This window comes from Nicotiana sylvestris, chromosome 8 (assembly GCF_000393655.2).
Source record: "Nicotiana sylvestris chromosome 8, ASM39365v2, whole genome shotgun sequence".
NCBI classification, from domain to species: Eukaryota; Viridiplantae; Streptophyta; class Magnoliopsida; order Solanales; family Solanaceae; genus Nicotiana; species Nicotiana sylvestris.
The window spans coordinates 196,902,625-196,974,713 of record NC_091064.1 but is presented as its reverse complement, the minus strand read 5'-3'; the positions used below and the strand labels follow the sequence as shown (position 1 = coordinate 196,974,713).

General features: G+C 39.4%; 1 protein-coding gene across 1 annotated transcript; it reads right to left on the bottom strand.

Moving 5' to 3' along the window:
• Window positions 1-38,398: 38,398 nt before the first annotated feature.
• LOC138876213 (uncharacterized) lies at window positions 38,399-41,726 on the bottom strand. Its single transcript, XM_070155118.1, has 6 exons — window positions 41,512-41,726; window positions 40,117-40,568; window positions 39,661-39,809; window positions 39,205-39,546; window positions 38,967-39,023; window positions 38,399-38,428 (listed from the first exon to the last, which is right to left on the bottom strand). Exons 1-6 carry the CDS (start codon window positions 41,724-41,726, stop codon window positions 38,399-38,401), a joined length of 1,245 nt encoding a protein of 414 aa, XP_070011219.1.
• Between the last annotated feature and the right edge of the window lie 30,363 nt (window positions 41,727-72,089).

The window sequence follows — 72,089 nt, the reverse complement described above, 5'->3', positions numbered from 1 at the left end:
AAATGTATTGGAGACCCTTCTCGAGTCGTCCCTATCAAAGATGTACAAGTTACAGAGGACCTATCATATGAAGAAGTGCCAGTGGCGATATTAGATCGGCAAGTCCGCAAGCTGAGAACAAAAGATGTAGCTTCCGTCAAAGTATTGTGGAGGAACAAAAATATGGAAGAAATGACATGGGAAGCAGAAGAGGAGATGAAGTCTAAATACCCTTACTTATTCCAGAATGAAGATAACAAGGATGCTGGTGGAAGACAGGATACATTGGAAGAAGAAACGGCTTTATGAGGTAAGCAATAATTTGAGAATACTCCTCCTTAATACAAAATGGTGATATGTAGATAATGTAAATACGCATAATGCTTTGTGTAGCCTTGTGAAGCCATATGTTGGGCTTAATTACATGCAAGTTTTGCTAGTGACCATTTTATAGGGGAAAATTGATCGGAAATTTCCATTGGAATCCACGGTGATTTAAACTCCCCCTAAACCCTTACATTCGAGGACGAATGTTCCTAAGGGGGGGAGGGTGTTACAACCCATATCCACATGTGTTAGTTCATGCCATATATTAGTTAACATAAATCCAAGAAGGAATTATCTTTGAGATGATAAGAAGTCAATCCTATTGGTCTTAAGTGATACAAGAGTGTATAAGGGTGATTAACCAATATTAGAAGTTAAACGAATCAAGGATGTTGTAACTCGTATTTTCAGGTAATCTAGCGGTGCTTAATACACTCAAGAGGTCATTTATTAAGGTATTTTAATCATATAATATCCGTATCATAAGTCTTGAAGTCAAACGAGTTATGAAACAAAAGTCGACAAAAGTTGTCGCAACTTAGGTTCATAATTTTACTTAAACATTAGGTCAAATGTTTCTAATCTTTTCTCATAATTTACAAGGAATTACGGGGTGATCTACCCACCAAATTAAATATCTATGAGTCTAGTTTCCAACGCATTAAACCGTTCATCGATACGATCTCGGAGTAGAGAGATATTCGCGTTTTCGCGAGACTGCGCCAAGCACCTCTCTATGGGGCCCACTAAGTCGGTTTAAGATATTTGGACTTATATAGGATGACCACAACCCGTTTTTAGTCATTTCTTTTCACTATTTTCAGAACTTAGAACCCTAGGAACATCCTCTCAAGGTTCTCTCAAGATTCAAGACCCAAAAAAGGGCAAACAACACAAATCAAGTGTCGGGAATTCCGTGGCGCTAGTAAGTCTCTTGTTCTTCTTGTTGTTGCTCATTTTTGTGTCGTTCCAACTCGTGTGGGAGGTTGTTTTAAAGGGTATATGTTCTGTAAATACTCCCTAATGTTCTTAATATTAATCCTAGGTGATTTCAAGCCTTCTAAAGTGATTCTAGTGCCGAAAAACACTAATTGATCGCTAGTTTCATTTTTTTGTTGTTGTGGCAGCATTGGAGGGATATTTCTTGGAAATTTAAGGTCAAATTGGAGTTGTTCTTTCTGTATAAAGGTAAGTAACCTCTTACTCTATATGTATTTAAGATTATCCAAGTTGCGGCTAAGCCATTGAAGCTAGAACTTGTGAGATATATATCGAAAGGTTTGGTAGTAGTGTTATTGTTTTGTGGACTGTTTTGCGTTGTTGTTGGGCTGCGTATTTTACTACTATCTTGTGGAGTTTTGGAGGAGGAAGGGTGTGGAGAAACACCATATATATGTAGGTTTATGGGCTGATAGTTATTCGTAACATTTCCAGGTTGTTTGACACGACTACGGTGGTCGTCGTATGTATGGAGTGATTAGGCTGTGTGTGGACTATTTCGGGAGGCTCAATATGTTTATTATTGATGATGTTTGGGCTGTTTGGTGATTGTTTTGAATGGTGTGAGGTCATATATATAGGGGAGGTGTTGTCCGTTTCATCGTAAAATAGGTTGTGGTCGATACATAATAGTTATGACGCTTAAATGATAACGATAGTATCGTTTCTCTTATTGTAGACTAAGGAGTTTTGACAATTGCATAGCTTGAGATTGGGGCAGTATATACAAGGTATGTGAGGCTATCCCTTTCCTTCTTTTGCACGACTCCGATTGTACATAATGTAATGAACGAGCTTCCAAAGATACTCTACTCTTAGAAGCTAGCAGTACTTACATTGTTTTCCCTCTTATGGAACGATTGATGTTAATGTTGCTTCTCTTATTCTTATGTTATCAATGTTGTTCATACTTCCTGAATCTTATAAGGTTCATAGTGAAGACTTAGTCCTAATAACGTGTACAGAGGATACCGACCTTACGTCACTCCGAAAGGTTTAGAATGTGATTCCATGAGTCGAGCATGCATTATATATATGTATCTATTTTACTCTACCGAGCCACGCTATAGTTGGCCGGGTACGGCACCTATTGTGCAACCACTGATCAGTTGGGTTTTACCGAGCTCCACGTGGCCGGGTACGATTCTACCGAGCCTATTATGGCCGGGTACGATATGATGATGATGATGCCCATAGAGGCGAATGCTTTAAAGGTTTATGTATTTATACATATGTATCATGCATTTCATGTAAGTAGCCCTCAGAGGTACTAAGATGTTACAGGTTGTATATTCTCTATCCTTGCTTACATTACTGATCGTATTTATGGTTCCTTGCCTTACATACTCAGTACTTTATTCGTACTGACGTCCTTTTATTTGTGGACGCTGCATGTCGTGCTGCAGGTCCTGATAGACAGGCAGGTACAGCTCCCCCACCACAGTAGATCAGCGGTGATTGGCGAGATCCCTTCTCCGGACTTGCCTTGGTCTTGGTATGCAATTTTTGTTATAGACATTATGGGTATGTCGGGGCCCTGTTCCGGCTATGTTGCAACACTTATGTTCTTTTAGAGGCTCATAGACAGGTGTCGGCTCATGTATAGTTTGGTATGCCTTGTCGGCTAGTTTTTGTTGTATAGTCTTTCATAGTAGCGTGGTAGCTCATACCTTATATGTAGTTTCTTGATTGTCTGGTCATCCCCTGCTATGTATATGCATGCCATCATATTTTATTGCTGGTTGTCCATGATCTAGGTCTACCATTTATATTGATCTCGTCAGCCTTAAAAGATAATAATGAAGGTTAGATGAAATGTACGTTGGTGCTCGGCAAGTGTGGTCGGGTGCTAGTCATGGCCCTTCAGTTTGGGTCGTGACAAACTTGGTATCAGAGGCCGATCTTAGTAGTGTGTTCTCAGTCGAGAAGACTCGATTAAGGTCCGTCTCGGCTTCAAACCTCAAGTCGAAGGTTCGATTGGTACAGATTGGGTTTTGGCCTGTAGTTTCTGAGGTATTTCTCTTCTTTTCCTTTTTTCCTTTTGATTGTTGTTTGTGTTTGCCTAATTTCATCGTTGTGATTGTCAATTACTTCTTCCCCCTCCTTCGGACCTTTTTCCGGTCCAAATGTTCATCGCTTTATTAATTGGATTTGGTTGAAATCGCTCAAACCCCTGTCTGTTTGTTTTCCCTCTAGATTAGTTTCCTCTTTACATTGTTGAATATCTCGGTTTAGGCAAGTTCAGCGAGTGATTGTATAAAGCTCTGATCGTTTGATATTACTGTTGGTTCAAATTGTCTTATTATGTTATGATGGATTCTTTCCTCTCCATTTCCAATCAGCTTAGTTGCATATGAATTTGGGATATTACAATATTTCATTCATTTTTGTTAGTTTTGGTTCAGAATGGTGAATGCAGTCAGTTATTCCCATGTACATGTGCATCTTAGCAATTTAATATCAGTTTGTTGTTTGATCTAATCTGTGTAGTTTGAGTTGCTATTTGATTTTGATTAAGGAAATTGGTTATAGCTGATAAGGTACAAGGGATTGGACTAGGACAGTAAATCACAGTAGTTTCAGGGGTAATATGGGAATTGAAGAGTTCAGAAATTGGCTAGTTTAAGTGGGTTGTTAGTAAAATATTAAAGTACCATTAAACTAATGAATTGTTTAGTATTAGTGAGGAATAAAACATAAAAGCATGGAGGATTAATTGAATATTATGAGATGCCCATACCTTTGGGCACAAGACACTTGATAGTGGGTTGTAGGGAACATCATGGGCAGAAATACTTTCCTAAGTGCTGATTAGAGTTGAAAACTGGGCTGAGTTTTTGGGTTTAACTATAGAGATTAGTAGAGACATTGGGGGACCTTTTTTGAATGGGCAGTAAGGGTTGAGAATCAGAAAAATAGAGAAAGTCCAAAGATTGGCACACACTGCCGGACTTTGAAAAAGATTGAGAAAACCTACTGTTGCATTAGTTTCCTGAAGTCAAATTAGAATTCCAGTTGATGAGTTGCATGTTTCTAGCTTGATTTCTGATTGTGAGAGTCTCAGATGTTCCCTGGTTGGTTTTCTAGTGACTTTGGGTTTATTCAGGCTGGTTTTGAGTCAGTTCTGGTAATTCTGTTGGGTTTTAAACACTTTTGGATTTCTGGTTTATCGCTTGGGTCTGCTGCATATGTCACTAGCTGTTGGTACCTGCGGTCTGGTACTCACAGTAATTGTTTGATGTTCTGCTGTGTTGTATTGCTACTGCTGTTGATCCTCTTCTCCTTCTTCTTGTCATGTTTTTCCAATCCAGGTACACTTTTCGAATCGCCTTGATGTAGCTCCTTGAAGTTGAAAATGGAAATATTCACAGATTTGTGTTCATTTGTAGGTTGCCTGTTGTTTACAATTGGATGAGTTGTTAGTTAATTATATCTAGTCGATATTGATTATGTGTTTAGTATTATGTGAATAGTGGATACACACGGATTGTAATTAAGAGCTACTGAACTGCTATGTTCCTGTTAACATGCTGTTAGTTTACAAATTTGAGCTTCTAGGTTGTTAGTTGCTTTACCATAACAATTAGTACTAGATGAAGTTATTTGAACTCTTGATTCGTTCTGCTATAAGGGATTCATGTCAAAGTGGGCAACCAGTTAGAGACGATAATTTAATTAGAAACAGAAGCATCACAATGCTCGAATGTGCGCTGGTTTGTTTTGGGACTACTTGAATTCATGTTTATCTAGCAACCGCTTTAGTATAGATAGTGCTCACTTTAGTATAGCACTATTCTGTTGAAAATCAAATTCAGAAACATGATTGGGGTTGCAAATGTATAATGGGTCATCAAGTTTGATTTCGAGTTAAACCTAATATCAGTAGGCATCAACAGTTTAGGCTAGTAATATCAATAGGCATCATCAGTAACTTGTTTAAAATAAGCAGGCACCGTTAGCACTGACTAAACAAATTGGTCATGATAATTGGATATGAATAAGTAGTTAATTTGACGAGCGTACGTCGTAGTATTTTATTACTATTTGGTAAACACACTCTGGAGAGTTGGAGTAATTGTGGTGTGCAAATGCTTATCTCGCGATCTTCTCGGCCTGATCCTGTTCATTTGAACTAGGCTAGTCCTAGGCCCACTTTGGGCCACTGAAAATTCACGGTTGGCCTGCACGAATTTTATGGCTTGGGCTCTTTGGGCCCAAGACTGATATGGCATGTTGGCACTTAAGGATGGACTGGGATTTTAAGTTAGGTAGTAGATTCACATTAAAAGGTTCGTCCTTTCGTTTGGATCCGGACTTGAACTATGAGGCCCGATTTTGTAATGTTAATTAATTAGGACTTTTCCTTTTTTTAGAGACAAATAAAGTAGAAAATTATAGATTACTTTAGGTTTGCCCTTTAAAAATAAGAATGAGATGAGCCTCGCCAAATAAAGCACCTAGATTGCGGCCCTCGATAATTGTACATATTAAAATACTTAGATTTCGGGACAGGCCGTTTAGCGAGTTTCACGGCCATTTCCCAAAATAACAACGCGTTAGTCTCTTTAAGTGCGTACTTTAAATAATATTACCTTCTTAAACCCGGGTGCACATTTATGTGACCCAAATCCAAATTTCAACGGAGTCGAAATATGTCGATAACCACGGGTACATTGATGTGACGTGGTTCGAGATATGTTTTCACAACGTTGCAATTCTCTGTTAAAATAATAATGATAATAATAAAAGCGGTTAAAAGTTAAAATTGGCACATAGGTTCATAATTGTATAAAAATCAGATAATTAAGCCAAATATGACAGTTGAGCGACCGTGCTAGAACCACGGAACTCGGGAATGCCTAACCTTCTCCCGGGTTAACAGAATTTCTTATCCGGATTTCTGGTGCGCAGACTGTTAAATAGAGTTAATCTTTCCTCGATCCAAGATTCAACCGGTGACTTGGGACACAATAAATCTCCCAAGTGGCGACTCTGAATTAAATAATAAATCTCGTTTTGATTGTCCTTTAATTGGAAAAACTTCCTTTACGTCCCTTCACGGGGGTGTAGGTGAAAAAGGAGGTGTGACAACTCTGGCGACTCTGCTGGGGACCGAACCCAGAATCTCTGGTTCAGGGTTCAGAATTCGAGCTTAGATGAATTGTTATATTTGGCTTTATTTATTATCTGATTTCATTACATGTTTTGTCCAAATGTGCTAAAATGTTGCTTTTACCGCTTTGATATTATCTGAACTGTATATAAACTGCTACGAAATCCCTCTTTTCTCTCTCTTGAGGAGTGTACGCTGGTCGTGACTTCTTTCTATTAGTGTCATATCCCAAAATAGAACCAAAATTCGGAGGAGTTGCAAAACTGGATGATCTTTAGGTTACTGGTACGCAGTTCCCATCCTCGGCTCGAGTGGTCCGCTCGGGTAAGCCAGGTCTAGAACAAACACCCAGGATAAACCTAGTATAACAAAACCTCATGCCGGATCCCTAGTAGGAACAGTTATTTGCATCATGTGCACTTGACTTAGGGGACTCAACACAGGGATTGGGTCCGTCTAGGACAAGCAACCTAAAATGAAAAGACCATCCTACTGCATCCTGTTTGTTTTACGCATTTATTTGCCGCAGACTTACATGCTGACCGGCTTCTGACAATACTGGAACATCGGAAAAGAAAAAAAAAGGGGAAAAAGATGGGAAAAAAGATGGGGAAAAAATGAAAAAAAAATGTTTTTAATGTAATTTATTTAAACATGTTTCGTTTTCAGAATAAGGTTATTTTCGTTGACCGAACTACGCCGGTTTGATTATCACAGGAGGTGAGATACGTAGGCAGCCCTCATCGGGTCCAACTTCCCCTTTTGCAAAAATAACCAAAAAATATCAAAAATTTTAATTTTTTGTCATAAAATAAGTCGGGTGATTCCATTCTTGTAAAAATAGCCGAATGTCCCTAAGAAGACGCCGGAAGGCTGTTTTTTGCGAGAACAGCCACTTTTGGTCCTTTTTAAGGTTTTGTCCGGTTGGTAAAACACAGCCTTTAAATCTTCTTCGAAGTGCTGAAAGGCCGTATTGACAAGACCGGAGTTTTAAATGTGTGTCAATTCTTCCTTTGAGTCCAATGAGTCTTAATCACCCCAAACAAACATGCAGAATGAGCACGGGTCCAAGTTTGCCGGCAACAGTTAGAAGCAAGATCCCTTTGGAGTTGCGCTTGTGGTGGGAGGATTTGGAAAAGTCAGAGCGAGATAAGATCAAATCACATCTGGGAGGCCTCACTAGTTTGTTGAACGTCAGACCCAGATGTGACATCATAAAAGCTTTGGTTACATTTTGGGACCCGGCCCACAACATATTTCACTTCTCAGATTTTGAACTCACCCCAACCTTAGAAGAGGTAGCAGATTATATGTACATTACTGAGGGGCTAAGGCACAAATATCTGATTGCTCCAAGAGCCGTCAATTCACACAAGTTCATGGATCTGCTAAAGATAAGCAAGGGAGTCCCGTACTCTGAATTGGATAGGGGTTTTTCTACTCTGCAGTTCATATACCAGAGGTATGGGCATATAGGAGGGTTCGACGATCTGGAAAGCGGGGTTTGCAGCAGAGGGAATCAGACAAAATGAGATGAACATAGGCAGTTCGCCTTCATGGTAGCATTCTTAAGCATTGCGGTGTTTCCTCGGAAAGACAGGAATATTGATTTGAAGGTGGATGGAGTCGTCAAGGTCCTGATTACCAACAACAAAAGCATGCTTACCCCTATGATAGTTTCCGAGATATACTGAGCTCTCACAGCCTGTAAAACCGGGGCAGATTTTTTCGAAGGATGCAATTTGTTATTGCAAATGTGGATGATCAAGCACCTGTGTCATCATCCTCAGTATATGAGCTATAAATCTTCAAACGAAGGCTGCATTGAAGGATATAACACGAGGGTTTCAGGGCTCAAATTGCCAGAACGGTCTGAAGACTGGATATCTTGCCTCCGCGCCGTCACTACAACACAAATAGAGTGGACATTGGGTTGGCTTCCTGTTGAGGAAATTGTGTATATGCCCGCCACAGGGCCGTACTTCCTCTTAATGGGACTCCGAGGTATTCAACCTTATGCGCCCTACCGGGTGATGAGACAGTTAGGAAGGTGTCAGGTGGTATACCCAGATGAAGATCTCAGTGTTTATACAGTCGAGATAAGCACCGACGGCCAATTTCCTGAAGAAACCGTCCATTATATATGGAATGAATGCTAGTATTTGACGGTAAGCACCCGAGTGCGCGACTTGTCCAGAGGTGAAGTCTCACCGGCTTATCTCGCCTGTTACAGAAAGAAGGACATTATAAGAGACGAACCAGAACGGCCAACCAAAAAACCTCACATTCAAGAGTTCGTTGAGGCGTCACGAGAACCGTGGGACTGGTTGGCCAGAGAGCGCGAATACCGGGCCGAAGTAGGCAAGCTGAGGCAACAAATTAGAGACCTGGAATTTGAAAATAGTCTGCAAGTTGATGCCGACCGGGGAGAAAAGAGCAAAATGTCCCAAGAAAACGAGGCGCTGAAAGCCCAAATCCGATAGATGAGGAGAGATGCTGACAAACAACAAAAGAGTCGGTCAGATGAGTGGTTAATAAAAGGGTTAAAAGGGGAAGTCGGTGAGTGCCGGGATAATTTGAAAAAATCTGAGGGTACCATAGCACAACTCCAGGTACAATGGGCAAAGAGAACAAAAGAGCGCACATAGTACCTACAACAGGCAAGGAAAGATTATGAAAAGACCTTTGTCAGTCTAAAATGGAAGATGACCACCCTAGAGAGCAAGGCGGGTAAACAGGCCAAGGCTTTTGAAACCGAGAGTAAACACTGCTGTAATCTGATGGCCTCAATGGAAGATGAAATACAATAGTTACGGAAACAACACCTGCATGATTCTCGGGTTTTGAAGGCCAGGGGGGATCGGATAAAACGCCTACTCCTAGAAAAAGACCGGACCAGGAAGAAGATTCTGATTATTGCTTGTGCTATCACCAGGAAATGTCGGGAGTGTGAAAAGATGACTCGTACTACCTTATTCTCGGCGGTGATGATATTTGTGAAGCAAATCATGCATAAATTGGAGCAGCTGGAAAAGAACCTTACACCTAAACCCGCGGTGAGGCCGAATGATGCCCCGCGGGCACCCAAATTCAAAACCTTAATGAGTTCATAGTTTGAATCTGCATTTTCTTTCTCTTGGAGTCTATTGTCTGTTAGAGTCTGTCTTATTTCGCATCAGAGTCTGTCGGTAGTTATTGAGTTCGTACTTGGTTTGGTTTCGAGTCTGTTATTTTCCTTTTCTAAGAAGCGTCTGGTTTGTAATAGAATGTTTGTTAATGAAAAATCAAAAATTTCCAAACAATTATCTTTTTGCTTTTCGCACTTATAGGGCAGAACTACGCCCGGTCTGATTCATGCGGGGATATGATACGTAGGCAATCCACATAAGATTCGACCACCACTAAAAAGAAAAAGAGAAAGGGCAGAGTGAATAAAAGAAAGGAAAATAAAGAAATAAAAAGAGAGATAAAGAAAGTTTTAGAAACACTTAAAAGAGGCACAAACAAAGTAAGCCGGAATGACGCATACAGTCGAAGCAAAGACATGTTAGAAATGGTTAAACTGCCTAGGAACATTGCATCCCCCAACGTGAAATTGCAATATGTGTTAAACTCTAACGCTAACAAGTTTGTTGTTTATCCAGAGATTTTGAACCAGTTAGTTTGTTAGAACGTTTTGGAAGATTACCATTACCAAACAAGATCCAAAGGGCCCGTACTAAAAAGCATGACTAGTTCAGACCAAAGTGTCGAGGATAAAATTACGGAGAATCAAATGCTGAAGGAGGAAATGGATAAGATGAGACAGGAGATGAAAGAAATGCAGCTGGCCTTAGCTAGTGTACAAAAAGTGCCTAACCCTCCCGTTATTCCCACTCTCCCACCAGGACACACGCCGGAATACCCTCCCCCCGGACCTTCAAAAAGCTCCCCCAGTCACCAATACTATCAGGGAAGAAATGCCTATGATCCCCAAGCTCCACAACCCCATCAGAACCCTCCTCCACCAAATGTTCATGTTTTCGTGGCACCCCCACCCGCCACGCTGCAAAGATCATCTAGCGAGCCGTTGTTTCAGGCTCACGATAACCAATATTACCCCCTGAACCAACCTTCAAAGCACCTGAGCCTCATACTTATAACACTCACTTCGAGATCCCGGTAGAGACTGAAAAGCCGGTTAAGAGCCCAGAGCAAGACGAAGTGCTTCGAAAGTTTAAAAGCCTGGAGCAGTCCTTCAGGAATATCCATGGGTTAGGCAACCAAGTCAGTGTGACCTACAAAGATCTGTTCCTATTCCCAGACATTCAATTGTTGGCAGGGTTCAAGATGCCAAAGTTTGATCTATACGAGGGGCACGGTGATCCAATGGCACATCTGCGAGGGTTTTGCAGTAAGATGAGAGGGGTCGAGGGAAAAGACGAGCTGATGATAGCTTACTTTGGTCAGAGTCTGAGCGGTTCTGCACTGGAATGGTATACAAGACAGGATCCGAGCAGGTGGTATACCTGGGACGATTTAGCACAGGCATTTGCAGGTCACTTTCAGTACAACCTTGAGATCGTCCCTGACCGTCTCACATTGTTGAAACTTGAGAAGAATCCTGGGGAAAGCTTCCGAGAATTTGGGTTTCGTTGGAGAGAACAGACAGCAAGAGTTGATCCTCCGATGAGAGAGGGGGAGATGGTGGACTACTTTCTACAGACTCTAGAGCCAACTTACTTTGGTCACTTGGTGACGTCAGTTGGAAAATCTTTAAACGAAGTAGTAAAATGGGCGGTATAATTGAAGAGGGGCTTAAGTCCAACAAAATCCTGAGCTATTCGACGATTAAAGCAACCACTCAGGCTATCCAGAGCGGCACGAGAGGTATGCTCGGAAAGAAGAAAAGGGAAGATGTTACAACAGTCGAGGCAGGTACTTGGTCCAGATCAAGAGGTCCCCCCCTCACTACCAACCTAAACCCCATCACTCAAATTACCCACACATTCCATATGGCCCTCCACAGCCCTACTACCCACCACAAGAGCCACATTTCTCTGTCCATCACGCCCAAACTTACACCCAGCCTCTGGCTCGCCCGCAATGGCATGCGCTGGCTCCCCAAAATATATATCCACCTCCACAAAACACATATCCACCTCCACAAAACACATATCCACCACCAAGGGCCTACCGGAATCCTTCGGGACCAGGTTTTCGTGGGAATCAGACTTTCAGGAATGAAAAGGTGCAGAGGCCGAGAAAATTCACTCTGCTGGGACAAACCTATACTACTCTGTTCCACAAATTGAGGCAAATAGGCCTATTGAGTCCTGTGGAGCCCAAATTGCCAAATCCCTTTCCCAAAAATCTGGATCACTCGGTAAGCTGTGAATATTGTTCGGGGGTTCCCGGGCATGATACTGAGAAGTGTTGGAAGTTGAAGACTGCCATACAAGATCTTAATGACACAAATAGGATCGAGGTCCAGGAGCCCGAGGCACCTAACATCAATCAGAACCTGTTGCCGTCACACCATGAAGCCCACATGATCGAACTGGTGCACGAAGGAGGGAAGCTCAAGAAGCCCTCACAAACGGTAATGATGATCCGTGCCAGTCCGAAAGGAAAGTTGATCAGTGGAGAAATGGTAGTACAGTCAGAAAGGGTAGAAGGCAAACCAGTGGTGGCGATAGGAAAGAGTTCGACTGATGTTGCCAAGAATCCAGAGCCGGTCAAAGTAACGTTGCAAGGGATATCAAGCAAGCTAGTAGTCGTGAAGGGGGCACGCGTAGGACCAGTTGTTATCAGGCCAGTAATGCAGTTGCCGATAATCAGCGAGAAAGCTGTGCCATGGAGCTACAGTCAAGTAAGGGTAATGCACAAGGGGAAGGAAGTTGTGGAAGAAATATGTGAGGCACAGGGGTTAACTCGTTCGAGAAGGTATTTTGCTTCCACAGAGTTAAGAAGGGCTAATCCAGTAGCGACAAAGAATCCAGTTACCGAGGAAAAGGCGGAAGAATTTTTAAAGAAAATGAAGGCGCAAGATTATTCCATTGTAGAGCAGTTGAGGAAGACCCCAGCACAGATCTTATTGTTATCATTGTTGATCCATTCAGACGAGCACCGCCAGGTATTGATGAAAATTCTGAATGAAGCCCATGTTCCGGATAAGATCTCTGTGAACCATCTGGAGAAAATAGCAAACAAGATTTTCGAGGTCAACAGGGTCACCTTTTCAGACGACGAGTTGCCCGTGGAGGGTACAGAACATAATAGAGCCCTTTATCTGACCGTGAAGTACGAAGACTCAGTAGTTACTCGAGTACTGATCGATAATGGGTCCAGTGCCAATATCTGTCCTTTGGCCACATTGAACAAACTGAAGGTCGATGGTGACAGGATTCACAAGAACAACATCTATGTTCGAGGGTTTGATGTTGGTGGTACAGACACAGTGGGTGACATCATACTTGAATTAACAATTGGTCCAGTCGAGTTCACCATGGAGTTTCAAGTGTTAGACGTGGCAGTGTCATATAATCTTTTGTTGGGGCGACCCTGGATCCACGCCGCCAAAGCAGTGCCTTCTACATTACATCAGATGGTCAAATTCGAGTGGGATAGGCAAGAGATCATAGTACATGGGGAAGACAATGCAAGCGCCGTAAGTGATGCCATCGTGCCCTTCATAGAGACTGATGATGATAAGGGACCGTGGGTTTACCAGGTTTTCGATACGGTTTCAGTGGATAAAATTTCTGAAGGCGAGGACCTTCCACTTCCCAAGATCGCAGCTGCAACTGTCATGGTAGCCTCGGAGATGTTGAAGAACAGGTTTGTGCCAGGCAAAGGTTTAGGGGATGATCTTCAGGGTATTGTTCAGCCGGTTTCTTTGCCCAAAAATCTGGATACCTTTGGGTTGGGGTTCAAGCCTACAGCGGCGGATGTGAGATAGGCCTGCAAGTTGAAGAAAAGAGTCTGGGTCCTTCCTAAGCCAATCCCGCGCCTATCCAGATCATTTGTCAGAGCAGGTATCAGAAAGTTGTCGGTCCTGAAAGTTCTCGGACCACTGATCGGGCCAGATAGAGATTTGAATGAGGGCTTTGAAAGGTTGTTCACTGATGTCAACATGATAGAAGCTGGAGAAGGTTCCAGTAAGGCAGACATACAGTTTGTGGGGCCTAGGGCCAATATCAACAATTGGACAGCTACTCCTCTTCCTACCCGGAGGGAGTCTTGGTAGTAGGCTCTGGATTTTTCTTTCTTGTTTTTGGATTATTCCAGGGTTGTAATCCAGTTTTGTTTTGTATTCGGCAAAGTGTGAAACTCTGTTATCCCGTATTTTAATAAAGTGAAAGCTTTTCTTTTCTTACTTTGTTTTAACTTTGTTTTCTTCTTTTCCCTTTCTGAACAGTTCTCTTTATATTGGTTCTAATGACATGGCATGCACAATGGATCTTCTACCCAGTCTAAAAAATCAATCTGATTCCGAACTAATTGTACAAGAGGTCGATTATGATGATGAATCGAAATACGATGAGGATGAAGCCTTCGAAGAGATAAATAGAGAGTTAAGCCAGTTTGAAGAGAAATCCAAGCCCAACTTAAATGACACAGAAGCCATCAATTTAAGGGATGCAGATGATACCAGAGAAACTAAAATAAGCATCCACATTGCGCCGAATATCAAGGAGGAACTAATCAAAGCACTTATTGAGTTCAAAGACGTTTTTTGCATGGTCGGATGATGACATGCCAGGGTTAAACACGAATTTAGTGGTTCACAAATTGCCCACTGACCCGACGTGTCCTCCTGTCAAGCAGAAATTGAGGAAGTTCAAAACAGACATGAGTGTGAAGATTAAAGAGGAAGTAACCAAGCAGCTACAAGCAAAGGTTATTCGGGTCACTCGATATCCTGATTGGTTGGCTAATGTGGTGCCAGTGCCGAAGAAAGATGGGAAGATCAGAGTGTGTGTCGATTACCGCAATTTGAATAAGGCAAGCCCCAAGGACAACTTTTCATTACCTAACATCCATATCTTGATCGATAATTGTGCCGGACGTGAGATCGGGTCTTTTGTAGATTGCTATGCTGGGTATCATCAGATTCTGATGGATGAAGAAGACGCGGAAAAGATGGCTTTCATTACGCCGTGGGGGACTTATTGCTACCGGGTAATGCCATTTGGTTTGAAGAATGCTGGGGCAACGTACATGAGAGCAATGACTACTGTGTTTCATGACATAATACACAAAGAGATTGAGGTATACGTGGATGATGTGATCATAAAATCCAAGCATGAGGAAAACCACGTAGCAGACCTAAGGAAGTTTTTCCAAAGACTTCGAAGGTACGATATTAAGCTCAACCCGGCCAAATGTGCATTTGGTGTTCTATCTGGAAAGTTGTTGGGATTCATCGTCAGTCGGCGAGACATTGAGTTGGACCCGTCAAACATCAAATCCATCCAAGATTTGCCACCGCCGAAGAACAAGACAGAAGTAATGAGTCTGTTGGGAAGGTTGAATTATATCAACAGGTTTATTGCTCAACTCACAACAACTTGTGAACCCATTTTTTAGCTACTGAAGAAAGATGTTGCGGTGGAATGGACGGCAGAATGTCAGGAAGCATTTGACCAAATCAAAGGATATTTATCAAATCCACATGTGTTGGTTCCACCTGAGCCGGAAAGACCGTTAATTCTTTATCTAACGGTCCTGGAGAATTCGTTTGGCTGCGTCCTGGGGCAACACGACATTACAGGAAGGAAGGAGCAAGCCATCTATTATCTTAGCAAGAAGTTTATAGGCTATGAGGTTAAGTACACTCAACTCGAGAAGACATGTTGTGCCTTAACCTGGGTGACCCAGAAATTGAAGCATTATCTTTCATCATATACTACTTATCTCATTTCACGCTTGGATCCACTGAAATATATTTTCCAGAAGCCTATTCCCATAGGGAGGTTAGCGAAATGGCAAATATTACTCACGGAGTTCGACATCGTCTATGTGACGAGGACGACCATGAAAGCCCAAGCATTGGCCGATCACTTGGCTGAGAATCCGGTTGATGAAGAGTACGAGCCATTGAGGACGTATTTTCCTGATGAAGAAGTGATGCATATAGATGAGTTGGAATTATATGAAGAACCAGGTTGGAAGCTCTTCTTTGATGGAGCCGCAAATGCAAAAGGAGTTGGAATAGGAGCGGTACTTATTTCTGAAACAGGACATCATTATCCTGTTACGGCTCAGCTACGTTTCTATTGTACCAATAACATGGCTGAATATGAGGCATGCATTTTGGGCTTACGGTTAGCTGCAGACATGGATGTCTAGGACGTCTTGGTTTTGGGAGACTCGGACCTCCTGGTGCATCAGATTCAGGGTGAATGGGAAACAAGGGATTTGAAGCTCATACCATATCGACAATGCTTGCTTGATCTGAGTAAACGATTTCGATTAGTGGAGTTCAGATACATCCCAAGAGTTTATAATGAGGTTGCCGATGCTTTGGCCACTTTAGCATCGATGTTGCACTACCCAAACAAAATTCATGTTAACCCATTGCATATTCAGGTTCGTGATCAGCATGTCTATTGCAACACGATAGAGGAAGAAATGGATGGCGAACCATGGTTTTATGATGTCAAGGAATACCTCAGGATGGGGATATACCCGGAGCAGGCCACCGGAGATCAAAAGAGAGCCATTTGGCGATTGGCAAATGGATGTTTCCTCAGTGGAGGAGTGTTATACAAAAGAACACCAGATTTGGGATTGCTGAGATGTATAGATGCTGGTCAAGCCGCGACAATGATGACAGAGGTACATGCGGGAGTTTGTGGGCCACATATGAGCGGATATGTATTGGCAAAGAAGATTCTTCGAGAAGGGTATTATTGGCTCACTATGGAGAGGGATTGTATCAATTTTGTGCGAAAATGCCATCAGTGTCAGATACACGGAGATTTGATTCATTCTCCGCCGACAGAATTGCATACAATGTCAGCACCATGGTCATTTGTTGCCTGGGGCATGGATGTCATTGGACCTATTGAGCCGGCAGCTACCAACGGCCATAGGTTCATTCTGGTGACCATCGATTATTTCACTAAGTGGGTTGAAGCTAAAACCTTCAAGTCGGTAACTAAGAAGGCAGTGGTAGATTTTGTTCATTCCCATATCATCTGTAGATTTGGGATCCCAAAAGTGATCATCACGGATAATGGTGCTAATCTTAACAACAATTTGATGAAAGAGGTATGTCAACAATTTAAGATTACACACCACAATTCCACCCCATATCGTCCCAAGGCGAATGGAGCAGTTGAGGCAGCCAACAAAAACATAAAGAAGATACTTCGGAAGATGGTATAAGGTTCGAGGCAATGGCATGAGAAATTACCATTTGCTTTGTTGGGATATCACACTACTGTTCGCACTTCAGTAGGTGCAACTCCTTATTCGTTGGTATACGGAACTGAAGCAGTGATATCGGCGGAAGTTGAAATTCCATCCCTTCGGATTGTCGCTGAGGCTGGGATTGATGATGATGAATGGGTCAAAGCCCTATTGGAGCAGTTGAGCCTGATTGATGAAAAGAGATTGGTAGCAGTATGTCATGGCCAGTTGTATCAGAAGAGGATGGCAAGAGCATATAATAAGAAGGTGCACCCCAGGGAATTTGAAGTAGGACAGCAGGTGCTGAAACGCATCCTCCCACATCAGGCTGAAGCAAAAGGCAAGTTCGCCCCGAATTGGCAAGGGCCATTCATTGTAACCAGAGTGTTGTCCAATGGGGCCCTGTGTTTAACAGATATCGAAGGGAAATGCGTCGACATGGCTATCAATTCTGACGCAGTTAAGAGATATTATGTATGATTTCTTTTGATTGTAACTGTTGTTTATTTGTACTTGGCATTTATCGGAGAATGAAATGACGGAGGCAATTCTTTCTTCTATCCAAACACTTTAACCTTTGCTTCCCCTTTTGAGCGTTATTTATTCTTTCATACCCCTCTTTTGGAATCAGTGATGAAAATGAAAGAAAAAAAGAAGAGAAAAATAATGATAATAAAGACAAAAGAAAGTCACAAGAAAAACAAAGGAATTGGGAACTACGTTTGACCTGATTCCTCAAAGAAGGATACGTAGGCGCCTCACGGCTCGGTCATAGTGTAACAAAAAATAAAAATCCCCAAGCAAGAAAAACTGGGGCAGAAGTTTGTGTTCGTAATTTTGGAAAGAAAGTTCGATTCCAAGAGTTGTAATGTTTTACCCATCAAAATTATTTTGAACCTTTTGATACCCCTTTTCTTTTAGCCATACACAAAAACCCATATTGATGTACAAAAAAGACCTCTCGATCAGTATCCGAGAAGTGCCAAGTTATGCAAATGGAAGTCGGGAATAACACTTTGATCCCCAGCAGAGAAGAGGATCATAAGCTGGAAATGAATTGATAGCCGAAAGAATCCCCAGCAGAGAGAGTCATATCGGTAACACTCCAATCCCTAGCTGAAAAAATGAAATAAAATGAGAGTCTTATCAGTGAAAACCTCCACAGGCACCTTAGGCGACGGGAGTTGAGAAAAATAAAATGAGAGAGTCTTATCGGTGAAAACCTTTACAGGCACCATAAGGCGACGAGAGTTGGGAGAAATGAGAGAGTCTTATTAGTGAAAGCCCCTCGAAGGACACTATGAGGAGACAAGACAAGATTGGCGGAAAGGATCCGCATTTGGCAAAGAGTTGGGCGCTTGCATATCCCTCAGCGAAATGGGGCCACCAGAAAGATTGATTGAAACAAATAGACTGGGTTGATTAATCCGGAATGCACGACATGATCATTGAGATCGGTTATATCATTCAGATAAGTCCTTTCCTTTTTCTTCTCCCCATCATTCGTTCGGAAAGACTTCTTCTTTTTCCATCTTTTGAAATCATCACTTTTCATTTCTATTGTTTTAAGACTTTATCTCCCCAGCAGTTTGTTTTGAGAAAGATTTTTCAGAGCTTACTACTAGTTGCCAAAATGGTGCAAAGCAAAATGCGAATAGGATGGGCCAAAGATAAGGCGACAAAGTGAAAAGAAGTTTGTCGCAAGACCAAATGATGAATGGGTCCAGATTCCAAGAGGACCAAATCTCCAGGGGAAGTTGGAGAAAAACAGAAAAACAACAGTGGAAAAGTTATGGATCAAATTCCAAGAGGATCCCCAGCAGATTTGCGAGATGAAGGAACAACTCTGACAGATTATCGACCAAGTTTCGCAATGGTCGGACAACACAGAGCGGGGAAGGAAGAGAAAAGAAAAACCATCCCCGGCAAAATAATATCATCCCCAACAAGTTTTGTAATAAAATGCAAAGCAGGGAAAGGAAAAGGGAAAAACCATCCCCAACAGGAGTGGCATGACCACTTAACACGTTTTAAACTAACAAATTTTTCTTTGATCTGAAGCAGGGAAAGGAAATGTTATTGACAGCGGGAAGACATGGCCGCAAAGAAGATTATCAAACTGGGGCAGAAAATTTTCTCTCATTGCAAAAATTTTCTTGAAATCAGATACCCACTTGGGGAAGATGAAAGATAACACAAATTTTGAAGGAAGTGGAATACCCAGCAGTTTACGGGAGAAGGCAATACAAGTTTTAAAGAAAGCAACCTTGGAAGAAGCAAGATAACCCAAAGTTTTAAAGGTAGTGGCCTTTGAATCAGTATCATCCCCACCATTGTTAAAAGGAGGAGAGTAGCTAGTCTTAAAGAAGAAAGATAATTCCCCAGCAGTGTTATCCCCGGCAGGTTTCAGAGAAGTGAAAGCACCAGCTTTAAGGGAAGTAGTAGTCTGTGAAGAAGAAAAATAACATAGTTGTGAATGAAACATCGGTGTTATCCCCAGCAGTTTTCGGAGGAATAAGACACCAGTTTTGAGGGAAGCAATTCTGAAAGAAGATGATCTAAGGTTTATTGAAGTTAGGAGCCCGCCTGGAGAATAGAGGCTACATTATCTTTAAATTACCGTTGAAGTCAGGAGCCCTCCTGGAGAATGGAGGTGTTATATCTTTAAGAAATAGTCGAAGCCAGGAGCCCGCCTGGAGAATGGAGGTGTTATATTTTAAGGTTTATTGAAGTCAGGAGTCCGCCTGAAGAATGGAGGCGTTGTATTTTTAAGGAGTTGTTGAAGTCAGGAGCCCGCCTGGAGAATGGAGGTGTTATATTTTTAAGAAGTTGTTGAAGTCAGGAGCCCGCCTGGAGAATGGAGGTGTTACATTTTAAGAAGTTGTTGAAGTCAGGAGCCCGCCTGGAGAATGGAGGTGTTATATTGTTAAGAAGTTGTTGAAGTCAGGAGCCCGCCCGGAGAATGGAGGCGTTGTATTTTTAAGGAGTTGTTGAAGTCAAGAGCCCGCCTGGAGAATGGAGGTGTTACATTTTAAGAAGTTGTTGAAGTCAGGAGCCCGCCTGGAGGATGGAGGTGTTACATTTTAAGAAGTTGTTGAAGTCAGGAGCCCGCCTGGAGGATGGAGGTGTTATATTTTTAAGAAGTTGTTGAAGTTAGGAGCCCGCCTGGAGAATGGAGGTTGTTATATTTTAAGGTTTATTGAAGTCAGGAGCCCTCCTGGAGAATGGAGGTGTTATATTTTTAAGTTGTAGTTGAAGTCAGGAGCCCGCCTGGAGAATGGAGGTGTTATAATTTTAAGAAGTTGTTGAAGTCAGGAGCCTGCCTGGAGAATGGAGGTGTTATATTTTCAAGTTATAGTTGAAGTCAGAAGCCCGCCTGGAGAATGGAGGTGTTATAATTTTAAGAAGTTGTTGAAGTCAGGAGCCCGCCTGGAGAATGGAGGTGTTATATTTTAAGGTTTATTGAAGTCAGGAGCCCGCCTGGAGAATAGAGGTTCTATATTTTTAAGAAGTAGTTGAGGTCAGGAGCCCGCCTGTAGAACAGAGGAGTACATTTCAAAACAAAGTCAGGAGCCCGCCTGTAGAACAGAGGAATAAATTTTAAGTTGATAAAGGCAGGATCCCGCCTGGAGAATGGAGGCTGCATTATCTTTAAATTGCTGTTGAAGTCAGGAGCCCGCCTGGAGAATGGAGGCCGTATTATCTTTTAAAGTCAAGTTGAAGTCAGGAGCCCACCTGTAGAACAGAGGAATACATTTCAAGATCAAGCCAGAAGTTAGTAATGCGGAGGGTTACAACAAAAATACCCCCAGCATGAATCCCATCGCAGAAGTCAGAAAGAAGACTACAAGAACAAGTCAGAGATAGATAAGATTTTGTAATTCCTAGTTTAAGTCTAGCTTCTTGTTTTCTTTTGGGCATGGTGTAATAAGGAGATCAAAAAGCAGTAGCAACAACATGCAGCAGCAGTAACAGTAAAAGGCAGTCCCACGGTAGTCCCAGCCACCAAAACTTCCCGAACTACATTAACCTGATTCCCTTCTAGCCAGGGATATGTAGGAAACCTTTGAAGCAAAGGTTCGGTTAAATCTTTTCAAAAAATGCTTCACACGGAGTATTCTAACGGGCAAAAATCGCTCGTATCCGCTCACTTCATTTTTGCACGAAAACCCTCTATGTTTTCGGACAAAGAGGGGCAGCTGTGAGCACGTGATTTTTGCTCTATGAGAACTACTCCCAAAAAATTCAAAATAAAATAGTTTTGTGTTGTTTGTAATTTATTAGTATTTTTGTCTGCGCGTGTTTATTTCTACTTTAATTAGAAAAAATACAAAAATATGTGTTGCATGTGCATTAAGGATTAAATTATGCATTTTGGAATTAATTAAACCATGTCCTATTTTAAAGAATGAAAATCACAAAAATTATGAATTTTGGTAGTTTTGTCATTTTATTGTTTAATTATGCGATTTTATTTTTCGATCTTGTGTGTTAATTGTTGTTAAGGGTTGATTAATATCTTTTTAAAATAATCTTGGTTTTACAATTCAATTTAGGAATTTTGGTTTTAGGAATTAAAAATAAAATAGAAGAAAAAGAAGAAAACAAGAGAAAATCGGACTGGGCCAATTTTAAAAGAGAGTTCAAGCCCAGTCCAAATACCCTTTTTACCCGGTCCAATTAGGCTGGCAATACAACCGTCCAAACGACGTCGTTTTTGTCACTCTCAATCTGGGTCGTTGATCACTTGATCAACGGTCCAGATCAACTCCCTCACAGCCCGACCCGTCCATCCCAATAACCGATCCAACCCCGGCACTAAACCAAACGACCCTGTTTCCCTTCCCTAAGTTGATCTGAACCCTCCATCACCCTTAATCCAATGGTTCACATTGATTGACCCTTTTTTAATATATCAAACCCCCCCCAATGCCCCAAAACCCATCATACCCCCCTCTCTGTATCGTCTCCAAATTCAGAGACCAAATCCCCTCCGAAACCCTAGCCGCCCATCCACTCCTTCGCCGTAAACCAGGCGGCTCCGGCTCCAATGACCGCCAAAATAACACCCCTGAACCTCCTAACCACCCTCAACCTGAATCCCCACTCCGTTGTCCTCGAATCATTCCCGGCTTTTTCGAATCTGTGATCTAAGCTCAGGACCCAAAACCCTAGTTCATCTAATGAACCCCAAACTTACACCAGCTATCCACCTGACCTCTCTCGTGCCTAAAACGCCCTTGGTCTGGCTCGAATCTTGCTAGAACTGGTCGAGTTTCAAATCAATCGACGAGCCCTAGAAGAACAAAACCTAGGAGTCGATCCAAAAGAAAATTGAGGTTGTGGCCGATGTTAGTAGTGTGTTCTCAGTCGAGAACACTCGATTAAGGTCCGTCTCGGCTTCAAACCTCAAGTCGAAGGTTCGATTGGTACAGATTGGGTTTTGGCCTGTAGTTTCTGAGGTATTTCTCTTCTTTTCCTTTTTTCCTTTTGATTGTCGTTTGTGTTTGCCTAATTTCATCGTTGTGATTGTCAATTACTTCTTCCCCCCTCCTTCGGACCTTTTTCCGGTCCAAATATCCATCGCTGTATTAATTGGATTTTTTTTAGTTAATTGGATTTGGTTGAAATCGCTCGAACCCCTGTCTGTTTGTTTTCCCTCTATATTAGTTTCCTCTTTACATTGTTGAATATCTCGGTTTAGGCAAGTTCAGCGAGTGATTGTATAAAGCTCTGATCGTTTGATATTACTGTTGGTTCAAATTGTCTTATTATGTTATGATGGATTCTTTACTCTCCATTTCCAATCAGCTTAGTTGCATATGAATTTGGGATATTACAATATTTCATTCATTTTTGTTAGTTTTGGTTCAGAATGGTGAATGCAGTCAGTTATTCCCATGTACATGTGCATCTTAGTAATTTAATATCAGTTTGATGTTTGATCTAATCTGTGTAGTTTGAGTTGCTGTTTGATTTTGATTAAGGAAATTGGTTATAGCTGATAAGGTACAAGGGATTGGACTAGGACAGTAAATCACAGTAGTTTTAGGGGTAATTTGGGAATTGAAGAGTTCAGAAATTGGCTAGTTTAAGTGGGCTGTCAGTAAAATATTAAAGTACCATTAAACTAATGAATTGTTTAGTATTAGTGGGGAACAAAACATAAAAGCATGGGGGATTAATTGAATATTATGAGCTGCCTGTACCTTTGGGCATAAGACACTTGATAGTGGACTGTAAGGGAACATCATGGGCAGAAATACTTTCCTAAGTGCTGATTAGAGATGAAAAATAGGCTGAGGTTTTGGGTTTAAATATAGAGATTAGTAGAGACATTGGGGGGACCTTTTTTGAATGGGCGGTAAGGGTTGAGAATCAGAAAAATAGAAAAAGTCCAAAGATTGGCACACACTGCCGGACTTTGAAAAATATTGAGAAAACCTACTGTTGCATTAGTTTCCTGAAGTCAAATTAGAATTCCAGTTGATGAGTTGCATGTTTCTAGCTTGATTTCTGATTGTGAGAGTCTCAGAGGTTCCCTGGTTGGTTTTCTAGTGACTTTGGGTTTATTTAGGCTGGTTTTGAGTCGGTTCTGGTAATTCTGTTGGGTTTTAAACACTTCTGGATTTCTGGTTTATCGCTTGGGTCTGCTACATATGTCACTAGCTGTTGGTACCTGCGGTCTGGTACTCACAGTGATTGTTTGATGTTCTGCTGTGTTGTATTGCTACTGCTGTTGATCCTCTTCTCCTTCTTCTTGTCCTGTTTTTCCAATCCAGGTACACTTTTCGAATCGCCTTGATGTAGCTCCTTGAAGTTGAAAATGGAAATATTCACAGATTTGTGTTCATTTGTAGGTTGCCTGTTGTTTACAATTGGATGAGTTGTTAGTTAATTATATCTAGTCGATATTGATTATGTGTTTAGTATTATGTGAATAGTGGATACACACTGATTGTAATTAAGAGCTACTGAACTGCTATGTTCCTGTTGACATGCTGTTAGTTTACAAATTTGAGTTGCTAGGTTGTTAGTTGCTTTACCATAACAATTAGTACTAGATGAAGTTATTTGAACTCTTTATTCGTTATGCTATAAGGGATACATGTCAAAGTGGGCAACCAGTTAGGGACGATAATTTAATTAGAAACAGAAGCATCAGAATGTTCGAATGTGCGCTGATTTGTTTTGGGACTACTTGAATTCATGGTTATCTAGCAACTGCTTTAGTATAGATAGTGCTCACTTTAGTATAACACTATTTTGTTGAAAATCAAATTCAGAAACATGATTGGGGTTGCAAATGTATGATGGGTTATCAAGTTTGATTTCGAGTTAAACCTAATATCAGTAGGCATCAACAGTTTAGGCTAGTAATATCAGTAGGCATCATCAGTAACTTGTTTAAAATAAGCAGGCACCGTTAGCACTGACTAAACAAATTGGTCATGATAATTGGATATGAATAAGTAGTTAATTTGAACGAGCGTACGTCGTAGTATTTTATTACTATTTGGTAAACACACTCTGGAGAGTTGGAGTAATTGTGGTGTGCAAATGCTTATCCCGCGATCTTCTCGGCATGATCATGTTCATTTGAACTAGGCTAGTCCTAGGCCCACTTTGGGCCACTGAAAATTCACGGTTGGCCTGCACGAATTTTATGGCTTGGGCTCTTTGGGCCCAAGACTGATATGGCATGTTGGCACTTAAGGATGGACTAGGCTTTTAAGTTAGGTAGTAGATTCACATTAAAATGTTCGTCCTTTTGTTTGGATCCGGACTTGAACTATGAGGCCCGATTTTGTAATGTTAATTAATTAGGACTTTTCCTTTTTTTAGAGACAAATAAAGTAGAAAATTATAGATTGCTTTAGGTTTGCCCTTTTAAAATAAGAATGAGATGAGTCTCGCCAAATAAAGCACCTAGATTGCGGGGCCCTCGATAATTGTACATATTAAAATACTTAGATTTAGGGAGAGGCCGTTTAGCGAGTTTCACGGCCATTTCCCAAAATAACAACGCGTTAGTCTCTTTAAGCGCGTACTTTAAATAATATTACCTTCTTAAACCCGGGTGCACATTTATGTGACCCAAATCCAAATCTCAACGGAGTCGAAATATGTCGATAACCACGGGTACATTGATGTGACGTGGTTCGAGATACGTTTTCACAACGTTGCAATTCTTTGTTAAAATAATAATGATAATAATAAAAGCGGTTAAAAGGTAAAATTGGCACATAAGTTCATAATTGTATAAAAATCAGATAATTAAGCCAAATATGACAGTTGAGCGACCGTGCTAGAACCACGGAACTCGGGAATGCCTAACACCTTCTCCCGGGTTAACGGAATTCCTTATCCGGATTTCTGGTGCGCAGACTGTTAAACAGAGTTAATCTTTCCTCGATCCGGGATTCAACCGGTGGCTTGGGACACCATAAATCTCCCAAGTGACGACTCTGAATTAAATAATAAATCCCGTTTCGATTGTCCTTTAATTGAAAAAACTCCCTTTACGTCCCTTCACGGGGGTGTAGGTGAAAAAGGAGGTGTGACAATGACAATCCTCTCTTCTTTTTCCTTTGAAATTGTTATCAGAATGGCCCCCATAAAACGAGAGCTTATTTGCCTTTCTCTTTTAGTGTTTTGTGGTTCTCCCTCTTTGCAACGTATCCACTTTAAATCCCACAAGATACTACCTTTACGAAGATCCATAAAATTTGAGAGGTTTTTTTTTCAAATTTATTTTTAAATATCTGTTTGTTTGTAAATTTTAACCAATTTTTAGTTTCAAAATCTTCAAATCCCAAAAACAACTCTTGTGTACTTTTTGAAGTATTATATATGTGAGTATAAACTTTAATTCATTCCAGGATCTTGAACATGATAATCTTACATAAAATTGTTACAGAAAATATACCTGAATCGTACGCCATTATCATGAAGCGGAAGCGTTAATTGATAAATTGGTTCCTCGCCCCTTGTCCTAGCTTTACGTTACTGCGCCTTTAGTGATGGAAGAAAGAAATAAAATATGGTAACCCTAATGGATGGGGAGAGGACCAATTTATAGAGGTTCTCACTTAATCCGGTACGTCCATCAAGTAACTAATCGGACGGATGAGATTTGCTCATTAATTAAATATTAATTATGGGCCTTAAACTTATTGGGCCACCAATAAATTAACGTAAGAAAATATTACATTCTCCTGCTTGGCCTAATAATCACATAATATTAATATTTAATATAGGAACATTAGTTGCGCATAAACAAATCTCTTCTATAATGTCCATCATAAATACCATAATACGATAAACTACTAAATATGAGTTATGGCGGTTATATATAATTTGTCTACATACTCCCTTCCATATACTACAACATTAGTAATTTATCGTATCAGGTTCATAAGCTATAAAATATTATGGTCCACAATAATATCTCATTGAGACTTATTCTGTAACATCTCAAAACAATAATGTGCACACCATTATGAGAAACAAGAAATTACTAATGTATATCAGAAACACATAAATGAGCTCAGAGTGTCGAAACATCATAAATACATCAATCATAAATACATCCAAGACTCATTCTATGTACATGTTCTTTAAATATCTTTGGCTGTAAACCTTTCATTAACGAATCTGCAATCATGAGATATGTTCTAATATGCTCAAGTGACACTCTTTGTTTCTGTACTTCCTCTTAAACGGTAAAATACTTTAATTCTATATGTTTGGAACTTTTGGAGTACTTATCATTCTTGGAGAAGAATACTGCTACAGAATTATCACAGTAAATTTTCAGCGGCTTGGTAATGGTGTCGACAACCCCAAGTCCCGAAATAAAATTTCACAACCATAATGCGTGAATTTTGGCTTCAAAACATGCCACAAATTCCGCTTCCATTGTGGATGTAGCAATGACAGACTGTTTGGCACTCTTCCATGATATTGCTCATTCAGCTAATTGGAACAAATAACCAAACATGAATTTTATAGTATCAATATATCCAGCGAAATCTGAATCCAAGTATCCAATAACTTTCAAATGCTTGGATCTCCTATACATGAGCATGTAATCCTTCGTTCCTTTCAGGTACCTCAAAACTTTCTTTGCAGTTTTCCAATGATCAATTCCTGGGTTACTCTGATATCTTCCCAATATTCCGACCGCAAAACTAATATCTGGTCTTGTGAAAGTCGGAGCATACATCAGACTACCAACAATAGAAGAGTAAGGAATTGATTCCATTTCTTTTCGTTCTACATCATTCTTAGGGCATTGCATGAGACTAAATTTGTCCCCTTTTTGAATTAGAACAATTCCTGCTAAACAATTGTTCATGTTAAATCTCTCTAGAACTCTTTCGATATAGCCTTTCTGAGACAATCCCAATAATCCTTATGATCTATCACGAAATATTTCTATTCCTATCACATAGGATGCCTCACCCATATCTTTCATTTCAAAATTCTTAGAGAGAAAATCTTTAGTCTCACGCAATATGCCTAAATCATTAGCAGCAAATAGAATATCATCAACATATATGACTAAAAATATAAACTTGCTCCCACTGATCTTTTGGTATATACACCGATCAACGGTATTTTCCACAAATCCAAAAGATGTTATGGTATCATTAAATTTTATATACCATTGTTGTGTGGCTTGTTTAAGTCCATATATTGACTTCTTCAGTTTACATATCATTTGACCTTTTCCTTTAGTTTCAAAACCCTTTGATTGGTCCATATAGACTTTCTCTTTGAGGTCTCCATTAAGAAAGGTAGTTTTCACATCCATTTGGTGTAACTCTAAATCATAATGAGCCACCAAAGCCATAATAATTCTTAACGAACCTTTCTTTGAGACCAGTGAAAAGGTCTCTTTTATAATCGATGCCTCCTTTCTGAGTATAACCCTTGGCAACAAGTCTGGCTTTGTATCGTTCAATATTGCCATTTGAATCGCTTTTGGTCTTAAAGACCCATCTACACCCAATTCTTTTAGAACTTTCTGGCAATTCAACAAGATCCTAGACTTTATTGTATTCCATGGATTTTAACTCTTCCTTCATGGCATCAATCCATTTGTTAGACTCATTACTTTCTATGGCTTGTGAAAATGAAACCCGATCCTTATTAAGACCAATGTCAAAATCTGAATCTTGCAAATAAACCACATAATCATCCAAAATAGCAGATTTTCTAACTCTTTGAGATTTTCTTAATGGAAGTTCTTGTGGTTCATTTGTGTCAGATATTTGTGAGTTAGTTTCTTCATGAAGTGTTTCATCCAAATGTTGATCGGTGTTGTTTAAGTGTTCTTCAACAACTGAAATAATATTTGATATTTGTGTGGAAGTAGGCACATTCGTGGGTAATAGAATATTGACCCTTACCTCTTTTGTTTCCACACTTTACTTTTCAACACTCCCACTAACTTCACCATTCTTAATGAATCTTGCATTACCGATTTCAACAATTCTCGAATTATGATTTGGACAGTAAAACACATACCCTTTAGATTTCTCTAGGTAACCAATAAAGTAACCACTTACTGTTCGAGAATCTAATTTTTTTCTTTTGGATTATAAACTCTAGCTTCCACTGGGCAACCCCAAACATGCAGGTGCCTTAAACTAGGTTTCCTTCCTGTCCACAGTTCAAAAAGGATCTTTAGAACTGCCTTACTAGGAATCCTGTTTAATAAATATACAGCAGTTTTAAGAGCATACATCCACAATGATTTGGGTAATGAGGAATTACACATCATACTCCTAACCATATCTATAAGTGTTCGGTTACGCCTTTCTCCAACACCATTTTGTTGAGGTGTTCCTGGCATAGTATACTGTGCACATATGCCATGTTCCTCGAGGAACTTTGCAAATAGACCTGGACATTGTCCTGATTCATTATATTTTCCATAATATTCACCACCTCTATCTGACCTAATGATTTTTACCTTTTTATCTAATTACCTTTCAATCTCATTAACAAACACTTTGAGAGCATCTGTTGCTTGAGATTTTTTTCCAGCAAATAGATGTATCTATAATGTGAAAGATCATCGATAAAAGTGATAAAAGATTTCTTTCCACCAAAAGATGAAACATCAAAGGGTCCACAAATATCGGTGTGTATAATTTCAAGAAGCTGGGTGCTTCTTGTGGCACTTTTCTTACTATGTTTGGTTTGCTTTCCCTTAATGCAATCCAAACATATAGTAAGATCAGTAAAATTTAGATTCGGAAGAATCTCATTCTTTAATAATCTTTCTAACCTTTCCTTGGATATATGACCCAAACGTCTATGCCACAAGTAAGCAGAACTTTCATCTAGTGAACTACGTTTAATTCCAACATTATGTTGAACAGTAAGAAAGGATTCAGAAAAACCAATATCGAATTTAACTTATATAAACCATCACTATGAAAACTAGAACCATAAAAAATAGCATTCTTATATAAATTAAAACATCCATTTTCAAACCTTAAATCAAATCCAGAAACATCAAGTCTTGAAAGAGAAATCAAATTCCTAGAAACTGAAGGTACATAAAGAGTCTGTAATAGATCAAGGTGACTTCCAGTCTCCATGATCAAACGATAAGTCTCTATCCCTTCAATTGGAGCCTTCATATGATTTCCCATGAACAAGAAATCTTTATTTGGATTTGTAGTTTGGATCGTAAGTAATCCCTGCAATGTAGTAGATACATGAGCAGTTGCACCAGAATCAAGCCACCAAGTATTATTAGGAATTTCTATTAAATTTGATTTGAAACATATAAAAGCACTAATTGTACCTTTCTTTTCGAACCAAGCTTTATGTTTCAAGCAATCTTTCTGATAGTGTCCTTTCTTGTTACTGAAACGACACGTATCTGCCTTATGTTCCTTCTTAGCATCATGTGGAGCTTTAGCAAGTGCTTTCTTCTTCTTAAACTTGTTAGCCTTTACTTTAAGTTACCAGCTTCTTGACCCATGAAATTAATTGAATGACTCCCTTGTTTCTTAAGTCTTGACTCCTCTTGAGTAAGCATACTGGACAACTCACTAACATTCCACTTATCCTTAATAATGTTATAGCTAATTTGAAAAGGTCCATACTCAGGAGGTAACGAGTTCAGAATAAACTGAACCAAGAAGGAGTCATCCATTTTCATCCCCAAGGTCTGAAGTCTTGCTGCAATGTTAGTCATCTCGATGATATGATTTTGCATACTACGCGACCCATCAAACTTCATGGTCGTGAGTTCAACCATTAGTGTACCAGCGAGAGACTTATTTGCAGAACGAAAACGTTCTTCCACAAACTTCAGGTATTCCCTGGTACTTTCTGTTTGTGGAATAGTACTCTTAATGTTGTTGGCAATATTCATTCGCATAAACATAAGGCTTAGCATATTAGAGCGTTCCCATGCTTTATGAAAAGACTTCTCATCCGCACTGCTCGAGTCAGTAATGGCAGCGGGTTTATCATTCAGCAGAGCCAAGTCAAGATCCATCACACCTCAGTGGGACTGGACTTGTTCACGCCATTCAGAGAAGTTCAATCCGTTGAACACAGTAATAGACGAAACAAGCGAATGAAAAGGAATAGCTACAAATAGATAATACATGCTCACAAATCAAAATGGATTCAACAAAATAGTTAAAGCATATCGCAATTTTCTTTTGGGTAAATACTACGACACACTATCATAATTTAAATGTCATTTAGTCTTTAATAGGTAATTAAATATTTTTAACCAAATATATATGCCATCTTTGGACAGACAATATATATTTGACTAAGAATATTAATTTACCTCATCATATTTACTATTCATAGAATAATTGATGCACCTTTGGGTAAACCATTAAGTTCTAGCAATAGTGAAAATTAATTTATCCACTAATTTTTAATCATAGGCATTTTATTAATTTCATGGATAAGCTATAATTTTATGTATTCATAATTTTTATAAACATACTAGTTTAGCCACTTTGGCGACTAACAAACTATATAAACATAAATGCACACATAAAACAAATATCAAAAAAAATTATACATGTGAATACTTTAAATAATCTAGTTTGATCATTTTGGTGACTAACAAACTATATTAAACATTAATCACATACATAAAATAAATAATAAATAGGTCTATCGACTTAATAGTCGAAACAATTTTAGTAGACCAAAATAAATTACTTTGTTACCTTCACTGAAAACGTAGGACTAAACTTAAGATGAACCAACCACCTTACGGATTTAAACATTATTCAAAATCTTACATAACTAGGCTATTAGATGTGTTTGGCTTAGTGCCTGAAGCGTTAACCCAAAATATCTTTAAAGGGTTTTGACCAAATCAAAGACTTACTATTAAAACAAACATATCATTATACAGTGAAGGTTCTAAGTCCTCTATAATTCCTTTGTTCCAAAACACATATACAATTTAGATCTAGTCATCTCTAGGGTAAGCAAAATTCAACTCGTTTTATTGTGCAAAAGCAGTAAGCATAAATCTTTCAATTTTATCTGTCTAATTATTCTAGGATTTTAAAAGCAATTAAAGGCTTTAGAGTTAGAATCATACTTTTGCGGCCGTGACATAACAGATAGTTAAAATATATGTAATTCCTTTATGAAGATTAACCGTTCAAACAATCCAGACTCATGATATCACATGTGAGCATAAACTCTAATTCATACAAGGATCTTGAACATAATAATCTTATATAAAATTATTACAGAAAATATACTTGAATCGTAAGCCATTATCTCGAAGCGGAAGCATTAATCGGTAAATTGGTTTCTCGCCCCTTGCCCTAGCTTTACGTTACCGCCGCCTTTAGTGATGGAAGAAAGAAATAAAATGCGGTAACCCTAATGGGTGGGGAGAGGACCAATTTATAGATGTTCTCACTTAATCCGGTACGTCCATCAAGTAACTAATCAGACGAATGAGATTTGCTCATTAATTAAATATTAATTATGGGCCTTAAACTTATTGGGACACCAATAAATTAACGTAAGAAAATCTTACAATACTCACAAAATTTTAAATTCTTAAAATGCATATCCAAATACAATTTCAACTTTCAAAAATTATTTTTCATCTCATCTTCAAAAACTCATTTTTTTAAGTTTCAGTCAAATCTATGTCCAAACGCTAGCTAGCCTAGAGTTAACGACCTTTTTCAATTGAAGTCCTAGTCGGTAAGTGTTGATTTGATAATGTCATTTTGGAAAAAGAATCCTTAAGACAAAGATGGTTGAGCATAATAGAGGTTTTCTTTTTATCTAAGCAAATTAAAAAAGCAAGAAGTTTATTTATCTATTTCTTTTGAAGTGGCTCGGGCTTGGAAGGGATGAAAAGAAAAAGGGAAAAGAAAGAGTTTCGTGAGAATCCAATTTTGTATTTGTAATATGTATAGTAACAACTTTAAACTATACAAGTTAACTGAACAGGAGCTACTCAATAAAAATGGTGGTAAAAATCAAAACTTAATAAGATGGCTTAGAACTATTTCATAAACTTCATAATATCGTTATTTGAAATTTATTCTTCTATTCTTTTTAGATTCAATAGTAATTGATTATAAAATTGTTCTAATATACCCCCCCCCCCCGAAACAGAAAAAACTATACAAGTTAAAAGTAATGTTGAGGCCTCAAATTTATTAGGCTGAAAGGAAACCTTATTACCCTCAATGTTTAAGGTTAGAAATAATTATATTTAGTATACTAAATTACCATTTATATACCATAATTTAAAACAGGGATATAATTAATGGGGCATTTATATGAGGCATAATTATAGGACCGTATATTCCCACGTTTCTCTTTCCTTTCAGCTCAACTCCCCCCCCCCCACGTTTTACCTTTTTCCTTCACTCCCCCACGTTTAGCATCTGTTTTCTTCTTTACAAAACAAAAGCTACCCACGTTCTTCATTATTCTCCATTTAAATTCATCAAATATTGAAGTTATCATTCTACAAAATTCGTTCCCATCTTTAGTCAAGTTGAAGTTAAACATGAAGAACATCAAATCTCCCAAAAAAATACCTAAAAATCTACAATAGGTGATATCTCCTCTTTCGATTTGGGTGTTTTAACACCAAAATCACCACAAAAACAAGTAAAATCTACACATGCAATGGAACCTACTACTCACAGTTCATCTCCTAGACAAATTCGTGCCGAGATGAGAACAAAGCAAATGCATGATGTAGATGCTGGAGGAAGTGCTACAACTGGCGGCAAACAACTCAAAAGAAAGGGGAAAGAGGTATGTGTAGATGACGACTTTGTTGAAGATGTCCCTAAAATTCCAACAGTTAAAAAATTCAAGTTGTCTCCTGCTTCCTTAAAACAAAAAAAAAACGAAGAAACAGTCCCAAAAACTCCCAAAATTGGTTCAGAAAAAAATTTGGTGAAGGTAAACATTTATTATTTTTGTTTCCAGTTTTTTAGTTTTGTTTTGGATGTAAAAATCTCTGTTTTAAGTGTTTTGGTAAATTGTAGATTAGTTGTCTTAATTTTGTAGATTATTTGTAGTTGTGATTTTCTACAGTTTATAATTGTAGTTATTTTATAGTCGTTTTGTAGTTATATTGTCGTTAGCTTTTAAATTTTGAAACAGAGCTATAGTTACTTTTTTCTTCCTGCATTTTTGTAGATAATGTTTATATCTGTAGATGTCTTGTAGTGTTTTGTAGTTATATGTGTGGGTAGGCTGTATTTTTTTGAAGCAGATTTGTATGTATATTTTCTTCCTGATTTGTTTTTAGCTATTTGTGTAGTGATTGTGTAGTTATGTGTAGATAATATGTAGATTAATGCTTCAATTTTATGCAGTTTACTAATGCGAAATAATTTATCATTTTGTGCAGAATGGACATTATTTTGCCCCACATAATATGGATTATGGGGTGCTTAAATTCCACACTTTGTGTGATCCTAGCATTCCTAGCCAGATAAAAGAGTTATTGTCTCCAAATGCTTTAAAGCTTTTTAAAAACACTTGTTTTGGTTACTTACCGTCTCTCCCCTCCATTTGCATGCAAAACCAAGCTATTCATCTTCTGATGAAGGATGAACTGTCTAAGTCTAATGAATCATTTTTTTAGTCCACTTGAAGGGGAAAAAATTGAATTTTTCATTGAGAGAGTTTGGTTTAATTACCGGTTTAAATTGTGTGAATCAGTTTACAGATTATGGATATACTTCTAGTTATGTTAGCAAGTTAGTAATAGCTATTTTCCTAACAAAAAAAAGAGTAGTGAAGTGGTATTTGAAAAACATAGTAACAAATAGATCTTGGGTAAACGATGAGGATGCAGTCAAGTTGTGCATTCTTTATCTTTTAGAATATTTTGTTTGCCCTTATGAAAAAGACCACGTGTCTTTTATAGACCACTTTAGGTTCTATTTGGTAGAGTCTGGTCAGTTTGAGTCATACCCATGGGGTATTAAATCGTTCAATCAAGTTATGGAATCCGTTAGGCATCGTCTAAATCCCCGTGTACATTCTTATCTCATACGGGGATGCCCATTAGCCTTGTAAGTGTGGCTTTATGAGTGTTGCTCGACCGTCAGCACAGAGCTTGCTACGAGGTGTTCTGACTCAATACCTCGCATATTAAGATGGTCAGCTACTAAGGAGCAGATTTGGTTAACTGTCTATGAAGAGAAGATGATCAAGCCTGAGTAGATTAAGGTTTTTTTTTCAGTTTTATATGTTGTTACATTTACCTTCATAATATCTACAATTAGTCTACATTTTCTGCCTTAGTGGAACTAATTATTTTTTTCATCATTCAGTTCACAAGCGTGACTGAATCTGGAGAAGAGATTGGAGTGCTTACTCTGCCAAACAAGATTAAGTATGAAGATGAACAAGGTGCACAATCATCAGAGGTTCCAAATGCTGATTCTCCAACATTGGAACCCAAACATACAGATTGTCAAGAGGACAAGGAATCTGTGGCTAAGAAGCTCCGGAAGCTAGAAAAGGGAATTGAGCAGGTAATATTATAACTACAATATATTTACATATTTTCTACAATTTATCTACATTTCATAATAATTTATGTAGTATACATTGTAGGTAAATTGTAGTATAATTCTATAGTCATCCATGTTGGGATTGCACATATTGTAGTTAAATTGCAGTATAACTGTAGCAATTTATAGACAATTATGAAAACAATACTGCCTCGTACATAATTAAACTAATTTGTAATTTATTTGAATAAAATTACCAACTAACTATATTTTTAACTTTTAGGTTGATGGAAAGTTAGAGGATTTTAGGAAGGCTGTATTTGAGGAACTCCATGACCTTCGAGTGTTTATAGATGATTCTGTGAAGAGTGTTTTGAATTTGATAAACAGGAGATATGATGCAGATGAGGCAAAGGTAAGAGTTGACATATATTTATATACCAAAACAAATTATGATATATGAAACAATATACTCAAACTAACACAAAATCTTTAGTTTGCTGGTAGTTCAACTAAAAACAATGACCAACAACAAGGAGTGAACAACCAGCAATTTCAGTTCAATATTGGTGAGCAAGTGCATGCATGCACAAGCAACACAGGTATCTACAAATACTTACAAATATATATACTTAGTATAAAGCTTTATAGAGCATAGTTTTATTATTCACATTTTATCTACAACTTCCTACATATATATACAAATTTCAAGGCAGAATTATCTAGTATTATTTACCTTTTTTTAATTATAAATTGAAGTTGCAGTTTGTCCAGAACATGTTCCAGCACATGTTGACTTATATTCAGAATTTCAAGAAGCAGCTGAGGTAGAACAAGCAGGTATAATATCATATTGTCATTCAGAATAAATAATTGTTGTTTATACAATTTTACATTCATGTTAAGTAAGTTATGTTTTATATAACAGATATTGAAGATATCAATGCACAATCCCCAATTCACGGAGTGACTATAGCAGCTGACAAAACAAGTCATTGAGAAACGGCTAAATGAAGGTGATGATGCACAGCATATTGATGAAGTAGTTTCTGAAGGATCAAGCATTGATAAGAAGGGTGTGACATTGGATGACTTTGAGTTGCCAAACAACTTAACACAATTGGTTAAGTATGGCGAGCCCATACCAGATGAAGCAACCCCTATTCATCCGGGGAGAACTAGGCAACTGGGGAAACATGCACGATCACCTTTCATACCTCTATATAGTTCTGGAGGCAGCAGCTCTATTGGACCTAAATTTTTCTACCTCAAGCACCCCTTCACAACTCTTATAGGTGAAAATGTAGATTCTGATATGTTAGATAAGTTCAACAAGTGGTTATACCATCGTAGTCACAAAGTATCTAAGAGGTATGAATGCTTAATTTGACACTTTCATTTCAGCATTTTAAAGTTTAAATATGTAATTCATTCTGTGATTTTTTTTTTTGATTGGACATTTATTTGTTGTTATAGGAGGAAGGCTCCCTTTCCCATAAAGGATAACCAAATCAAGCCTTGGTTAGACCTTGGAGTTGAAAAGGTAGATAAGAAGCACTGGTTTTATTCCCTTGCTCACCCCGGACAAGTCCTCAATGACTCGGTAAGTATCAAAGAATAAATTCACAAGATATATTTTATCTTCTATTTTGTAGTATAATTGTAGTTATATTGTAGATATGAAATATATGTGACCATGCCTTTTATTATAAATTGTAGATATAATGTAGACATTTCTTATAAATGCGGCTCTTATTATTTATAGTGTGATTGTATTTAGGTTGGATCTTATGTATCATATTTGATGATGAATTGTACGTAAAAATTGTATATTTGGTAATTTGGACAGAATTGGTATATCTGTATTTCATGATTGTAGTTAATTTGTAGTTAAATTGTAGAGCAAGTCGAAGACTTATAATATTAATTGTAGTTTGAATGTAGATATTATTGAGACCTTATGGTAGTTGTTGTGTTCCATTTGTTGCTGTGTATAGCAGCTAAAGTGTAGTTATTTGTTAGATTATTTGAATTCTGGCTTTGTAGTTTAAAGTGTAGCTGCTTTGTTGATAATTGTAGTTACACTGTAGATTATAGTAGATTTTATTTTATTTTGCAGCACATTGATGTTATTATGTATTACCTGAGAAAAAGAGACAAATATGGCCCCAACAACAACAACACTAGGTTTACAACAACCGATTGTTTGTTCAAGTCAAAGATTGAACAAATCTATGAGAAGTTCATAAGTTCTCCGCCAGAAAAAAAGTATTCGGTTGTTAAACCCGATGATGATGTTGCAGAATATATTCTTGGGTATAGACTTCTTGCTAATGTTGCCTGGGATGAATTTGACTATGTCATCATGCCCGTGAACATTGTAGAGAATTTCCATTGGTTGTTGGTCGTTTTCGACATAGCGGACAGGCAATTTTATGTGTATGATTCCATGGTGTCTTCACACCATCATAATGTTGTTGAATCATGTGTTGATAAGCTTTCAATCATTATCCCTCTATATTTGTCTTGCACTGGTTTCTACGGGAAGCGTAAAGATATTGACTTCAAGACCACAAAGACATACATTGAGAAACCAGTTACAGACCCTCTCAACATACAGTGGATGGTTGCGGAGATTCCACAGCAAAAGGAAGGATCACTATAAAAAACTATTCTCTCTTTCTATATGTTTAATTATTATTTTTTTATAATTATTTGTTAAATAATTAAATTTTTTTGTCTTATGCAACGATTGTAGTGTATTTGTTGCTGCTTTTGCGGAGTATGTTAGCCTTGGAGATTTATCAATCCCTTCAGAAGACCTTTCGGATATCGACCAACACCGTAGATGCTATGGAGCTCTCCTATGGGACTATGCTACAAAGAAGCAAGAAGATGGATCAATCAGTGAAAGTGAGGTTACAGGCAGACTAGCAAGGAGGAAGAGCGCTCCTGCTTTGAATGAGAAGACTAGAGTCCAGAGAAAGAAGAAATAATGTCTTGTTTTCCTAGTTTGTTGATGCCAATTTGTAGTTGAAGGAGAATACACTACTTTATGAACAAAATTTTTATTTTTTTATTGCAGCATACCTTTTTGTTTTATTATTTTATCTTTCATTATTAGTTGTTCACTTGAATATAAATTGGTTGTTTACAGCACTGTATCTTCATTATATTAAACATGAGTATTTTGATGTTAGAATACAATTTGCCTACAAATAATCTTCACAATATCTACATTTTGGAAACACTCAATGTAGTTATTGTATATAATTTTGTAGTTGTATATGTTCATAATTTTTACGAAATACCTTCAAGTTCTAGGTAATATCTGTATATAACTGTCAGTTGAAGTTAAATTACACAACAAACAGAAGAAATAAATACTCCAATCCTAGAAATATATTATCCACAATTTATCTACAAATCATCTACAAATTATTACCAAGACTACAATTTAACCACATTTAACCTATATTTTACCTACAATCTGGAAACACTTTACATTATTACTTTTTTGATATCAGTTGTATTGTAGATAATAAATATTAAAATTTAATTACACTATATCAAAGACAAATTTCGATGCCTGGCACAATACATAAAAGCATGTTAAACACACATAAACAAATTGTAGTCTACTTCATAATGATCTTTAAAAACTTAAACGATTACACAAAAAATCTGCTAACTTTAACTTACTAACAGTTAGTTTGAATAACTATTCTAACTACATGATATTCATTTCTTCTTGGGCGCATTCTTGCAAGATCTTTTGTTATGCCCTTCACCTCCACAATTTCCACATGACATCTTGTATTTCTTTGACTTTATTTCATCATATGTTTTATATCTTTCCTTTTGAGGTCTCCCTGGCTGCCTTTTATCTCCCGTCGGTGGATTTACTACTTCATCCAAAATATATTGTATCACATTCCATTTGCTTTTATCAGGAAGAGGATTTACTGGTATTTCATACGTACGCGGAAAGCTCTCCCTTGTATAATACGGAGATCAATATTTTTCATATGTTTCATTTCTGTGCCTTAATGCTGCCAAAGAAGCGCACATGGAAGTTCTTCAAGTTGGAATTGGCCACGGCTACATTTATTATTTTCTAGACACACAATGTACCGCTTCACATCATCTAACATAGTATGTATATGATCTGTTGAAGCCCTCACCTACAATTGCAGAACAAACAGAAAAAATCTTATTTCAATCATAAAAATAGATTATCTACAAATATTCTACACCTTATCTACAACCTACAATTATCTTCAATTTGACTACAATTTATCTACAATCTGGAAACACTGCATATTAAGTAATTTATTTTTTCTGCACCAAATAAAAAGATCTTACCCTAAGCTTCTGAGATAATATTCTGTTGTTCTCTAATTCTTTGTTGAATTTGGACCCAAGAAATGTGAAAGTACCCTTCGCCTTCAATAACTTCTCGTTGGTCCAACGTTCTAGCAGTGTCCGCATATACTCTAAAAGGTCAAATATCGGCAGCTCTCTTGCATCTTTTGTTACAGCGTTCAACGACTCTGCAATATTTGATGTCATTGTCCACGTTCTATTCACTGTTGCATGTACTCTTGACCATTTATGATAGCCAATATCATATAGGTAAGATTTCACACGCGGGTCTACCTCTTCAATCTTCGACATCCTTTCATTAAATTCATCTAGAGTGTATGACTGTGTTGTAGCAAAGTACAATTCATGTAATTGTAGATGACCCTTCTTGAATTTTGACCTTATATTTGTCCAAATATGTCACATGCAAGAGTAGTGTGTCATGCCCGGATAGACAATTGATGTTGCCTTCAGTATACTCTCATTCCTATCTGAAACAGCCCACATTGAAGGTCTTTCACCATATGTCTGCTTGAATTGCTCAAAGAACCACTTCCAAGATTCGTCATTTTCAGAATCAACCACAGCATATGCCAAGGGCATACCTACATTATTAATTCATAAAATATTAATTGGCAGCTTTGAAAATGTATATAAAAATATAAATACATAACAACTACAATATATCTTCATAATATAGACAATTTATCTACATTTCATGTAGTAGCTACAAAATAACTACAAAATTATTACAATGTATCTACATTTTCTAGACTGCCTACAAAATAACTACAAAAGTTTTACACTTTTTACCTGCTGCATCCATGGTGCTTACTGTCAGCATAATCCCCCTGTAGGCTGACTTTAAGAATGTCCCATCAACTACTACTACTGGCTTACAATGTTGCTAACCACTTATTGATGTACAAAGAGCAACAAATGCGTATAAGAAGCATTCATTTGCTGTCTTCTTCAATTTAACAACCGAACAAGGATAAGTCTCCTCAAGAATATAAAAATATTTGGGTAATTTGCTGTAGGAGTCAGCCGGATTCCCTCTCAAAAACTGTAAAGTCTTTTCCTTTGCTCTACATGCTTGCATGTAGCTTAGGTTCACTCCGTGTTCGGATAACATGTCAGTTTGTATGTCCTTTGGTGTGTAAACAGTCTTAGGATCACAATACTTTCGAATGACCATGCTACCAACTACAGCTGCAGTACGTTTGCGTTGTATGAATGTTTCGTCCATTAAGGAGCATGTGTGTTGTCGGTTGAAACTCCTTATCTTGAACATTGCGGAATCATTAATTGACGTTGCCTTGAAGTGCCATTTATAGTTTTTACCAACGCATGCAAGCCAGTAGCTACAAAAAAATACAATATTTAATACAGATCATAAATGTAGATGCAACAAAAGGACTGTTTTAACATAAAGTAACATAAACTACAATGTAACTACAATTTATCTACAATGTTTAAAAAACACATATCTTGAGTAAAACACTGTTTTTAATGATCTTCTCACCACAAATATCTCCATACCTTCTATGACTAGATATTTTATCTCAGAACTGGAACTTGTGCATCACAAAAAAGTGCTTCATTGCAGCAGCTACAGTTTGCTTGTCCTGATACACTTGTCTTTCTTCAATAGCAGTTTGCGTATATTATGTTATTATTTCACTTTTATATTCCTCTACAGCTGGAGATGATGGCATATCAAGTAACTTTAGGGATCCGGACGAACCTGCGTCATAATAAAGATAAATAGTGTCATTATAATTTTGTAGAATCTTTGTAGATAATTTGTAGATATAGTAAAAAATTTGTAGTCATCCATTTTAGGATGTCAGACATTGTAGTTAAATTGTACTATAACTGTTGCAATTTGTAGAAATTTGTGAAAACAATACTGCTTCGTGCATAATTAAACTGATTTGTATTTTATTTGACTAGATTTTGTTCTAAACATAGATTGTAGTTTTATTTGAAGACAACATTTTGAAATCAACAATTTCTAATCATATATTGTAGTTTATTTTGTCGTATAAATGTAGTAACTTTGTAGATAATTTTGAAAACAACATTGCTTTATTCTTTTATTAAACTGATTTATAGTTTAATTGTAGGTAAATGTAGTAATTTTGTAGATAATACCGTAAAACCATAATTCTATGCAATTTCGAACTATACAAACCTGCACTTGTGTTATCGTTGGTGATTGCCAATTCCATATTGAAATATCATACACTTATGCATAACGGATATGAACCTAAGTTTTTATTCTCCTTTTTGGTCTCCATATACACACGAACCCCCATATCATTCCTAATCTCCATTGGGGGACAATTGTCGTTCACCATGTATTTGATTTCTATAATTTTTTCTGAAGTATCAATCGATAGTTGTTCTGCAATTGTAGAAATCAGAATACTGTAGCTTGCATTCTCATTTACCACAATGGCAACTTCAAAATCTCTAAATCTGCCATAGTTATCCCAATTCCCATTCAGTTGTAGCATGATTGCGATTATGGATATGATTGCGTGTTGTTGTTGATGTATTATTCTAAATTTTTTCGTTTTTTTGGATTTCTAGATTGAGGGAAAAAAAAGATGAAGAACAGATATACGATCGCCAATTTGATTTCTGAAAACGACGAAGAAAAGAATACTCTACAATTTGAATTCAGTTTGTTGAATCTCGAAGATATGTTCTGCAATTGTTGCGAAATCTCCTTTCCGTTTCAAAACTTGAATTTAATGTAGAATCAATCAATCCCAAGATTCTTTCCTGATTTTTCGCGCATTATTAGGGGAAGATTCTACCCTATTAATTTCTAATAAACGAATGGTACAAAAATTGTAGGAAAAATGTGGACTAGGCGGGTAATGTAGATACTATGCACATATTTGGTAATAAAGTTTCATATATGGTATAGGAAGGAAAAAATTCCAAATCTTTACTTGCTTGATATTGGGAGATTTGCACAAATAGGATCATTTAGTACCGTGCTATTTATATTTTGGCCCGTTAAGAAATTTTTTGAAAAATTAATCCCGCTGCCAGAATTTTGAAGCACACTATCAAAATTTTGTAATATGCTGTCATATTTTCATCAAAATTTTTCTTAACGGAGTCAACATATAAATAGTGATTCTAAAAAGAACTGAATATCCATTTGTCTTTCTTTTATTTTATAGTATTTGGGATCTTTTTCTTCTTCAATAGTACACAAAGAAATAATATGTTGTCTTTTTACTATATATGTAGATTGATACCAAGAACTCCTCGAGGATTTTGTGCTAGGACGAGGAAATGATGGTTGAAAAGATCACAAATGGGCTATGCTTATGCTTAGTGATATTGGGCTATACTTCTCCACCAGTTTCAGAGTTTGTGGCTTATTGCAGAAAATAGCAGAAATAAGATGCCACAAGGGCTGATTTTCAACTTGGGATTTTTTCCTTCCTATACCATATATGAAACTTTATTACCAAATACGTGCATAGTATCTAAATTACCCGCCTAGTCCACATTTTTCCTACAATTTATGTACCATTCGTTTATTAGGAATTAATAGGGCAGAATCTTCCCTTAATAACGTGCGAAAAATCAGGAAAGAATCTTGGGATTGATTGATTCTTCATTAAATTCAAGTCTTGAAACGGAAAGGTAAAACCCATTAATTTGGCATAAATCAGATCAAATCATATTCTTCCAGATATTCCTATTTAGACGCGCTACAATTATGGAAGTAAATATTTTTTCAGATATTTTCCACTATTGATAGCCATTAAAAAGCTTGAAAGCTTTGAATTCAAAATTGAGTTTTCAAAAATCATTATTTTTTTGGATTGAGTGTTGTTGAAAATAATCGGGAATATGGTTTGGAGTTTATATCTCAATTTTGAGGGGTTTTGGTGAAGATTAGACTTGGTTTTGACTGAATTTCAAATTGAAACTCGAAGAAGAAGAAGAAGAAGAAGAAGGCATATTGCATAAATTGTAGATTATTTGTATTCTGATTGTAGATGCTTTATTTTCTGTTTTCACAAATAAAAAACGGCTAAAACTCCTACAAATCTTCTGAAAAAATGCAATTATGTCAAAAATTAAAATTATGCTACAATTGGATGGGAATTGGGATATAAAAATTTAATGTATCCAGTTTGTAGATATTTTGTAGATAAATTGTAGATTATTTGTATTCTGATTGTAGATGCTTTGTTTTCTATTTTCACAAATCAAAAACGACTAAAAATTCTACAAATCTTCTGCAAAAAATGCAATTACTCGAAAATGCCAATTATGCTACAATCGAATGGGAATTGGGATATTAAAATTCAATGTACCCAGTTTGTAGATAAATTATAGATTATTTGTATTCTGATTGTTGATGCATTGTTTTCTGATTTCACAAATCCAAAACGATTAAAACTCCTACAAAATCTTCTGCAAAAAATGCAATTATGTCGAAAATACCAATTAAGCTACAATTGAATGGGAATTGGGATATTAAAATTTAATGTACCTAGTTTGTAGATATTTTGTAGATAAATTGTAGATTATTTGTATTCTGATTGTAGATGCTTTGTTTTCTGTTTTCACAAATCAAAAATGACTAAAACTTCTACAAATCTTCAGCAAAAAAAGTCTACAATTTATCTACAATTTCTGCAATATGTTTTCTTCTTCTTCTTCTTCGAGTTTCAATCTGAAATTCAGCCAAAACCAAGTCTAAATCTTCACCAAAACCCCTCAAAATTTAGATATAAACTCCAAAACATATTCCCAATTATTTACAACAACACCCAATCAAAACAAATAATGATTTTTGAAAACCCAATTTTGAATTCAAAGCTTCAAAGCTTTTTAATGGCTGTCAATGGTGGAATTGCTGCTCTCTTGTCTCTTTGAAGGTTTGTTCTTCTTCATTGAAAAAATTTGAAGCTGAAGGTAAATGTGTGTATGAACTTTGAAGATTTGACTTCAATTTGATGAACTTTGTTGTTCTTCATTGATGAACTTCAACTGGAGTAAAATGGGGAATCAACTTTGTTGAAGGGTTTCTTTAATTTTCTGTGAATTTAGAGGGAGAATTTGGTTTCAGAAGATGGAAAATGGTAAAAAGAACATGGGTATGGGTAAAACGTGGGTGGGACTGAGGGGTTAGGAGAGAGAAACGTGCAGATTCCTTTAATTAAGGAGTAAAAAATGTGCAATTAATTATACCCTTAATTAATTATGGTATAAAATTGGTAATTTGGTATACTAAGTGTAATTAAGTCAAACCTTAAACATTGAGGGTAATAAGGTTTCCTATGTGGCATAGGAATGTAAAAACTCCTTTCAACTTTTGGCCTTGAAGGTAGGTCACTCGACTAATGGACAAATATTCAAGGTTAGAATTAACATTTTTACCTATTGGTTAGATGACCTATCTCAAAGGTCAAAAGTTCAGGACCGTTCCTTTCAAGGTCATTTGTGAACTTAACCCAATTTTCCCCTTAGAGCTAGTTGGCACAAAGCCTTAAGATTTTGAGAACAGAAAAGGGATAAAGTACCCATGAAGTATCGAATTTGGTACAATAATGTCATTCTTTCACCTTTTCAAATAAAAATGCACCTACCGTTTAATTTCTAGCTCAACTACGTCCATATTGCTAACAAACTTTTATTTTAAATTTTTTTTTACTCCACGTGTAATATGTTTATTACACCCCATTAATCCTATTATACTAACCCACCCGTAACCCACCCCATTGCCGACCTGCCTCCCTTTAATTCGTTTTAACCCAAAGAACCAATTCCTGCCCCCACACAACAGCTTCTTCTTCCTCTTTTCATTAGATTCTTCAAATTTTCCATCTTCCATCTCCTACCTCCCAACTTTGTATCTTCTTTTGAAATTTACATTAATAACTATTAGTCCGCAATAAAGGAAGAAGCAAAAGAAGATTCAGACATTTGAAGCTAAAGGAAGAATAGTTAATGTAAATTTCAGAAGAAGAAAAATTACAAAGTTAGGAGGTAGGAGATGGGAGGAGAATTTAAAGAACCCTGATGAAAGAGGAAGATAAATATATTACATGTGGATTAAAAAAATTAAAAAAATAAATTTCTGTTAGAAACAAGGGTGTGGCTAAGCCAGAAGTTAAATGGTAGGTGCATTTTTGTCACGACCCCGGTTCGGCCCCGTGAACCATCGTGTCGGCACCTAGTCTCTACGACTAGGTAAGCCTAACAATGCGGAAAAATAAACCAATTTGCGGAAGAAATAATTAAAAACCAAAGTAGTGAGATAAAACAATAATTTTAAGTGTCGCTTGGCATACACAATAATAACTCTCGGAAGCTAAATACATTTTCCAAAACCCGAAAACTCATGATCACAAGCCTTTGAAAGTCTACAAATGTCTATCTCCAGAATATCTAACAAAGACACAAAATAAGAAGGGCTAATACAAAAGGCGGAAGTAGAGAGGGACTCTTCGGTCTGCAGACGCGACAGATATACCTTGGAGTCTCTATGAACGTCTCGTCTCAAGAGTGATAAGTCTGAGTGGAGGTACCTGAATCTGCACATGAAAAACATGCACAGAAAGGACATGAGTACACCACAGCGGTACTCAGTAAGTGCCAAGCTTAACCTCGATCGGGTAGTGGCAAGGAAGGTTAGGGCCCTACTGAGATAAAATAAAAATATAAGGTATGATAGAATAAGATAAGCAGTACAGTTGAAAGCTAACAATAAGAATTTAATACAGGAAAAATAAGGAATTCAATAACTGAAACAGAGGCAAAAACAATCACAAGGAAATACCATGCTTCACAAGGATAATAACCGGGGATCTCTCAGTATCCCGAGGATCTCTTAGTACCCTCATTATATTCCAGGGATCTCTTGGTATCCCAAGGATCTCTTCGTATCCTCATTATACGTACTAGGGATCTCTCAGTAACCCGCACCTCAGCTCAAATCATAAATACGTGCAGGGGATCTCCCGGGATGTCGTCCCATAGTCCCAAAGTAAAACACGCAGCAACAACACAAGGAATACTCAATTAAGCTCAATTTCGTACCAAGTAAAATAGTTAATTCTAACTTAACATGCTTCACATAATGCAATTAAGGCAGTTTATGCAAATAAGTAATTAAGTCAATTAAACATGCTTTTCTAAGTTAACAACAGGCTTAAATTTGCAAGTAGTATAAAAAGGGGAAAAGGAACACAATTGAGATTACTTAAAGAAAATCGGATTTTCAACAATTTGCTCAAGTACGCACTCGTCACCTCACGTACAAGGCATTTCAATTATCACATATACCAAATCCTAAGGAGAAGGTCACCCACATAAGGTTAGGCAAGCCACTTACCTTGAACCAGCTCAAATCAACCTGAAACCACGTTCTTGCCACGATTACTCGACTTCAAATAGCCCAAATCTATTCAATTCAATTGCATAATATAAATAACACTTCAAGTAACTGATTCTACAATTAAATTCTAAGCTAATACCCGAAATTAGGTAAAATGACCAAAACGCACCTCGGGCCCACATCTCGGAATTGGGTAAAATTTATATTTCCAGAATCCTCACACTCTCACGAGTTCAGTCATACCAAAAGTACCAAAATCAGACCTCAAATGGTCCCTCAAATCATTACTCAAATGTCTCTAATTAATCAAGTCCTAACCCTCAATTTGCCATTGATTTTTCCTTAATTTTCATGCTTAGAATGATAAAAATTACTATAATAACGAGTTTAGGTTCCAAGAATCTTACCTCCTCGAAGCTCTCTTGAATTCCCTCCCCAAAAACTCATTTCTCGGATAAAAATGGTGAAAGAATAGCTCAAATTCGCGAAGGCAACTATTTATATGTTCTGCCCAGTTAAACTGCTTCTGCGGTCATGGGACCGCACCTGCGGTCCCTCTTTTGCGGAATAAAAGTTGCATCTGCGACAGCTCATTAAAATCTTGAATCTGCATCTGCGACCTACACACCGCATATGCGGTCACGCAGGTGCGTAAATCCTTCCGCACCTGCGACTCCTACTGTTCCTCCCCAGTTCCGCTTATGCGACGACCGTGCTGCTTTTGCGGCTACGCACCTATGGGGCCCAACCACAGATGTGGTTATGACAGAAGATCAGCAGCTGAAGCTGCTCAAACAATTCCCAATCCTTCCAACAACCTTCCAAAATCATCCCGAGGCCCTCGGGACTTCAACCAAAAACACAAACATGTTCTATACCACTATTCAAACTTATACCAATCCTTAAATCACCTAAAACAACATCGAAGCACCGAATTAACCATGTATCGAGCCTAAGAACTTCAAAAACTCTCAAAATACGCTTTCGATCAAAAACTCTATCAAACCTCGTCCTAATGACCTGAAATTTTGCACACATGTCACATTCCACCCTACGGAGCTACTCCAACTTCCGAAATTCCATTCCAACCCTCGAATCAAAATCTCACTATCGAACTGGAAACTTCAAAAATTCGACCTTTCGGCATTTCAAGCCTAAATTAGCTACGGACCTCCAAAACACAATCCGATCGCGCCCCTAAGCCCGAAATCACTCAACGGAGCTAACAGAACCATCGAAATTCTATTATGAGGCCATCTTCACACTGTTATGACTATGGTCAAATTTCCAAAACTTAAGCTCTCATTTAGAGACTAAGTGTCCCAAAACTCTCCGAAACTCAAAACCGAATATCCCGGCAAATCAAAATAGCAAAAATAAACATGGGGAAAAGCAGTTAATAGGGGATCGGGGCGTAAATTCTTAAAACAACTGGCCGGGTTGTTACATTTTTATTCGAAAAGGTGGAAGGAGGGCATTATCGTACCAAATTCGATACTTCAGGGGAACTTTAGGCCCTTTTTCGTTTTGAGAATTGATGGTTTAACAACAGTAGCATACCCCAGTGTAAAACATTATGGCGTGGGGAGGGTAATGTATACACATATTTTACCCCTACCTTGTAGGTGGTAGAGAAGTTATTTCCGAAAGACCCTCGGCTCAAGAAAAATTATTCTAATTAGGTTTCAACATGAGAACAATAATAAGGAGGTCATGTTGATGTAGCGACCCGGCCGATCATTTTAAGAATTTATGCCCTGATCCCCTATTAATTGCTTTCCCCGTGTTTGTTTCTGCTGTTGTGAGTTACTGGGGGAAATTATTGGGAGTTTCAGAGAGTTTTGGGACACTTAGTTCCTAAATAAGAGCTTATGTTTTGGAAATTTGACCATAGTCGGAACAGTGTGAAGACGACCTTGAAATGGAATTCTGAGGGTTCTGTTAGCTCCGTTGGGTGATTTCGGGTTTAGGAGCGTGTTCGGATGGTATTTTGGAGGTCCGTAGCTAATTTAGGCTTGAAATGCCGAAAGTTGAATTTTTGAAGTTTTCAGTTCGATAGTGAGATTTTAATCCGAGGGTCGGAATGGAATTCCGGAAGTTGGAGTAGCTCCGTAGTATTAAATGTGACGTATGTGCAAAATTTCAGGTCATTCGGATGAGGTTTGATAGACTTTTTGATCAAAAGCGTATTTTGAGAGTTTTTGAACTTCTTAGGATTGAATCCGATGCTAAATCGGTGTTTTGATGTTGTTTTGAGCGTTCCGAAGATTGGGACAAGTTTGAATGATATTTTAGGATTGGTTGGCATGTTTGGTTGAGGTCCCGGGGGTCTCAGGTGTGTTTCGGATGCTCATAAGCAACCTCCCCAACATGCCTCAATATCTCAAAAGGGCCAATAAACCTCAGACTCAACTTCCCTTTACTTCCAAATCTCATAACGCCCTTCATAGGCAAAACCCAAAGCAGAACCCGCTCTCCAACCATATAGGAAATATCACGAACCTTCTGGTCTGCGTAACTCTTCTGTCTGGACTAGGCTGTACGAAGTCTATCCTGAATCACCTTAACCTTCTCCAAAGCATCCTAAACCAAGTCTGTGCCCAATAATCTAGCCTCACCCGGCTCAAACCAACCCATCGGGGATCTACACCGCCTACCATATAAAGCCTCATACGGCGCCATCTGAATGCTGGACTGATAGCTATTCTTGTAAGCAAAGTCCGCCAGTGGCAAGAACTGATCCCACGGCCCTCCAAACTCAATCACACTCGTATGTAGCATATCCTCAAGAATCTGAATAGTTCGCTGGGACTGTCCATCCGTTTGAGGATGAAATGTTGTGCTCAACTCCACCCAAGTACCCAACTCATGCTGAACGGACCTCTAGAACCGTGATGTGAACTGAGTACCTCTATCTGAAATGATGGAAACTGGAATACCATACAGATTAACAATCTCCCGGATATAAATCTTCGCCAACTGCTCCGAAGAATAAGTAGTACACATAGGAATGAAGTGCGCGGACTTGGTCAGCCGATCCACAATCACCCAAATGGCATCGAACTTCTTCACAGTCCGTGGTGATCCTCTCCCACTTTCACTCCGGAATCTCTAACTGCTGAAGCAATCTACCTGGTCTCTGGTGCTCATACTTTACCTGCTGGCAATTGAGGCACCAAGCTGCAAATCCAACTATGTCTTTCTTCATTCGTCTCCACCAATAGTGCTGCCTCAAATCCTGATACATCTTCGCGGCACCCGGATGAATGGAATACCGTGAACTATGGGCCTCCTCTAAAATCAACTCCCGAAGCCCATCAACATTGGTTACACAGACCCGATCCTGCATCCTCAATACCCCGTCATCACCAATAGTCACATCTCTGGCATCACCATGCTGAACCTTGTCCTTGAGTACAAGCAAATGAGGGTCATCATACTGACGCTCCCTGATACGATCAAATAAAGAAGACCGAGAAACCACGCAAGCTAGAACCCGACTGGGCTCCGAAAGATCCAACCTCACAAACTGGCTGGCTAAGCCTGAACATCCATCGCCATAGGCCTCTCCGATGCTGGTAAATAAGCCAAACTCTTTACCCGGCGACTCAAGGCATCGGCCATCACATTGGCCTTGCCCGGGTGATACAAAATAGTGATATCATAGTCCTTCAATAACTCTAGCCACCTCCTCTGGCACAAATTTAGATGCTTTTTCTTGAACAGGTGTTGCAAGCTCCGATGATCAGTATAAATCCCATAAGGAACATCGTACAAATAATGACGCGAGATCTTCAAGGCATGGACAATAGCAGCTAACTAAAGATCATGGACATGATAATTCTTCTCATGTACTTTCAACTGTCTGGACGTGTAGGCAATCACCCTACTGTCCTACATCAATACCGTTCCAAGGCCAATCCTCGAGGCATCACAATAGATAGTATAAAACCTCGAACTTGTAGGCAATATCAAATCTGGGGTTGTAGTCAAAGCTGTCTTGAGCTTCTGAAAGCTCGCCTCACACTCTTGTGGCCACTGGAACGGAGCACCCTTCTAGGTCAGCCTGGTCATAGGTGCTGCAATAGATGAAAACCCCTAAACAAATCGACTGTAATAACTCGCCAAGCCAAGAAAACTGCGGATCTCTGTAGCTGAGGATGGTCTAGGCCACCTTTGCACTGCCTCTACTTTCTTCGGATCCACCCGTATGCCCTCACTCAATACCACGTGACCCAAGAAAGTCACGGAATCCAACCAAAACTCACATTTCGAGAACTTTGCATATAACTTCTTTTCCCTCAAAGTCTGAAGCACTGTCCTCAGGTGCTGCTCATGATCTTCCCGACTCCGGAAGTATACAAGAATATCATCAATAAAGACAATGACGAAAGAGTCAAGATACGGTCGGAATGCACTGTGCATCAAATGCATGAAGGCTGCTAGGGCATTGGTCAGCCCAAATGACATAACAAGGAACTCATAATGACCATACCGAGTCCTGAAAGCAGTCTTCGGGATATCTGGCTCTCGAATCTTCAACTGATGGTAACCTGAGCACAAGTCAATCTTAGAAAACACCCATGCGCCCTAAATCTGGTCAAACAGATCATCAATACGAGGCAAATGATAACGGTTCTTCACTATAACTTTGTTCAACTGGCAATAATCAATACACATACGCATAGAACCATTATGTTTCTTCACAAACAAGACATGAGCACCCCAAGGTGATACACTAGGCCGAATAAAACTCTTATCAAGCAATTCATGTAACTAATCCTTCAACTCTTTCAACTTAGAAGGAGCCATACGATACGGAGAGATAGAAATGGGCTGAGTGCCTAGCAACAGATCAATGCCAAAATCAATATCTCTATCAGGCGGCATGCCCGGAAGATCAGCTTGAAACACATCAGAAAAATCTCGTACTACAGGGACTAAATCAATGGAAGGGGTATCAATACTGACATCTCTCACATAAGCTAGATACGCGTCACACCCCTTCTCAACCATACGCTGAGCCTTAAGGAAAGAATTAACTCTACTGGGAGTGTGATCTAAAGCACCCCTCCACTCAACAAGCGGTACACCTGGCATAGCCAGTGTTACGGTTTTGGTGTGACCATCAAGAATAGCATAATGGGGCGACACCAGTCCATGCCCAAGATAATATCAAAATCAACTATGCTGAGTAACAATAAATCGGCTCTGGTCTCAAAACCACTAAGAGCAACCAAACACGACCGATAAACGTGGTCCGCAACAAGAGAATCTCTTATAGAAGTAGAAATATATATAGGGGAACTCAAAGAATTCCGAGGTACACTCAAATACGGAGCAAAATAAGAAGACACATAAGAATAAGTGGAGCCTGGATCGAATAGAACCGATACATCTCTATGACAAACCATGACAATACCTGTGATGACAGAATCAGAGGTAACAGCCTCGGTACGGGCAGGAAGGGCATAATATCTGGCCTGACCTCCCTCTCTAGGGCGACCTCTATCTCCCCAACCTCCACCTCTAGCTGGCTGAGCAGGTGGGGTACCAACTGGTGCTGTAATCATAGTCTGAGAACTCTGCGGGGTACGCTATGGCTGAGAAGTCTGTGGAGGCGCACTCCTCCCAAGTCTAGGTCAATCTCTCACCACATGGTATGTGTCACCACACTCAAAACAAACTCTGGGAGGACATGGTGGTTGTGACTGGCTCGGTCCAAGTCTACTGGACTAACCTTTGAAAGCACCCCGCGCAGGAGGCGTGCTGGAAACTGGAGGTGCATAATAAGGCTCCTGAGGCCTAGGAGGAGCTGGAATACCACTGGCTACTGGAAGAGCTGAATGAACAGGGTGACTCATATAACCTATACCATGACGACCTATAGTTGGGGCACGAGCATCAGAATAATGGCCCGACTCTCGAGACCTCTTGGCCTCCCTCTCCTCTCTCTCCCTAGCATGCATACCCTCAATCCTCCTAGCAATGCTCACCACCTGCTGATAAGAAATATCCATCTCGAACTCACGAGCCATGCTAAACCTGATGTTGGGAATAAGACCCTCAATAAACCGGCGAACCCTCTCGCGAACAGTAAAAACCAAGGCTGGGCATGTCTAGCCAAATTGATGTAACGGACAGCATACTCCAAGACAATCATAGCACCTTGGCACAAATCCTCAAACTCTGCGCACCATGCGACCCTGAGGCTCTGAGGAACAAGCTCCCTCATGAACATATCTGAAAACCGAGTCCAAGTTAGTGAAGCTACCTCATCCGTACTATCTAACTCATAGGTGCGTGATCGAAGCCAATCCTGCACTATTATTGAGTAGCGAGAGAGGTTGAAGCAGCTTTTACCCGATTAAGGTCGGGGTCGATTTTCACAAGGAGCTAGAAGTTGGAGTCGGGTGTCTATCTAAAGTAGAGTTGTGTATTTGATCCAAATTGCACTTCTAAACATTTTTGGGTTTTTGTTTTACTTATAATTATATAAAACTACAATGCTCAATTAAACTAAAATAAGCTAAGATTAAACTATTGCGAGTTGTTCAAATAGTTAAAAGGCACTAGCGTAGTGACTTTCGCCTAGATGGTCAATTGATGGACACTTGGGTCTAAAGTTGGATTGTCATATTTGGGGAGTATGATATAACCATTGCACGATTCTACTCACTCTACACCTCTCGGTAGTTCGAGTAATTTTTCCCGAATTGACTTTCTCAAGACCAATTGGGTATGCAAATTTGCACAAGCAATCAACGTTCAAGTTGGGTATTACTATCTCTAGGTTTAACCCTTTAATTGGGGCTATCAATCTCTTGAGTACGTCCCATTTCCTTATTGGACCAATTTTAGAGACTTAGGCTCTCTTTTCGAGAAGAGCCAAAGTCAACTAAACACAAACTAGTGTTTGCAATCACTAATTCAGCAATTAAACAAGAAGTTAGTCCAAATATCAAACACCCATAGCCAATCAAGCCTTAAAATACAAGACCCATCAATTACCCTCACTAGGGTTGAGCCACAACCCTAGCTTATGGGTTTAGCTACTCATAAATAGAGAAGAAAACAAAGAAATAGATGAAGAAAAACTCATATTAATTAATTACTAAATTAAACTAGAAGATTCAATGTTGAAATGAAGCTAAAATTTCTCAAAATAGCTAAAAATATCGAAGTCACGAGCGCAGCCCAGTAGAAAACTATCTGTTAACCTAAAAATGGGAAAAAAGCTATTTATACTAAGCTGAAAAATCTGGACAAAAATACCCCTACAGGGTTAGTGCGGACCGCACAAAATCACGTACGGCCGCACTAGGGCTCTGAACTTGAATAAACGGCTCTCTGAACTCGGGCAATGTGGACCACACAGAATCGAGTGCGGTCGCGATGGCTTCTAGTGCGGTCCGCATGAAATGGAGCGCGGACCGCATTGGGCTTCAAACTTGGAATTGGCAACTCTTTGAACCTTGGCTCTGCGGACCGCACTAAATCGAGTGCGGCCGTATTGATCCCAGTATGGACCGCACAAAACCTCGTGCGACCGCATTGCCTTTTTGCCTGAATAGCAGCCTCTCTGAACCTCACTTGTGCGGACTGCACAAAATGATGTGCGACCGCATTAGCCCTGTTTTGCCTGAGCTTGTCTTGTATTGATACTCGTGCAAGTTTCACTCCTTTTTGAGCTGATCTTTGACATCTTGTCACCTTGTTGATCAAACCTGCAATCAAGCACAACTTGTGAGCCTTCTTGAGATTATTTTGTACACATTTCTAATCAAAACTTTAGCATGAAGGAGTATAAAATGTATCAAAATCCTTAGTTATCAACTCCCCCGAACTTAAGCTTTTGCTTGTCCTCAAGCAAACAAAATAAAACCTACTCCTTAAGAGGGAATCCAAGAAAATTCAGCTGTCCTAAAGTGACCTCATCTAGCATCAATTGGGACTAACAATTGCCCTCAATAAAAATGAATCATTAACAACATTTACTCTTTTAAACACCATGGATTAAGTGCGACATAAGAGCATCAAGAGTTGACTCAATACATCAAAGAACTCTTTCTATTACTTTGGTCATTGTGGAACCCAAACTCACACATCCTCAGCTCTCTCTAAGCAAACCTCACCTTTAGAATAGTAGCACTCAGAATGAGGTTAATGGAAAATCACTCATCTCTCTCAAGGAAAAGTCACAAGTTCGGCTCTAAGTACCATATGTGTGCCCCTTATGTGAGTCACCACTAATGTAAGGTTCATTCAACTAGAGATCATATAGGGATTTTGTGGAGACATAGTGAAGGCTTTTAGTTCTGGGTAGGCAATGTTTGGTCTAAGTAAATTCCATCTTCCCTTAAGCACTTCTTTTGTTTCATTTTGGCACAAATTCACTTGACTTTTTGAGTCTTTTCACTTCTTTCTAAGGGGTTAGAGAGACACACTATCACTCTTTCTTATACATTTTAAATCTTTTCTCCTTTCTCAACTTTCCACACCTTTCATTCTTTGCTTTTCTTGAATCCCTTTTTATTCAATTCTACATTGAGCATTCTTTTTGTCTTATTGCTTTTCTTTCTTTTTTATTGCCTTTCCTTTTCTTCATTTTGTACCTTTTTACCACTTTGTTGCCATCCTCGTCTCTCCCCACCAAACTTATACTTTTTCTATGTGCTAAGGAAAGATCGGGTGCCAAGAGAGGGTATCTTTTAGAACGGGTAAAGGCTTGTATCATGGTTCTTGAGGGAAAAAGATCTAAGGCTCAAATGGGTTGACTGGAGATTTTATCATTGGTAGGCTAAGGAAGTGTTCAAGCTATCATTTGGGTCAAGGAGAGCCTATAATCATGTCTCAAGTCAAAATTCACTTAGGATTTCGCCTCAACAAACATTCAGGGCAAGTTCTAGATCAATGGCTCGGGACTTGGACTTGCAATGCAATTTCTCACCACACAAGCTATGGGATCACTAAAGACGTAGAGTCGGGGGACCACAATGACTTAGATAAGATTTGAGCACACAATGGTCCCGAAAAACCACTTGATGATTATCCGTCAATACAAGAGTCTCAAGGTCACGACTTTCACCATCATAAACACAATAATTTGTTTTTGACCATGAGATCAAAGGCAAATGTGCTACACCTAAGTGAAGCTTTGCTTGAGGCACCCTTAACCACTAACTACTAAAAGCAAAAAGAAAAACGGACTCAAACCCTTAAGAAGGTTGTCACGCCATCCATCATTGGAAAGAGCCACCCGGTTCACACAAACTCCACTTTTGGAAAGAACCGTGGCATTAAGAAAACCAAAGGCTTATTGCAAACGTTCAAAACAAGAAGCTACGAACATAAGTAAGAAACTACGGAAAAGAAAAATGCGAAAAGTAAAATGAATATTTATAAGAGGGGATTTGATCGAATATACAATAGAGGGGATGAATATATACAATGTAACATAAACTTTATATACAAACTCAAAGTAAAAAGTACGAGAAATGTAAAGAAATGCTAAAATTATATACATACCAAAGATGAAAAATAAAGAAAACATAAATTTGTCAAATATATACAATCATCCAAATCAATAAAAGTAGGGCCTACCCCCTCAAATGAAAGTTGGCATTGTCTTTAATGCCAACCAAACAAAATAAGCACAAAAAATAAGAGGTAAAATGATATAGAGACTCCCTATGGCCCGTCTGTCTGCATGGGATCCTGAGTGGTCCCTGGGTCCTCAATATGCTCAAAAACCTCAGACTGATTCCATATGGCCTATTGCTCTACTGCTGGGACCTGGGTCTGGACCTGGACAGGCTCTTGGGCTGCATCCTGTGGCTGACTGTAGGAGGCCTCCGATGGGTCTACCAACTGGATGACTGCATCATCTGCTCAGGGAATCATCCTCTTCCTCTTGGGAGGCCTCTGGACTGCTCTAGCTGGGGATGAGCTACTGGCACAGGGTCCTGTAGCAATAAATCCAAAGGCAGATGATCTGCCTTCAACCTGTCAACCTCAACCCTCAACTCCTTCACAGACTCCTTGGAAGCCCGAGTCTTCTCATCTTCTTGGCCTCCCTAGAAATCTCCTTGAGAGCTTTCCCATGAGAATCCACAACATCCGTAAGAACTTTCTGAGTGTCAAGGATTTGCTTCTGGTTGTCCAGAATATCCTTGAGGGTGTCCTCAATAGACTGTGGGACCTATGTAGGTTGAGGTGCCGACGGAGCTTCCACTGTAGTAGTAAAGGCAGACAACTTAGAGGAAGTTGTCTGCATCCAGTTGTTGATGCTGAGAAGGGTCTGGCTCAGACGGTGGGCAGTCTATGTTGGCCATGGTAGAGGGTATGTCTGAAACTGCTGAAGTGGATGGACCAGGGGGCAAGTCTGCTAAGGTGGACGAAGGCTGAGTAGGAGCCATTACCACTACTGGCTCTTCAAACTGACCAGTTGTAGGAGTGGTTGTTCGCTTGTAGTTCTTGATTTTAGGGTTGTCATCACCCTGTATGTTGTACCATGAGAACGGGGCCTTTGCTTTCACTTTGATATCAAATGGCCGCTTTTTTACCTTTAGGTCTGTGAAGTACATGGTTAAGAAGCTGGGGAAGGGGTAGTTTATGTCATCTTCACTGCCTACCTGTGTAATCACCCAAGACATCACCTTCCCGATGTTAATCGGGTACCCCACCATGGTTGATGCTACCAATACTGCCCGGTGAAGAGGGAGTGAGTTGTCATGAGTAGTGGGGTCCAATCTACTGCACACACATGTTTCCCACCCCTTGGCCTCAAAATTCAAACTTCTTCTCAAAATCTTCACTCTTGCATTCAACCAATCGGGGGTGGTACCTGGGATTGCCAGATACTGTGCCAACTAAGGACGGACCTCCTCACCTAATTCCATCTTTGCCAAATACAGCGACTCATCCTCCTCATCGAAGCCCAAGTAGTCATTTATTGTTTTCTCATCAAACAACACTTTCAAATTGCGCATCTTGGTCATTTTAGTGCCCTTCTTGATGTGGGCAACATTGGAGTAGAATTCCTTGACTAGGTGCTCGTTTGCATCCTCAAAGTTGTTTAGGAAATACTCCCAGCCCACTCTTTCTCTAAACTATCTTCTCACATTGGGGTTGTGAGGCAAGAGGTCTCTATCAACAAAACTCCTCTCCGAAATCAATTTCATCAGAAGCCACCATTCTCTGAATTTATGGTAGGCCACCTCACTCGCAAACTGGTCTTGCCACACCTCCGGTTTTCTGGTCTAGCAATTCCTCCCACCTGAGGTTCACCCCTTTCTCCTACTACCTTTTCTTCTCCTGCTGCATCATCTTCTCCTACTACACCTTCTTCGGATAATGAAGCTGTGGGAGAGGTGGAGTATTCATCCCCACTACCTTCAGTTGAGCCCTCAGACGACCTAGAAGATACATTTACTAACGCTTAGGCAGTGGTGGAAGGTGGAGGAGTGTCTCTTAATCTGTTTCTCTCCGGCCAGTCAGGGATGTACTCTGGGATTGAGTCTGAAGATATATCCTGAGAGGGCTCGTATTCACTCCCAGACTGGTCAATGGCCCTATCAGCAGCTTTAATGAGCTTCCTCATGTTTTTAATGTTTTGCCGGGCTCAAGGAGTCAATCTTAGCATCTCTTGTTTCCCTCCCCGGGAGGATTCTCCTCTACCAGCTTGTTTAGAACCTTTGCCTCTTTGTTTCACCATTGTCTGCAAACGTCAGTCATTAATCTTGTTAGTATCCAGAAAGACAATGAAGTTCGTAGTTGCAGGAAATAAAATGTTGCGAACAATATTAAAATGTTGCAGAGTGCGGACCGCGCAAAATGTAGTGCGACCGCACTGAGGCCAATGCGGACCGCACAAAATGCCAATGTGGTCCACACAGAGGTGGGGGTCAGACTACCCACTCTCTGAACAATCGCTCCGCGGACCGTACAAAATGCCAATGCGGTCCGTATTGAGGCACCGCGGACCGCATAAAATACAATGCGATCGCGATCCTCAATGATCAGATTCCAAGACTTGTAGCAATGCGATCCACACAAAATTCCATTACGGACCGCACAATTTCCACTGCGGTCCGCACTGAGTGCCCAGTCACAACACTAACTTAGGATTCAAGATAATTTGATTTTTCGTCCAACTTTACGCCTAAGAAAGGTCCCTAAGTGTTTTCCCACTGTTTTTAACTACCTAATCTAACAATAAACAAGAATTTATTAACCCTAGTCTACATTACTGAAAGAAATAAGGGTATGGCAAGAAGAAGAATAAGAAAAACAAAAATTAAAATAAAATAACAAAATTAAAACAATTAAAAAGAAGTTGAAGTTACCAGTTGAGAGAAGAGATGAAGATTAACGATTCCTAGCAGTTAATTACGAGCAATAGGGATGATGAACAATGATTTTATGAGTTCTGAGAGCAAAAGGATTGAAAAGTTCAAATGTTGGGCCTCAGGTACTATTTATAGAAAAAGTCCTGGGCCCAGCTTACCTACCCCAATGTGGACCGCACAAAATGGCAATGCGGTCCGCACTGCTCAAAGTCACAAGATTCAGACAAGGCAGCCATTGCGGTCCGCACAAAATGCATTGCGGCTGCAGTGGACCACCGCGGACCGCACTAAATGCAATGCGGCCGCGGTGGTAAACTTCAGAGAGCAGATCTTTTACTCCTTTATCAGTGTGGTCCACACTAAGTTTGTGCCCCCCGCATTAGGTTTTCTGCGGCCTCACAAAATGTAGTGCGGTCCGCATTGAAAACTTCAAAGACTTGAACAATTTTTTCACCATGTCCTGCACTGCATTAACACAAACCTATAACATCTCACAATCAGTCAGTCCAAAAATAAATCCTATCCTACAATGTAAATCAAAGAAAAACAAAAAGAAAAACACATGGGTTGCCTCCCAAGAAGCGCCTGATTTAACGTCGCGGCACGACGCAGGTTACCATCAAATCATTTGAGATGAAGAAGTGCCACCACGTGGCTGTTGTCAATCTTTCCCAAGTAGTGCTTGATCCTTTGCCCATTCACTCTGAAAACTTCTCCATTTTTGTTCTTTAAATCAAGTGCACCAAACGGGGTCACACACACCACTTCAAAAGGTCCACTCTATTTTGATTTAAGCCTTTTCGGAAACAGACGTAACCGAGAGTTGAACAAGAGAAGCAAATTACCCACGTTGAACTCCTTGCTACGAGCATATTTATCATGAAGGTACTTCATCTTGTCCTTGTACAAGGAAGAACTGGAGTAGGCATGGAATCGGAATTCATCAAGTTCATTAAGCTGCTCCACACGAAGATTGGCTGCAACATCCCATTCAAGATTTAGCTTCCTCAAAGCCCACATGGCCTTGTGCTCTAACTCAATCGGTAGATGGCAAGCTTTCCCAAACACCAACCAATACGGAGATATACCAATCGGAGTCTTGTAAGCAGTCCTATAAGCCCATAGAGTGTCATCCAACTTCTTTGACCAATCGGTCCTATTAGCATTGACCGTCTTTGACAATATACTTTTGATTTCCCTGTTGGAGACTTCAACTTGACCACTTGCTTGAGGATGATAGGGAGTAGAAAACTTGTGATTGACACCATACTTCGCAAGCAAAGTGTCAAAAGCTCTATTGCAAAAATGAGACCCCCCATCACTTATGATTGCACGACGAGTACCAAACCTTGTAAAAATGCTCTTTTTGAGAAATGCAACAACACTCCGGGCCTTATTGTTGGGCAAAACCACGGCTTCAACCCACTTTGAAACATAGTCCACCGCCACAAGAATGTATGTGTTCCCACACGAGCTAACAAATGGGCGCATGAAATCAATGCCACATACATCAAAAATATCAACCTCGAGGATGGTATTGAGAGGCATCTCATCTTTCTTCGAAATTCCACCCACTCTTTGACATTCGTCACACCTCTTCACAAGTTCACTTGCATCTTTGTATAAAGTTGGCCAATAAAACCCACAACTAAGAACTTTGGAAGCCGTCCTCACCCCACCATGATGGCCACCATAGGGAGAGGAATGGCAAGCCTCCAACATACTCAATTGCTCTTCCTCCGGGAAACACCTTCGGATCACACCATCCGTGCAAATCTTGAACAAGTACGGCTCATCCCAATAGAAATCCAAACTATCCCACTTGAGCTTCTTCCTTTAGTTAGAAGAGAGCTCACACGGGATTATACCAGTCACAAGGAAATTAGCAACATCCGCAAACCATGGCATATCATTCATCGACACCGAAAGGAGTTGTTCATCGGGAAATGAATCATTGATCTCTAGGCCATCACGAGGCCTCCCTTCCTCCTCTAAGCGGGACAAGTGGTCCGCCACTTGGTTTTTACTACCCTTCCGGTCCACAATCTCCAAATCAAACTCTTGAAGAAACAAGACCCATCGCATCAGTCTAGCTTTGGAATCCTTCTTCGCCATCAAGTACCGGAGTGCATCATGGTCGGTATGAACAATAACCTTAGCACCCATGAGATACGGACAAAGTTTTTCCATTGCGAACACAATAGCCAAAAGTTCTTTCTCGGTCACCGTGTAGTTCACTTGAGCATCATTCATTGTCTTGCTCGCATAGCACACCTGATGAAACATTTTGTTCACTCTTTGACCCAAAACCACCCCAACCGCAACATCACTCGCATCACATATGAGCTCAAAGGGTAAGCTCCAATTAGGTGCGGTAATGATAGGAATGGTGGTCACCTTATGCTTGAGAAGTTCAAAGGCTTGCATACATTTTTCATCAAACATGAACTTGGCATCTTTTTCCAACAACTTGCACAAGGGATTCACCACCTTCGAAAAATCTTTGATAAACCTCCGGTAGAACCCCGCATGCCCAAGAAAACTCCAAACTCCCTTGACAGATGTAGGGGGAGGGAACCTTGAAATCACATCAACTTTTGCTTTGTCTACCTCAATACCATGCTTTGAAATTTTATGCCCAAGAACTATGCCCTCTTCTACCATAAAGTGGCATTTCTCCCAATTGAGAACAAAATTGGTTTCTTCATAACGGGCCAAAACTCTATCAAGATTCTTCAAGCATTCATCAAATGAATCTCCCACAACATTGAAGTCGTCCATGAACACCTCCAAAATGTCTTTCACCATATCGGTGAAAATGGCAATCATACACCGCTAGAATGTAGCCGGTGCATTACACAACCCAAAAGGCATCCTAGAGAAAGCAAAGGTGCCATATGGACAAGTGAATGTGGTCTTCTCCTGATCTTCCGGAGCAATAAATATTTGGTTGTACCCATAATACCCATCCAAGAAACAATAGAAGGCATGCCCAGCAAGTCGGTCTAACATTTGATCAAGAAAAGGCAAAGGAAAGTGATCCTTACGGGTCACTTTATTCAACTTGCGGTTGTCCATGCATACCCTCCAACCGGTGATGATTCTGGTAGGAATAACCTCATTTTGTGAATTTGCAACCACGGTCATGCCACCCTTCTTCGATACACATTGCACCGATGAAGTCCAAGAGCTATCAGAGATGGGGTACACAACCCCGACATCCAACCACTTGACCACCTCCTTCTTCACAACTTCTTGCATTGCCTCATTCAACCTCCTTTGATGTTCCAAGGAGGGCTTTGCATCATCTTCTAGAATAATTTTGTGCATACAGAATGCGGGGCTTATCCCCCGAATATCAGCTAAAGTCCATCCAATTGCCTTTTCCGCTTCTGAAGCACCACCAATGTGGCATCAACCTGCATGTTAGTAAGATAAGAGGAAAGAATAACTGGCAAAGTAGAATTTGAGCCTAAGAACTCATACCTAAGGTGTGGAGGCAGTGGTTTCAACTCTAACAATAGAGGCTCCTTAATTGAAGGTTTTGTTGGTGGAGTCTTCCTATTCTCGAGGTCCAAAGATAATTTCCTAGGCTCATAAAAGTAAGAGCCCATTCCATGTAAAGCATTCACGCACTTCACTCGGCCCTCATTATCATTGACATCAAGATTCAACAATACGGCCTCCAATGGATCCTCCAAATTAATCATTGCACTGGTGTCATCAACTATCATTGATGTGACGAGGTCCACAAAAGAGCACACCTCAGTACTGTTGGGCTGCTTTATTGATTTGCAAACATGAAAGACCACTTTTTTATCACCCACCCGGAAGGTGAGTTCCCCTGCTTCCACATCAACTAAGTCCTTCCCCGTAGTAAGGAAAGGTCTCCCCGAAATGATAGGAACTTCATAATCCACCTCACAATCCAAGATCACAAAGTCAGCTGGCAAGATAAATTTTTCCACCCGGACAAGCACATTATCAATAATACCCAATGGTCTCTTCATCGTTTTATCCGCCATTTGCAATATCATGGAAGTCGGCCTAGGTTGCCCAATACCCAAAGTTTTGAAAACTGATTAGGGCATCAAATTGATACTAGCTCCCAAATCACATAGAGCCTTAGCAAAATTCGCACTCCCAATAGTGCAAGGAATGGTGAAAGCACCGGGATCTTCAAGCTTCTAGGCCATTGAATGCACTATTGCACTAACTTGGTGAGTCATTTTTATAGTTTCACAATCCATAGACCGCTTCTTTGTCACCAAGTCCTTCATGAATTTAGCATAGCCCGGCATTTGTTTAAGAGCCTCCACCAAAGGCACATTAATGGATAAGCTCTTCATTATGTCAATGAACTTTTTAAACTGATTCTCATTTTTCTGCTTCGCGAGCCTTTGAGGATAAGGTGGATGTGGCCTTGGCAAAGGAGCCTTGGCTTTAGGCACAACCAGCTCCGGCATGTCTATTATGTGTTCCCTAGACGGGTTCACATCATTTTGAGTTTCCACCTTGGTATCTTGAATATCAATCCTCACTTCTTCATTCACATTGTCATCAATCACATTTTCAACCACCAAAGGTACTTTATCTTCTTGCAACTCAACACCATCACTCAAAATTTGCTTTTGTTTGAAGGCATTCACATTACCGCCTCGTCCACTCCTTGTAGTTACCGCCATAACATGATTGTTCCCACCCTTCGGGTTTACTACCGTATCACTTGGTAGTGAACCCTTATGGCGAGTGTTCAAGGACTATGAGATTTGGCCTAACTGAACCTCCAAATTCCGAATCGAGGTATTGTGGGAAGATAACTGAGCATCGGAATCCGCACTCTTTTTCATCATATGTTCGAATATCATTTTAATTCTCCCCATATCATTGCTAGAAGAACTGGGACCTTGAGATGGAAAGGGGGTGGATTGCTCAGTTGTTGGTACATTGGGGGCCTTTGAAAGCCTTACCTCCGATTTCCTTGGTTTCCATTATTCCATCCACCTTGATTGTTGTTTCCACCCCGATTGTTATTACCATTCCAATTTCCTTGATTGTTTTGATTGTTGTTATGATTTCCCCAGTTGGAGTTTTGGTTGTTGTTCCCCCAATAACAATTTCCTTGTTGTTGCTGATTACCCCAATTGCCTTGGGGTCTCCATTGTTGTTGGTTGGAAGAATTGTCCTTTTGTCCTTGATAATTATTCCTGTATTGCACCTCTTCACTCTGTCCGTCAAAACCATCATCTTGAAATCCACCACAATCATTGTCAAATTGCTCTGAATTCTCTTGGTTTTGTTGACCTCTTTGTCTTCTTTTGTTGATAAGCATGTTAACACCCTCCATGGCATTCACTTGGCGAGGATTTTGAACTTGTTGCAACTGTGCCTTTGTTAGTTGGTTCATTGTAGTTGTCAATTCAGCTATAGCCTGCCCATGATCATGTAACTCCTTGTGCAAATGAGTGACCGTAGGGTCACCCTGGGGCACATTGGCTCTACTTTGCCACGCATAAAAAGTGTCAGCCATCTCGTTAAGAATGTCACAAGCCTCATCATAAGATAGCTTCATAAAGTTTCCCTCAACAAGTTGGTTCACTATGCATTGGTTTGTTGTGTTGATTCCCCGATAAAGGTTTGTTAGATCATCGCCTCAGTCATATCATTGTTGGGGCATTCCTTCACCATTGTTCTATAATGCTCCCAAATCTCATGCAAAGGTTCCATGGGCTCTTGCTTGAACGCCAAGATCTCATCTCTCAATGCAGCCATATGTACCGGTGAGAAAAATTTCGCAATGAACTTATCTGTCAACTCATCCCAAGTAGTGATGGAATGGTTGGGAAGTTGCTCAAGCCAATCAAGTGTTTTCCCTCTAAGTGAATGGGAAGAGTCTCAACCGGAGAGCATCCTCGGATACGTTAGTTTGCTTGCTCCCCCAACATGTATCCACGAACCCCTTGAGATGTTTGTAATCATTTTGATTTGCAGCGCCCGTGAAATACCCACTCTGCTATAGCAAAGTTATCATCACATTGGTTATTTGAAAATTGCCTTCCCAAATTCGGGGTGGCACAATAGCACTTGCATAGACCTAGTTCGGAAGCACTCTAGGAGCCACTCTTGGAGGCGCCGGGGGAGGGTCTGGAATATTATCATTAGCCTGGCGGCCTCTCCTTTGTCCGTGAGGAACAACATGGACCTCATCTTCAACATTATCATCTACTTCCTCCCCCGACGGAAGATCTCCAAGAGGTGCATTGTTTAAGTTCGCTGCCATTTTGTACCTGAAGTTGTGACACAAACAAATTAGTAACAAAGAAAGAAAGAAGAACAATAAACAAATCTATCTAGATAGATAGCCAAAACTATTAGTTCCCCGGCAACGGAGCCAAAAAGTGATCGAAGCCAACCCTGCACTACTATTGAGTAGCGAGAGAGGTCGAAGCAGCTTTTCCCGATTAAGGTCAGGATCAATTTTCACATGGAGCTAGAAGTTGGAGTCGGGTGTCTATCTAAAGCAGACTTGTGTATTTGATCCAAATTGCACTTCTAAACATTTTTGGATTTTTGTTTTACTTCTAATTATATAAAACTACAATGCTCAATTAAACTAAAATAAGCTAAGATTACACTATTGCGAGTTGTTCAAATAGTTAAAAGGAACTAGGGTAGTGACTTTCACCTAGGTGGTCAATTGACAGATACTTGGGTCTAAAGCTAGATTGTCACATATGGGGAGTATGATATAACCATTGCACGATTCTACTCACTCTACACCTCTCGGTAGTTCGAGTGATTTTGCCCGAATTGACTTTCTCAAGACCAATTGGGTATGAAAATTTGCACAAGCAATCAAGGTTCAAGTCGGGTATTACTATCTCTAGGTTTAACCCTTTAATTGGGGTTATCAATTTCTTGAGTACACCCCAATTCCTTGTTGGACCAATTTTATAGACTTAGGCTCTCTTTCTCAAGAAGAGCCAAAGTCAACTAAACACAAACTAGTGTTTGCAACCACTAATTCAACAATTAAACATGAAATTAGTCCAAATATCAAACACACATAGCCAATCAAGCCTTAAAACACAAGACCCAACAATTACCCTCCCTAGAGTTGAGACACAACCCTAGCTTATGGGTCTAGATACTCATAAATAGAGAAGAAAACAAAGAAATAGATAAAGAAAAACTCATATTAATTAATTACTAAATTAAACTAGAAGATTTAATGTTGAAATGAAGCTAAAATTACTCAAAACAACTAAATATATCGAAGTCACGAGCGCAGCCCAGTACAAAAACTATCTGATGACCTAAAAATGGGAAAAGAAGCTATTTATACTAAGCTGAAAAATCTGGACAAAAATATCCCTGCAGGGTTAGTGCGGACCGCACAAAATCACGTGCGACCGCACTAGGGCTCTGAACTTGAATAAACGGCTCTCTGAGGGCAATGCGGACCGCACAGAATTAAGTGCAGCCGCGATGGCTTCTAGTGCGGTCCGCATAAAATGGAGCGCGGACCACATTGATCCCACTGCGGACCGCACAAACCTCGTGCGGCCGCATTGCCTTTTTGCCTGAATAGCAGCCTCTCTGAACCTCACTTGTGCGGATCGCACAGAATGGTGTGCGGCCGCACTGGCCCAATTTTTCCTGAGCTTGTCTTGTCTTGATACTTGTGCAATTTCACTCCTTTTTGAGCTGATCTTTGACATCTTGTCACCTTGTTGATCAAACCTGCAATCAAGCACAACTTGTGAGCCTTTTTGGGATTATTTTGTACACATTTCTAATCAAAACTTTAGCATGAAGAAGTATAAAATGTATCAAAATCCCTAGTTATCAGTGCGCCACCACTCATAGGCGGCTCCTTGAAGCTGGAAGGCAGTGAAAGACACCCCACTCGATCCTGATATACCCATAGTGCGGAGGATACGATGACACTCCTCCAGAAATCCCAGGGCATCATCTGAGGCTAACCCACTAAATACAGGAGGATCATACTTCTTGAACCTCTCAAGCCTCCGCTACTCATCCTCTGAAATCGCCGCCCTGTTCTCGGGCTGACCTAGGGCTACAGGCAGTATAGAAATAACCTCGGGAACCTGATCCACATGCACTCGCGTCCTCGACCTCTAGCCCGACCCCGACCTCTGACAACTACAGTAGGGGGCGCGAGTGCCTAATCATCTCGGGTAGCGCGTGTCCTCACCATATGTGAGAGAATAGAAGATAGAAGTTTAAAATTGTGATATCAAAAATCTTGCATGACATGGAAATCAAATGAAGTGAAAATTTTCCTAATAGTTAAATAGCCTCTCGTAGATAAGTACAGACGTCTCTGTACAGATCAGTGAGACTCTAATAAATCGGTTTGTGATTCATGACCCCTATGAACCTAGAGCTCTGATACCATCGTGACGGCACCTAGTCTCTACGACTAGGAAAGCCTAACAATGCGAAAAAAATAAATCAATTTGCGGAAGAAATAATAAAAATGAAATAGTGAAATAAAACAGTGTTTAAAAGTGCCGCTCGACATACACCACAACAACTCTCGAAATCTGAATACATTTCCCAAAACTCGGAATCTCATGATCACAAGCCTTTGAATGTCTACAATTATCTAATAAAGGAAAGGAAAATACAGAAGGGCTAATCCTAGAAAAAGGGGGAGTAGAAAAGGACTCTTCGGTCTGCAGACGCGGCAGATATACCTCGGAGTCTCTACAAGCGCCTCGTCTCAAGCGTGATAAGTCTAAGTGGAGGTACGTGGATCTGCACATGAAAAACATGCAGAGAAAGGGCATGAGTATACAACAACGGTACTCAGTAAGTGCCAAGCCTAACCTCGATCGGGTAGTGACGAGAAAGGTTAGGGCCCTACTGAGATTAAATGAAATATAAGGTGCGACAGTATAAGATAAAGCAGTACAGTTGAAAGATAACAATAAGAATCAATACAGGATAATAAGGATAACTACAACTGAAACCGAAACAGAAACAATCACCAGGAATACCGCTCTTCTCAAAGATAATAATCGGGGATCTCTCAGTAAACCCGAGGATCTCTTAGTACCCTTAATACATGCCAGGCATCTCTTGGTATCCTCAATATACGTGTCCGGGATGCCTTCCCATAGTCCCAAAGTAAAACACACAGCAACAACACAAGGAATACTCAATTAAGCTAAATTTCGTACCAAGTGAAACAGGTAATTCTAACCTAACATGCTTCACATAATACAATTTTGGCAGTTTAAGCAATAAAGTAATTAAGTAAATTAAACATGCTTTACTAAGCTAACAACAGATTTAAATATCAAGTAGAGTAAGCAGGTAAGGAAAACACAATTAAAGCTACTTAAGTGGAAATAGGATTTTCAAGAATTAGCACAAGTACGCATTCGTCACCTCACATACAAGGCATTTCAATTACCACAATACCAAATCCTAAGGGGAATGTCCCCCACACAAGGTTAGGCAAGCCACTTACCTCAAATCGGCTCAAAAGTCAACCCGAAATCACGTTCTTGCCATGAGTACTCGACTCCAAATGGCCCAAATCTATTCAATTCAATTGCATAATGTAAATAACACTTCAAGTAACTGATTCTACAAATAAATTCTAAGCTAATACGCGAAATTAGGTAAAATGACCAAAACTCCCCTCGGGCCACATCTCGGAATTGGGTGAAATTTACATTTTCAGAATCTTCATACTCTCACGAATACATAACATGAACATTGAAATCGGATTTCAATTGATCCCTCAAATACTCATGTTAAAGTTTCTTAATCTCAAGCCCTAATTATCTATTTTTCCCAAATTTTTCACCACTAATTAGGTCTTTAATCACGTATAAACGAGTTATGAAGTCAAAAATGTTACCTCCATGTGATTCCCCCTTGGTTTCCTCAAAAATCACCCTCAAAAGCTTCAATCTCGTTCAAAAATGGTGGAAAAATGAAGAAGGGGCGTGGATGAGCTATTTAAATACTGCCCACAATATTTCTTCTTCGCGAACGCGGAAGGCCCCACGCATTCGTGAAGCAAAAATTCACTTGGGTCCAGATTCCTTCATCGCAAACGCGATGCGCAGGTCGTGAACGCGATGCAACACCTCCTCCTCCTACGCGAAAGCGGGAACAACATCGCGAACGCGTAGGTATGAAACCTCCCAGCTTTCCGAATGCGGGAGACTCTTTGCGAATGTGAAGCACAAAAACTCCCCCAGCCCCAGCTCCTCTTCGCGAATGCGAGACCCTACTCACAAACGCAAAGAAGGAAACCAGAATTGGGCTGCTGTAGTTTTCTGCAATTTCAACAAGTTCCAAAATGCCCTGATGAGCATCCGAAACACACCCGAGGCCCCTGGGACCTCAACCAAACATGCCAACCAATCCTAAAACATCATTAAAACTTGTCCCAATCTTTGAAATGCTCAAAATAACATTAAAACACCAATTTAGCATCAGATTCAAGCCTAAGAACTTCAAAAACTCTCAAAATACGCTTTCGATCAAAAAGTCTATCAAACCTCGTCCGAATGACCTGAAATTTTGCACACACGTCATATTCAACACTATAGAGCTACTCCAACTTCCGGAATTCCATTATGACCCTCGGATAAAAATCTCACTATCGAATAGGAAACTTCAAAAATTCAACTTTCGGCATTCCAAGCCTAAATTAGCTACGGACCTCCAAAACACCATCTGAACACGCTCCTAAAATCGAAATCAACCAACGGTGCTAACGGAACCCTCGGAATTCCATTCCGAGGCCGTCTTTACACTGTTCTGACTACGGTCAAATTTTCAAAACTTAAACTCTCATTTAGGAACTAAGTGTCCCAAAACTCTCCGAAACTCCCAATAATTACCCCCGGCAACTCACAATAGCAGAAACAAACACGGGAAAAGTAGTTAATAGGGGATCGGGGCATAAATTCTTAAAACGATCATCCTGGTCGTTACATCAACATGACCTCCTTATTATTGTTCTCATGTTCAAACCTAATCAGAATAATTTCTATTGAGTCGAGGGTCTTTCAGAAATAACTTCTCTACCACCTACAAGGTAGGGGTAAAATATGTGTATACATTACCCTCCCCACCCCATAATATTTTACACTGGGGTATGCTACTGTTGTTAAACCGTCAATTCTCAAAATGAAAAAGGGCCTAAAGTGCCCCTGAAGTATCAAATTTGGTACAATAATGCCCTTCTTCCACCTTTTCAAATAAAAATTATAACGACCCAACCGGTCATTTTAAAAATTTACGCCCTGATCCCCTATTAACTGCTTTTATCCTTATTTATTTCTGCTATTTTGATTCGCCGGGATGTTCGGTTTTGAGTTTCGAAGAGTTTTGGGACACTTAGTTCCTAAATGAGAGCTTAAATTTTGAAAATTTGACCGTAGATAGAACAATATAAAGACGGCATCGGAATGGAATTCTGATGGTTCTATTAGCTCCGTTGAGTGATTTCGTGCTTAAAGGCGCGATCAGATTGTGTTTTGGAGGTCCGTAGCTAATTTAGGCTTGAAATGCCGAAAGGTCGAATTTTTGAAGTTTCCGATTCGATAGAGAGATTTTGATCCGAGGGTCGGAATGGAATTCCGGAAGTTGGGGTAGCTCCGTAGGGTGGAATGTGACGAGTGTGCAAAATTTTAGGTCATTCGGATGAGGTTTGATAGACTTTTTGATCGAAAGCGTATTTTGAGAGTTTTTGAAGTTCTTAGGCTCGAATCCATGGTTAATTCGGTGTTTCGATGTTGTTTTAGGTGATTTAAAAATTTGTATAAGTTTGAATAGTGATATAGGACTTATTTGTGTTTTTGGTTGAGGTCCTGGGGCATCAGGATGGTTTCGGAAGGTTGTCGGTGTCACACCTCCTTTTTACCTTACACCCCCGGAAAGGGTCTAAATAAAGGGAGTTTTTCCAATTAAAGGACAATCGAAACGGGATTATATTTATTAAAAGATTCAGAGTCGCCACTTGGGAGATTTATGGTGTCCCAAGTCACCGGTTGAATCCCGAATCGAGGAAAATATGACTCTGTTTAACAGTCCGCGAACCAGAAATCCGAGTAAGGAATTCTGTTAACCCGGGAGAAGGTGTTAGGCATTCCCGAATTCCGTGTTTTTAGCACGGTCGCTCAACTGTTATTATTGGCCTAATTATTTGATTTTAAAACACTTTTGGACCTATGTGCGTTTTAACCTTTGAAAACTGCTTTTACTTATTTAAAGAATTAATTCAAAGTTATTTAAAACATATCGCAAGCCACGCTATATGAAATGTACCCGTGGTTCACGACACGCTCTATTTAACCTTGTTGTCATTAGAACCAGGTCACATAAAATGCACCCTCGGATTTTAGCATATTTACTTTTTAATATTCAAAATTATGGTAGGGTCACATGAAATGCACACCCAAGCCCCTTTAATCTAATTTGACGTAGTTCAGTTGATGAATAACAACCCAATATCTATATTGTGACAACATCGTGTTCAGCTATAACCAATTCGAGTAAACATACGAGCAAATAACTAAGCGGGCAAATTCGAAATTACAACAAAACTGTGACTATCCAGCTAGAGGCAAAGAGCAATCTGTGTTGCTTGCTACAAAGAAAACCGAGAAGCAGAACAAGCCTTCACGCTTGCTAAACGAATCTGCAATGAACAAAGGATTCCACCACATGGCCAAGGCCGTTTCCAACAGGTTGCAAACAACTATTTGTGATGCCATGTAATAGAAAATTTTCAAACAAACATGTAACTAGATCAAAAGAGTAGAGTTTCAAAATAATCCAAACGTCCAAATGATAATATGTGATAATTACTAACATCATAGTTGCAAATACAATGCAACTTCAAAACGATAGCAATCAAGTTATGACAGCCAGGCCACAACTGAATGCTGTTCAAAACCATAAATAAGAATTTGGGCATAGCTCGCATTTCATTCAAACACCAAATCCATATCATCTTAACACTAAATTAAGATTAATCAGGTTGACAAAAGAAACGAGTTGAGAAATATGAACCTGAACTTTCGATGAAACACAGCTTAACACATAAGCATTGTTTTGATGCTCAAATAACAAACACGAACTCGAACAAAATGTAG

Bases quoted from the DNA above. Each gene is read 5' to 3' on its own strand.
- LOC138876213 (XM_070155118.1), bottom strand. From the start codon at position 41,726: ATGCTACAACTGAATGGGAATTGGGATAACTATGGCAGATTTAGAGAT. The intron at 40,569-41,511 runs GTATATGGAGAC...ATTTTTTTGTAG, and splicing joins AATGATATGGGGGTTCGTGT to CTACTGGCTTGCATGCGTTG. The intron at 38,429-38,966 runs GTGTGTCTAGAA...GTATTGTGCCAG, and splicing joins ATGATGTGAAGCGGTACATT to GCATCGAAATTTGTCTTTGA.